The sequence below is a fragment of the Zonotrichia leucophrys genome, chromosome 3 (genome assembly GCF_028769735.1).
Source record: "Zonotrichia leucophrys gambelii isolate GWCS_2022_RI chromosome 3, RI_Zleu_2.0, whole genome shotgun sequence".
NCBI lineage: Eukaryota > Metazoa > Chordata > Aves > Passeriformes > Passerellidae > Zonotrichia > Zonotrichia leucophrys.
This window is the reverse complement of record NC_088172.1, coordinates 112,295,246-112,346,440: the sequence shown is the minus strand read 5'-3', so window position 1 is coordinate 112,346,440 and position 51,195 is coordinate 112,295,246. Positions and strand designations below refer to the sequence as shown.

Sequence of the window (51,195 nt, the reverse complement as noted above, 5' to 3'; positions counted from 1 at the left end):
CAGCCCCAGGGCTGCAGGAGCACTGCAGGATTCCTGCTGTGGGAATTGAGGTACCCGAAGGTGACGGATGGATTCCAGCCCTGTCTGTGCAGGGATGTTTGCAGCTCTGGGGGAGGCAGGAGGGCGAACCTGTGTTAGCACCTCCTGAATGTCACTGAATCATCAATTGATACAACGGCTGGGGTGAAAAGGGACCTGAAAACTCATCTCAGCCCACCCCGGCACGGGCAGGGACACCTTCCACCATCCCAGGGGGCTCCAAGCCCTGTCCAACCTGGCCTTGGACACTCCATAAGGTCCAGTGGCTACAGGTAAGAATCAGGGGAAGGCCATTGTGAAAAACACCAATCACTTGTTTTTATAATTTTAAAAGTTTAATAGTTATAAAAGGGTTATAAAATAGTGATAAAATTAGAGTAATAAAAATTTGGACAATTAGGATTAGGATAATATGAGACAATTAAAACAAAGAGTTATGGACAGTCCTGGTACCTTCTTCTGGGCAAAATAAGCCAGAAAAAGGACATCCATTTACAGAGGATTAACCCTTAAAACAATAACCTGTTGCATATTCATACATCTCATACATGATGCATAAATTCCATTCAAACACAGGATTCTGTCTGGGCAGTGTCAACTTCTTCCTCTTAATTCTAACTGTTCCTCTAGGGCTGAGCAAGGCAGGAAGAAGTTTGTTTCTTCTGATAATGGAGCAATAAATTCTTTTTCTCTGAAAGATTTAGGTGTCTTGTGGCTGCTATCTCAGTGAGAATACCTCATTCCTCTCTTTAAAAAATATCTTACATGGCATAGTTTCTATTTTAACATTATAACTTAAAACTAGATTTAACACACTAATAAAATTTAATACAGCATAACTTTCTAACATAACACATATAATATTCATTTGATTATTTGCAAAAAGCCAATCATAAAATACACATTTTTCACACTGGGCACAGTGACCATGAATTGACTGAAATTTTCAATTTTCCATGAAATAAGGAGAAGCTTCAACAAAACCTTGAACTTCAACAAAACCTTCAGCTTCCAGGGGATGGGCTTTGTCTTGTTTAGGATACTGATTCAGAGAGTCCCTTGGGAAATAATCTTCAATAATTGAGAGGTGTGGAGGCTCAAAATCTACCACTGAGGCTACAACACCTCAATCCTTCAGTGGCAGAAAAAAGCTACGAGAAACCTCACAGCTTCCCTCCCATGGGCCTCTGCAGGGACATGTTAATATTTCAAGTTTCATTGGTTCTCCCAATTGTTCCACCCCAGCCCAGCCCCCCATTCACCTTATATGTATATCCCCTAGAATCTTCTCCCCTTTCTCAATCCCTATTGGCCCCTGTTTGAGGCAGTGCTCCTCCCCATCATCTCATTGGTTCTTCTATTTGCTGCTCCTCCCCTGCACCATTTTTCCCTGTTTCCATTGGCCCTTCTCCCTCAGATCCACCCCCTTTCCCCCATATTTAGCCCTGTGCCCGCTGCTCTTCTGGATCTTTTCTGGACCCTCTTCAAAGTCTAGACTGCCCTTGGTTCTCCAAACAGAGACTTGACCTTCATCTTTCTTTCTTAGCTGCTTTTAACAAGTGTGCTCCAGACCCTGAAAAGGCAGATCACTCTCAGGCATTTGCTGAAGCACAGCGCTTCAGAGAGGTTCAGGAGGGCTGGATGTGCTTTAAGAAGGAAAACTTCAAGGCACAGGAGCTGCCCATCAAAAGATGAGCAAGAGGGGGAGGAGCCCAGCCTGGCTGAACATGGAGCTTGGAACTCGGGGAACTCTTTCGGAAGAAGGGACAGGGAACTTGGGAAGAGTACAAGTATCTCGTTAGGTTGTGCAGAGAGAAAATTAAAAAGGCGAAAGATCAGCCTGGGCACTGCTGGGAAAGGTAATGTGAAAAGTCCATATTATATGGTTGGCTCTTTGCAGATATTATGTTGTATTAATTGATGTTACTGTATTGACCTTTTATGAATAGTGTGGTAAATATAGTTTCAGGTTATAACATAATGTTAAAACAGAAATTGTGCATTGTAAGATATTTTTTTAAACTAACTATAAGATAATAAAGAAATTCTTCAAACAGAGATAACAGCAACAAAATACCTAAATCCCCAAGAAAAGAATTATTGCCTCTTTATCGGAAAAGACAAACTTTCTTACACCTCCTCATTTCTGAGGTGCCAATAGGATTAAGGAGGAGAAATTGACAATAACCAGAGAAGACCCTTTGTTTAAAAAGAATTTATGCATAATGTGTGACATATGAATATGCAACAGGCTATTGCTTTTAAGGGTTATTCCTTTGTTAATAGTGGGCTTTTGGGGTTTAATTGCCCAGGAAGCATCCAGATGTCCATATTTGCTCTTTATTGTCCTAACTCTGACTGTGAAATTCTTATTGCTCTAATTTTTATTACTATTTTTTAAACATTTTATTTCTATTATACTTTAAAAACTTCAAAACGAGTGATTAGCTTTTTTCACAATAACAAAGAGCATTTTTATAAATATATCAACAACTAAACGAGAACCAAGGAAAATTTCCATCCTATTTAAGGATGCAGAGGGGATCATTGTCACCAAAGAAGAGGAAAAGGGTGAGGTACTTAATGCCTTTTTTGCCTCAGTCTTTAATATTAATACCAACAATCCTGGGGGCAAATCCTGGGTCTCTGAGCAGGCAGCCAGGGATGGGGAGCAGAACAGATCCCTGTAATCCAGGAGGAGGCAATTGGTGACCTGCTGAGACACTTAAAAGTCTACAGGGCTGGATCAAATTCATCCCAGGGAGCTGAGGGAGCTGATGGAAGAGCTCCCCAAGCCATGCTCCATCATTTATTATCCATCCTGGCTCACCAGTGAGGTCCCAGAAAGCTGGAGGTGGGGCAGTGCAACACCCATCGACAAGAGGGCTGAAAGGAGGATCCAGGGAAGTACAGACTTGTCACCCTGATGTTGGTGCCCAAAAAGGCCATGGAACAGATCCGCTTGAGTGAAATCTGCATATACAGGATCACAGAATTACAGAATTACTTAGGTTGGAAAAGACCTCTGAGACCAAGTCCAACTCGTGACTGATGCACACCTTGTCACCAGCCCAGAGCACTGAATGCCATATCTGGTCCTTCCTAGGACACCTCCACGGATGGACACTTGTTGAAGTGAAGGGAGACGACCATCCGATTGATGAGCATCGACTCCAGTTTATTGATCAAATTCGACACCTTTTATAACAGTGCTAATTCACTTCATGCATATTGCAAAACCTGAGCTCCTGATAGGCTGTAGAGAAAACTTCAGCTCCTCCTTTTGTTTACAATACCTGAAGTTAGTTTATTGAAACCAAGATCAGTGTTCTCACCATGATATGAAAAGTTCTCAAAACCTTTATATCTGTTCCCAGAACGGCCATCTGTTCCCAGAGCAGCCAAGGACAGGATATCTGCCTGTTTTTGAGAGAACGGTCTGAGAATCTTGTTGTTTATATAAATGGTGGCTGAGAACCTTAATTATTTACAGAATCAAGCCTGGGAAAGGCTGCTTTTTCCCTTAGCTGAATCCCTTCATGGCCTCTTTCTTTAAGCCATGCTTGAACCAGGCTCTCCACAGACACTCACTCCAAACCTCTCTGGGCAACCCTTTCCAAGACCTGACCACCCTTTCCAGGAAGAATTTCCTCCTGATGTCCAACCTTCTTGTAAATCACTTACGCAGAGGTCAGGACCAATGGGAAGTTATGTAACAGTGGTGGAATGCTGAGAGCTCTGGAAGAAGTCAAACCCACCCAACCCATTTGGTTCAGGAACAGCTTTGGCAGCTTTACATAACCTGGGCAAAACCCACCATATATGGAAAATCACCAAGGAACCCCAAGGACCCCCCAAGAAGACACTAAGGCAAAATAAAAAAAAAACCCCAAATGTATAAGGAAGATCCTGGAATCTTCTGTAACCACCTATGTAATGAGTATGGATATTTCAGGTTAATAAGCACCTGTAACCCCTTGAGCCAGGCAGGCACTTGAAGTGGGGTATTGGAATTAAATCCCAATATTGCCGGAGGGAATGTGCCTGGGCTTCTCTGATCCTTGCTGCTTGACCAAGGGCGGGCAGCTGTGGTGGTTTCACCTCATAGACTCCTTTGGCTAGCTGGATGTTGCAGCTGGACACTTGGGAAAAGTCCAGGAAGCAGGAACTCAGATTTACCTCTGATGGAAAGGCTTTGGGCAATGGTGAAGGAAAAGGAGACAGATCCTGCTGGAGGGTTTTGATCCAGAGCTTTATTCCTAGCACACAGACCTCTGAATGCAGCAACAGCTCCAACAGAACAGAGAACTGCGTGGTTGCTGTGTATTTTAAGCCCAGGGAGAGGGGGAGGGAAGGGGTAGGGAACACATCAACCAGGTAAGGAGCGGGGCGGAGTCTCAAGGGACAAGTGGCACCTGGATAGCCCAATGGCCCCAGGCTCAGAGGCATCTTTTGAACTTTGCCAATCATACGACGCCCTTGCTGTCATACCGAGATTGATGGACAGCTCTCAGCAGGAGGGAAGGGGAAGGGAAGGGAGAGGGTATTGGCACACCTGGGGAAAGAACTGGGATAGCTCAAACTGGGTGTTACATCACACTGCAACAGTGGGGTTATCCCCCTGCAACCATTGCTGCAATAAAGTGATGCTGCTTCCTAATGCACACTGGGGTTTGGAGGGCTTATTTTGGTGACAGTTTCTGGTGAATCAGATGGGACAGTGCTTCTGACACTCTGTGGTCTCACAGGATTGAAAGGACTCCAGCACTTACCAAATGCTTTTTTGGGGAGATCCTCCATTCTCTGGATCTGGTGAGATCAGGGTAAGGCCCCTGGGATTTTACAGCATTACTAAATGGAATGAAGGGTGCACTTGTCCTAAGTCATGGTGGAAAATCCTCACAGGACTGGATTAAAAGGAAGAGTAAAGGAAAGGCACATTATGAGTTGCAGTAGTCTTCCCTCCCAAGGTGCAGAAAACTGTGCTGGCTATTGTGTAGGGAGCTTACACAGGTGCCTTGTTTCAAGCTCTGTGGTGTGTGAGTGGTAAATTTTATATTGTTGTAGTTTTGTATCATGGGATCTGGTCAATCCGTTGAAGGGGGAATTCTAAAGAACTTCCCCTTGGGCTGTATATTGAAACACTGGGGAAAGGGGGTGGGTGGAGATTCCTTGGCAGGAAAACAATTGGTTGAATAGTGTAACCATTGGTAGCCAATTTATGCATTAGACAATGAAGAAAAATAACCAAAGAATGGTACTTTCATATATTACACTTTATTATAATTAATGTTGTTTTGTCACTGGGAAGGAAAATGGGATGGAGTATTGTATGTCGATTTATTTCTCACAGCACCATCATCCAGTACAGCAGAAGGATGGTGGTGTAGTACCTAAAGATGTCATGGGGTTATCAGGGGGGGAAAAAGCCTGAAAGATTTTATTCAGCCTGAGCTACATGAGAGTGTTGTCTTGAAGCTGGAAAGATACGAGTGTCCTGGTTTAACAGAGAGATATGTGCCAAGGAAGGTGAGAACTTTCCTGGAATGGAAAGATGAACTCCTCACTCCAGATTATTATAACTTTGGAATTACTGGGCTTCTAGGCAAAGATGCAGGAAAAGGAATATATGTTCTTTACTAGGAGATCTGCAGATTGGGATATAGATATGTGTATATATATATATATATATATATACATAGACATAGGCATAAATATAGATAACAAGACAAGCAACTACAGCTGTACGAAATGGAAAGATAGAAACTACCACAGACACTGAAGGGTTTTATTTGGAGCCTTGGAAGAAGCTTGGATTGATGTAAGAATAAAAGTACACAGACATGAAACAGAAAAATTATAAACTCCTGTTTCTATAGTTGTAAGTAAGAATATGCCTTAAGTAAGTGAGAAACTGCATTGGGTAAGATGGTGAAGGGTTTTATAGTGTAGTAATGTAATTGTATAGAGTAAGCTAAGAGTTTAGATGTTATAATAGGAGTATAACTGTGTATGTGTAATAGTTGCCCATTGGATAAAAGTATATGCAGTGCAGCAGAATTAAGTAAAGGTGATAGGTTAGAAAAACAAAATAAACTTTGTGACAACTTTCCATTGGATGAGAAAGTCATGTTTTGCCTTGCAATGAAGAAACTTGTGACTACTTTGACCAATGGCCGACCGTTTACTCCATTAAAATCTGTTAATTTTGAGGCTGATGTTTATCTGAGTAATAAAATTGTTTTTTGCCTGACAGTAGTCCCATCCCTTCTGTAAGGTGTTGATAATAAACAGCAACAAGAGGAACAAAAAACCACCAACCAAAACCAGCCTTTTCTTACCCATCAAGTAATTTCCTTTTGGTGTAGTTACAAACAAAACCAGCAGGGAGCGCTGTTGGCTCAGTCGAGGCAGAGAGGCTGCAGTGATGCCCCAGCGGCTCCAGGGGGCGCTGCTGGCTTCCCAGGGGCGAGGGGCCACAATGGCTCCCTGCGGCTCCAGGGGTGCTTGGAGTGGGCTTGGAAACCTCCAGAGGTGGTGGTGGGAGATGGTGATTGGGAGCTCAAGCAAGGGGAAAAGATGGGAGATGGTCACGTGTGGTATGGGCATCGGGTGCCTGTCTTTCCTAATGGGAAAAATGCTATTTACTTTTGTTAAAATTGTAAAAATGTATTAGTAATTAAAATAGTAATTAAAATTGGGACAATAAAAATTAGGATAATAAAAGTTAGGATAAAAAAGAGAAAAAGAGACAAAAAAAGTAAAGAATTATGGATGTCTGGATGTTTGGTATTTTGCTAAAAGGCACACTTTGCTAATAAAGGATTACTCTCTAAAAATAATAGTTTATGGTATATTCATTTATCTTATATATGATTTAAACATTCTTTTCAAATTAGAGTGGTTTTGTTTATTTTAGCTTGCCCCCGACACTTCTTGTAAATTCAGTTATTTAGTTTTTGGAAGTTTGATTTTTTTTGATAAGCAGGTAATAATAATTTTCTTGGGATTTTGTTGTCGTTATTTTTATCTAGATAGGATTATGTGAAGAATTTCTTGGCTATATTTTTAAATATTTGAGTTAGTTACAAAAAGTATCTTATATAGTTTCTATTTTAATATTATGCTATAGCCTAAATACTGTATTTTCATCACTCTTTAAAGGAGATTAACACAACACTACTTAAAAGAGATTAATATGGTATAACTTTCCAACACAACACATACAGTATTCATTTCAATATTTGCAAAAAACCAATATATATAATATGTATATTACACACCCCTGTCCCCTGCCTGTCTGCAGCACACAGAGCTCGAGTCACCCCCAGCTGTGGCTCCCCTGAACACAAAGGAGACACAGAGCAGTCCAAATCAACTCCTTTATTAGCAGAGTGTGAAAACCAGCAATCACTTGTTTTAAAATTTTCAGAGTTTAATAGTAATAAAATACCTATGAAAATAGTAATAACAAATTAGAGCAATAAGCATTTGGATAATCAGAGTAGGAAAATAGAAGACTGTAAAAACCAAAAAGTTACAGACATCTGGGTGCATTTTGCTCTTTCTGCCAAGCAAAAGCCCACCTCGCTAACAAAGGATCAGTCCTTAAAAGCAGTAGCCTGTTGCATATTCATATATGTCATACATGATGAAAAAATTATTTTCAAACAAAGGGTCTTTTCTGGGTATTGTCAAGTCCCCCACTCATCTTGTAAATCAATCATCTTGGTCCCTCAAAGTCTGGTTCTTCCCAATAAAGAGGCAATAATTCTTCTCTTGGGATTTTTGGTGTCTTGTTGCTGTTAACTCTATGTGAAGAATTTCTTGATTCTCTTATCCATTCCTTGAGCTAGTTAGAAAAGTACCTTCCATCACATGGTTTCTATTTTATATTATGCTATAGCCTAAAAATTATACTTATCACACTACTTAAAAGAGATTAATACAACATAACTTTCCAACATAACACATATAGTATTCATTTTAATATTTGCAAAGAGCCAATCATATAATATGCATTTTTCACACAGAGCCTGCAGGGGATGAGGCTGAAGCAGCCCTTCAGCAGCTCTCCAGGAGGGCTTGGTCCTCCCATTGCCAGCGGGGTTGCAGCACCTGCACAGCAAAAGCCCCCACAGCTCCCTGGGGCAGAGCCAGCTGGTGCCACCTTCTCCAGAGCACGGCTCTGGTGCCACCAGCCTGCCTGGGCAGCACCAGCACTGCCCCGAGGGCTGCTGCAGAAGGTGCTGGCAGACAGGATTCTCCACATGGGGCATTCCAAAGGCTTTTGCTCAGCAGAGGACCAAGGGCAGGAGCAGCTCCTGCTGGGGCTGAGGGCTGGAGGGAAGGGCAGCAGCCCCAGGCACCTGAGCAGGAGCGGCTGCCCTGGACAGAGACACAGCACCCCTGAGACAGGGAGTGACAGCACTGCCTGAGCCTGGGGCAGTCGTGTCACTGCTTTCCTGAGCCTGCAGGCACAACAGCTCCTGCTGGGAGAACGCCTCAGTTGATCAGGAGGCTGCATGAGGGGAAGGATGACACCAAAAGCCAAGCAGCCCAGCTTGCAGCCAGTGGAGCTGTCTCAGGTCCGCAGGCCATTTCTCAAGCAGGACAGCTCCTTGCTGCAGGAAAACTGCCTTTGGGATGTAAGATTTTAGCCCTTTTCTCACCCAGAGATGGGGCAACTGTGAGGGATTTAAAAATTTTTATTCTATTTTTCAGTACATCTTTCGATGTGACATAAGATGTACAATGAACTGACTATTCAATTACAAAATATAGCGTTTCTCGCTGTAGTATTTGCTACACTGTGCTGGATGCCTTAACATATTTAAAACTGCCCTTTGGTCTCTTAACAGGATTTTTTATCATCTTTTTCAAAGTTCTAATCTTATTGCAAGTCATCTTCAAATTTTTCTAGTTCATTCTATCACTATCTGTCTTATTCTATGGATTTCAGAGTTAGCATCTATCTCAAAGTTTGCATACAGTTGATATGTGTGGGCCTTTTGTCAGCTGAACTTCCCAATGTATTCTCACATTCCTTCTCTTGGGTAGATAAAATTTTGATGCCTGTCATCATTTTGAGTAATGCACTGTAAATTGCTACAATAACAATCAATACCTATAAACCTATTTTGCAAAGTTCTTTTAGCTAAGGTGAAAATCCATCTTTAAACCTAGTTGCCTAACTATGATCTGTTGTCTGTTTTAATTTGATTTGTCAGATCTCTCAGTTTTTGAAGTTGTTTGTGGATGAAGTCTGAATTGTCAGACAAATTCATATAACAGTCTTTTAAAATTCTCAAAACTATGTTCATGTGTTAGTAAAGGAAAATCGATGGTGGCTCTCTTCTGTAAGTTGTGTGTTTGACAGCACTTACATCTGTCATCATGTCACAAATTGTAATGAAAGTAACATTGAGTTTTTTACTTAGCTAACATTTCCCACATGAAGACACAACAGCTCCTGCTGGGAGAACAGTCTCAGTTGATCCAGGAGACTGCAATGAGGGAGGGAAGGATGACACCAAACACCAAGCAACCCAGCTTGCAGCCAGTGTGGAGCTGGCCTCAGGTCCTGCAGGCCTTTCTCCGAGCAGGACAGCTCCTTGCTGCAGGAAAACTGCCTTTGAGACACTGTCCCTTCTTGTCTCACAGCAGCTGATCCAAGGGTGCTTTGAGTGCTGCCCCTTGCCCCATCACTGGCCCTAGGGCTGAGGCCTGGCCACAAGACCTATTGCCCAAGGAGGGGGTTTGGTTGGCTCTAGGACAAAGCTGAGGGAAATGTTTATGGAAGGAAGGCAAGAGGATTCTTACTTTATCACAAAGGAACGAGTTAATGAGCAAAGGCAGCAGTAATGTTCCTTATTTAATGAAATTTGGGAAGAACTGGGGACTCTAGTTTCTACATGGCATGAGAGGGTCCTAATGTGATTTTATTTTGTGGACAATGTCATAAAAAGCTGTTTGAATTGTCAAATACTTCTTGGTCCTTCTTTTCTGTGGACATGGGCTATACTTGTCAAGATCAGACAGTACTTCCTGCTTGGTAAAACTCCCCCACGCCTCCGGGATTTCTCCTCTACCCTTAAATTTCCCATTGTGCAGAGCTTCCAGCTGTGTCCTGAAATGAGACACAAACCATTTCCAGTACGCCTGCATGGATGAATCAGGAAGAATTTTCCAAGTGGAATAAGGAGGTCCAGCATCCCGGTATCTCTTGTAGGGATCAATTTGCTGTTATCAAACATGAATTTGAGTTTACTTGTAACAAGGCTGGAGCAAATATCAATGACCAGATGGTCTGTCCCAGGCCATGTGGCGTCCAGTCAAAGCTCGTGGGCGATGGAAGACCACCTGATGGTCTCCATCATGATTCTGCATGGTGTTTGTGCAGACAGCCCCACAAAAGGGACACTGCTCCCAGCACCCTGAAAAATGCTCTGCCAGGATGGTGTGAGGCTGCCTTGGAAATGAGCTCAGGTCAGCACCAGCCAATTCTTTCATGAGCCTTTCCCTCAGGTCATCCAGAGCTTTTGTCATGGCACTGCTCAGGAACTCAATGTCTGTGACCTCCTGGTGCTCGATGCCCTTCAGGTCACTTCTGGGCAAGTTGATCACCTCTGTCAGTTCCCTGCAAAATTCATCCAGCCAAAGAGAGACTTTGTCTTTTCTGTCTTTTCTGTCTTTGACAATTTGGGTTGATAAAGAAACAGCAGACAGGATGTTTCGATAAAGAACATTAAGGGAGGAATCAAGAAACATCCTCAGCCTCCTACTCCCATCTAAACAGTAATCCCTTACTTGTGTCTCAATGTAAGTCTCAAAAAACCATTTTGGAAACTAAGGTACTGCTTGAAATACTCAAAATTTTCCTGTTCTGCTAAGTATCTCAGGATGCAAACTTCCAGATTGGCTCTGTTGCCCTGGAAATCTGGGAATCTCCTCCTCATTTTCTCAGCAACGTCTTTAGCTGTCCCTCCCTAGACTGCACGGCGAAGAGCTGGTTCAATCTTGTCACAAAGGAAAACAGCAAAAGTTGTGACAGAAGTGGCTCCTTGGCAGGAAATCTGGAAACAATGGAAGAAATCTTCTCTCTTGCTGTTCAGGTACACAACTGGGTCATTTGCATTTCGGAATGCTTCGTGCATGGCTTTAAACCTTTCTGCTGCCATTCTGCACAGATACAGAAACAAATCTCTCCTATATGCTCTGTTAAAACTACATTTTCCATCGCTGGGGACAGAGTTCACACCTTTCTGTACTTCATTGAGTATTTCATGAATAAAATTTCGACAGTAATTCCATTTCTCCTCTTCCTTCTTGGTAATGTTTGCCCTCACACATGCTATGATGTTGTCGGTGATGTGTTTAAAGTTGATCACATCAGCATTGGAAATGCTCCTGGGATCTGAGATAACACCAAAAATCTTTTTCTTCATGATGTGTTTCTCTGGATCAAAAGAAAACACTCTCCCTCTGGAAAATGATGTGATGTATTCATGGAAACCTGGCTCATTAAAGTGCTCTAGAAGGACATCTTCGATTTCTGCATCAATATTCACCCTTTCTGGAAGACGAGCAGCACGGGAGACGTCAGCAATCCACTCATTCCAGACACGAGTAAATTCTTCCTTCAGTTCTCTCTCACTGAGGCTCTTCCCTTTCAGACTCACAGCCAGCTCCCGACTCTTTGTCAGGAGCTTGTCTTCATATTCCAACTTCCTTGCATCCAGTTTCCTCTGCTCCTTCTGTAGCTCAATGAGATTCTCACATTTCTTTTTTGTTTCATTTAGAAGAGTCTCTTTGAGTTCTTTCAGCTTCAGCTCTGTGCTTGATTTCCACTGGACCAGTGTCTCACGGTCTCTGTCTTCCTTGAAATACTTTTCCACTTCTTTCTCAATGGCATAACTTGTCTCTTGCACCAGCCCTTCAAGGTGTTGTATGGTGACATTCTGCAAGTCCCCATTCCGAATTTTGTTGTCCAGTCTCATCTGTACATCTAAGATGTGACTCCTCAGCCTCCAGGTCCACTGACTAAAGGCACTTTCCAGTCTCCTGTACACAGCAATCTCCAGAGAATTCTTGAAGCTGAACACAAAGTTTTCATTCAGCAAAGCATTCCAGAGGTCACCAATGCGATCTTTCAGGCTTGAGAACTTCAAAATGCTGTGCTGTGACTGCTTCTTGGCAGCCTGGAGGATTTTGCTCTTGAGTTGCTGGACATTCTGGCTGTAGGTGGGGTTGGGTGGTGCCATTGGGGGGTCTCCTTCCCACAGGTGAGCAAAGTAGTGAATGTGGGTGTTCACATCAAATCCGATGACATCGCTGAAGGAGGAGATTTCACAGCATTCCTGCTGAGCAGCTACCACAGTCATTTCATCCAGCTTTTCCTGCAAACGCCTTCGACCTTCCATGTTCTGCTCCTTGGCAGTTGCTTCTCCCACATTTTGGTGGACAAAGAGGCAGCTTGGGGAAAGATTGACTTGCTTCATCCTCAGGAAAGCCTGCACAGCAATCTGGAGAACATCTTGCATTTCTGATGGATTTTCTCCAAAAATATTGATCACAGTCATGTTGCCAACACCAATGACAAAGGTGGCCAGCTCGTTATCATGGTTCAGGTACTGTTTATTGGCCATCTCGATGGCACGAAGTCCCTCTGTGTCAACCACCAGCACAAAATCAAAGCCCAGGTCTTGCTGCAGCTCCTCGCTCACAGGGATGAGCTGCATGAAGGCCCCGCGGGTGCATCTCCCTGCGCTGACGTTGAACTGCAGACCAAACATGGCATTCAGCAGGGTGGACTTGCCCGTGCTCTGGATGCCGAGCACGGAGAGCACAAACACTCGTTTGTCCCCCAGCCTCTCAATTAAGCTGTCAAAGATTGCTTTCACCCAGCGCAAGGGCAGGTAAGAAGCATCCCCATCCATCAGCTCCACGGGGTACCCTGAAACCATCAGCTCTGCTGCAATTTCCGGCAGTTGGGCAAAATTCTCTTTCTTGCAGTTCCTTATTTGCAGAGCTTCATAAATCTGCCCTATCTCTCTCAGAAGGTGCTCTAGGCCGATGGATGAATCATTGATTTCATCAGAGAGGGCATCCAAGCGACTCAGCAACTCTGCATTCAGTGGTGGATTTTTCTTACTTTTCTTTCCTGTCTGGATTTGAGACCATATCTTGTGATAGTCTCTCCTCAGTTCTTCAAGGCGACCACAAGACAGCTCGTCCATAAAGACCTTCATCCAGTGCAGGAAGTATTTCTTGGTATCTGCTGGCTGGGTCTGGAGAAAGGCAAGGAATGATTTCATCAGTGCGTTGAGAGGGAAAGCTTGCTCAAGTTGCTTTCTTCTTATTTCTGTCTTCTCATATTCAATTTGGCTCCGATGATGCTCAATGCTCTTGTTCCTCTTCTCCTGCAAGCGAGTGAGTTCTTTGTCCTTTTGGCACCACTGGTGCCACAGTTTTCCTTGAAGTGGCAGCAGCTGGGATTTGATCTCAGACAGCTTCTCTTTCTTCAGAAGCTCCACCAGCTCCTTTGCCTTTGCTTTGGCTGTCACACACGCAGGTTGATCTGCATCCACTATGAATCCGTGCTGGCGAGCTTTGTCCACACAGGCCTCCAGGCTGAAACAAGGATTACACCCTTCCAGGACTTCCCCAATTGTCTTGGTCAGCTCCTCCATCAGTTCTGCTTCATTTCGCTTCTTGATCCCTATTGTTATGGTTTTGCTGTCCTTTCCAGCTGCAACGTTCTCTTTTTCTGTGAGGAGACAAACCAAATGCCTTTGTGACTGCCACAGGTCCTGCAGAAGCTTTTTCCCCCTGTTGTCCATGTGCTCCCAATCAGACACAAGAACCACGTTGACAGCAGATATCTCCTGCAGGAACTGCAGCTGTGCTCCGTGATCCCTGGCGTCTCCATGCAGGTTACAGAAAGCCACGCAGCGCTCAAAGGTGTCATCAGAGCTTCCACAGGGGCAGTACCAGGCGATCTCCACCAGCCCTTCCATCAGCAAACGCTCTCTGGTGCTGCCTCTGCAGTGGCGGTGGAAGAATGTGTCGTGTTTGCGTTTGCTGAGCAGAGCGTTGAGGAGCTGGGACTTGGAAGAGGAGGCCGAGCTGCCAATGCGGATGAAGGACACAATGGGTGTCTGTGCCTGAAAGATGAGTTTGTTGCTGAAACTCTTTGTTTGGGCCTGCTTTCCTGACTTGTCCACCTCTTTCCAGCTCCTTTGAATTTGGCTGAGGGTGTAGAGCGGGAACTCAATGCATGAAGTGCTTGGGTTGGGCACCAGCAGAGGCAGCGCCAGTTGGCAGAACGCCAGCTTGGTTGCCAGGGTCTGTCTCAGGAAGTCATCAGCACAATGGAAAATGGCCATCTGCAGGTCCATGGGGTGCACATGGCTGTCCCTGCTTGCACATTCAGGGGCTGCTTCCATCAGCTTATCAAGAAAGTTTTCAAAGGAGTCTGATTGTTGGTTCTCTTGCTCTCTGGTTTGTGGCACAGGTGCAAGGCCTGGGTTGCTCCCTTCCCAGCAAGTCAGGTACCTCACCTGGTAATCCACAGTCAACAGCTTTTGCAAGAAGTATAATGGCAGTTCCTTGTCCTGGCTGGGCTGGCTGTCCTGCAGAGATGTCTTGCAGATGGTGTGGAAATCTCCCATCCCCATTTTCCTTGGATAGTGACTTTCCAGTCCAAGGCGCTTGAGCAACTGGAGGAACTCCTGGTTTGAAATGGCTTCATTTTCTTTGGATTGGCTGCTGTCTGACTTGGACTGGGACTGACTGGAGGCCTCAGGTGTTGGAAAAGTGTCTTCCAGGTCTCTGAGTATGTTCTGCATCCTCTGTTCATCCCATTTGTCATCCAAGTCCCCACTGATCAAGGAGTCCAAGTTGTGTTCCAGCCTCTCCCAGTCTTCATCTCCACTGTGCTTTTGGAGCAGATTCTTTATCCGTGGGGACCACAAGCCTTTCATGTGATCTTCCATGAAAACCAAACGCTCCCTCTTCTGCTCAAGGGACAGCTCTTGACTTTCAGGTGTCACAGTCAGACCCGTCAGCAGGAGGAAGGCCTCAGCTCTGTCGGCATCTTGCTCCTTCAGGTTCATGTACTCCGCATGTGCCGCTTCCATTTCCTTGGCCATGTACTGAATTTCTGGGTGTCCAAGGAGGTGCTGAAAAGTGCTGCTTTCCACCTGGTACCCTGTGCTGGTCACAATCAAGAGCACCAACAGTTCCATGTCCTTCTGAGCCTGTTCCTGGAGAGACTGGAGTAAGGAATAAATGGCCAGGCTGCTGGTCTGGGTGGCTTCTATCTTTGCTTCATGAATGTCAGAAGCAGAGCTTCCTGGTTTATAGGTGACAGCATGGATGTGCTCCTTCATTTGCTGCAGTGTTTTGATGAGCTCTTGAAGCTCAGAGACTTTGGGAGATCTGGGAAGTGGGTGCTCAGTCTGGAAGACCCATTGCATAATGAAGGAAGCCTCAGGGAAGTCCTTGACAGAGTAGATATGAGGATTCAGGAGACTCCTCAACATTACCTTGATAGAGGTGGTGTTTTCTGGAGGTGACTCCTGGCAGCTCCGCACAGTGTTCACCAGGAAGTCCTGCAGGGCTTTGTCTGACAGGCACACGTTGATCCACACACTGGGGTTCCTGGTTTTTGCATTCAGATCATCTTTTAGATCCATCAGCATGAGCAGCTTCCTTTCATCCACTTTTGTCACCTCCCAGGCCTTCACAGTTGCCATGAAATCTCTGGCCTCTTGCACTGCACTGCCCAGTTCCTCCCCAAAAACAGTGCCAACGCTCTGATTCGTCAGTGCTTTGTACCCAGCCCTGAGGGCTCTGCTTATCTGATCTATGGATTTAAAATCCCCACAGTGATTGCACAGGATGATGTCCCACACTGGGATCAGCTGAAAGCCACGGTCAATAACGCACCACGTTGTGTTATCAGACACGAGCCCCGTTTTCCACTGAGGAAGGGAAGCTGTGTCTGCTGGGCCCCCTGTGTTGACCACGTAGAGCTGAATTGCTGTATGAGAACTCTCTCCGGCTCTCCCCAGGACAGAAGCCTGTGAGCTGGATTTGGAAACATCCAGGGTCCCTTCTACACTGGCCCCAAAGCCACCCCAGCTGGCCCCAACAAAGCTGTTCAGTGCTTCAGACGTTTGTTGCTTCACCTCTTCCCGCTGCTCAGCTTGGAATCCTTCTGCAGACGCCTTCCACCAGAATATGCCCCCAAAGTGGAGGGGACCCTGGTTTACGTGGGACCCAAACCTGCTGAAGAAGCTCTCACACATCTTCACCAAGGTCGAGTTGTCTTCTTCCCAGCTGAAGCTCAAAAGCTGCTCCATGTCTTGCAGCTCCCGCAGAGCCGCATCCGAGAGGCGAAGCTGATGCCTTTGGAAGTAGCAGGAGGCCAGAGGGATGTACTGGTACTTGGTGATGCAAAAGTAGCTCTGCTCAGAGCGGGATTGATGGGTGTCCTGTGATTGCAAGGACCTGCTGTGATCTACGTTCCCTCCCAGATCAATCCCCCAGAATGAGGCTTTGGCAGAAACGCTCATGCTGAACCCCAGCTGCTCCATAGACTTGGTGAAAGTGGATTCTGCTGCAGAGGATGAGAACTCCTTTGTCTCAAGCAGCGATCCTTGCTCTGGACCAGAGAGCTGGAACCCCTCAGGAACCCTGAGGAGCTGCTCTCGCTTTGCCAGCACATCTTCAGGTCTGCTGGTTCTGTAGATGCCCTGCAGGGCCAGTCCCCCTGATGCCCGCCTCAGCACCTCCGTGTCAGGGATGTTCTTCCCACTGCCTGCTGACAGCTCCTGCTGCTCCAGCTGCTTCTGGATACTCTCCAGCACATCTGCCAGGTGTTTCTTTGGTGGTGGCCAGAACTCTTTGGGAATCTCCATGGCTTGCCACAGAGTCTCTGCTTTCTCCCTCAGAGCATCCTGGCTGTGGCTGTTGAGCATTTTTGTCATATCCTTCAGAACTTTTTTTGCCTCTTGTTGTCTCTTCTTTGTCTTCTCCAAGTTATGCTTTTGCAACTCCTCACACGTTTTGTCATCTGTTATTTTTAGGAGTTTCTGGAGTGCCTTTTTCTCCCAGGGGTGCCGTACCTCACACTCCAGCCTGAGGTAATCTTCATATTCCAGATGTTGCAGGGCTTCTCTGCACTTGATTCCCAGGATCTGTGAAGCTTTGGGCAGCCAGTATCCAGCATCCAGTCCTTCCTTCTGGAATGCCTCTGCCAGGAGCTGGGCCTTTGCATCCCCCTCCTGTGTGTCCTCCTGCGAAGCCATGGCTGTGGAGGAAGAACAGAGACTTTCCCTAAGGTGTTGTCAGAGGCCCCAGGCTCCTGGCAGAGGCTCTGAAGCAGCTGCAGCCCTGGGGATTGCTCCCACCCGGGTGCTGACGCCCACCCTGGGATGGCACAAGAGCCAGTGAAATAAAGATTTTTGGAGTTTACTTGAGTTAGCAATATGAATTAAGCATTTAAAGTTTCCTTTAATCAACTATGTGTAGAATTATGTGTTGAATTTTAACCTTTTTACTTAACAAACCTCTGCCATGGTACAAAGGGCATTAGAAAATGCAAATTTTTAAAGCTTCTTGCAGAAAGGAGAATACCAGAGGAGGCCAAGGGATGCAAAGAACCCACATAAAAGGATTCCTCTGTCTCCAAGCTGATCAAGACCGACAGACATACTCAGAGAAGCACCAAAGGACCAAAAGTGCACACTTGAAGGAGAAAAGTTCAAAAGTTCAGTCATGAGGAAGACCACGATCTTCAGCCTCAGAGACCACCGAGAGACACCCATGCGACCACCACAGCAAACAATGCATGCTCAGAAGTGTGTGGATCCAATTGCCATGGGAGGCTAGAACAGGCACGGCCAGGGGTTGAATATGCACAAAAAGGTTGTGTAATGTATCACATATGGAACACCTTTGTGAATAAAGATATGCATCAGACTGAGGCTCAGGGGACAAGATTTCACCACATGTATCTCGCTTGTGCCAGGCGCTGACAATACATACCCACTTCATAACTACATCAGGTTGTGGAGTCTATTTATTCCCCGTATTGCTTCACCAGGGTCTCCTTCCCAGCACCCTGGATGTGCCTGTTGCTTTCCTGTTTGCAGGATCAGCCCTGAAGCTCTGTGTGTACCATAGACACAACACAGATACACACAGACACAGTTACACATAAACACAGACACACACAGAGACTCAGCCACACAACCTGCCCTGGACAAAGTGCTGCCTTCACCATCACCCACATCCTCCGAGCAAAACTCCTCCATCCACAAGTGCAGACAGCTGGGGCCATTCCAGGCTCCCTGGAGCATTGGCACAGCCCCTCTGCCCATCCAACAGCCCTGCCTGCATCCTGCACCCTCTGCCCAGCCCACGGCTGCCCTGCTCGCTGCCTGGCCCAGCCTGCTGCTCCCAGCACCCGCAGGCAGCGCTCACACACTCCCCCCATGGCACCCCACACTCCCCAGACACACTCCCCCCATGCCCCCCACGGGCCCTGAGCTGTGCTCCTGTTCCAGCTGCCAGCGCAGCCCCTCCCTCGCCCCTCTCTGGCCTCTTCCCAGGAGCTGCTTCCTGGCACCCTCAGGGGCCCACCCCAGTGCAGGGGGAAATCCACCTTGTCCCTGCCCACAGCTGTGCCTGGGACATGCTGGTGTGCTTTAATGAGTGACTGGATGTGAAAAATGACCTGATAATATTGGCTTTTACATTTATGTATTATCTTTTGCATGTTGTTAGTTGTGAAAAACATTAATCACTTGTGTTAAAATTTTAAAAGTTTAACGTTAATAAAATAATTATAAAAATAGTAACAAAAATTACGGTAATAAAAATTTGGATAATTGAATTTGGGATAATAAAGGGCAATAAAAAGTAAGGAATTACGGATGTCTGGGTGTTTTGTTCTGCTCTAGAACATGCGCTGTTAACAAAGGATTAATTTTTAAAAGCAATAGCTCATTGTATATTCATATATTTCATACATGATTTAAATATTCTTTTTAAACAATAGATTTTTTTGTTTATTGTTAACTTCCCCTCCTCATCTTGTATATTAATCTTTTGACCCCTTCAAGTCTGAAAGAAGTTTGAATTGTCTTGATAAGGAAGTAATAATTTTTTATTGAGATTTTAGTGTTTTTTTGTCATTATTTTAATGTGAAGAGTTTTTTAGTTATTTTATTTTTTCTTTGAGTTAGTTATAAAAAGTGTTTTATATCACATAGTTTTGATTTTAATATTATGTTATAACTTAAAAACTATATTTACTACACTACTTAAAAATATGAATGCAGCATAACTTTCTAACATAACATATATAGTATTCATTTTAATATTTGCAAAAAGCCAATCATACAGTATAATATGCATTTTTCACATTAGTGATGATAAGTCTCTAGAAATAGAACAAATTATAACTATTTTTAGCTGCTTGTTAATATAATCTATCAGTTTAGGGATGCATTGTATTGCTTATAGAAATAGTAGTGTAATAAATATAATATCTATATATCACTCATTGAAATAATAGTGTGACGAATGTTTTGTATTACAGACCTTTGCAAAACCCAAGAAGTAGTAAAAGGATTTTGTGTAAGTAAAGCAGCGCAAAGCCATCCACTCACTGCCCAACCTAAGTGATAAGATACCTGTGACACAAACCAGAGCACGGGAGGACAATTAGAGAATACCATGTTAAAATTAAGGAGGACATACTAAATCCTTATCAGAGGATGTGAAACAGCAGGATGGACACTCAAGAAGAAATAAAATATATTGACCTGACACCCAGGATGTGCTGCAGATAAACTGGAGTGTGAAGAAATCAAACAAAGGAGTTCCCAAAACATCAGAAAGTTCACAAGAATGTTTGAATAATATATGAAACACAAGAATATGCAGGTATGTCAGCAAGGCAATGGAGGCATCTGCATAAAGATAACACTGCCTGTATACACCTTATTCATCAAAAGCACCCCGGTGCTGGAAATATTGTCCTTCCTTTATCCTATTATTATTAAACTTCTAAAAATTCTTAGGAGTGAACTCTGTTTTTCATCCTGGGGATGCTGGGAGCTGACTCGGAGAGGTGCCCTCTGTGATCTCCTGTTCGTCTGCACAGAGGGTCTTGCCGGGGAGATGCCCATTGGTGGCTGTCTCAGTCACAGCAGCCATGGAGCCACTGAGCTTAAAATATCTGGTAACAGGAGGAAAAGTGCCTGCAAACCTTAACCCTGGCCACAAGGGTGCCATACTTCAGGCTGCTGAGGGAGATAGTTGGGAGAGCCCCTGGGAAAAGGCTCTGGAAGCTGCTGGGACCATCAGTGCTGGTCAGTTTTCATTGAAAAACCCCTGGAGGGCAAGCCAACAAAAGCTCAGGAGGGAAAAGTCCTGCTCATCACTGAGACATGGGGGTTAGAAATGAATTTAGGATTTAGGATAGTTGTTTTAGATGATGCATATTGCTTAACTTACTTAGTGATTGCTGTGGCTGCAAGGCCTGCAGAGACCAGAGGGAAAGGAATGCAGGGACCCTGGTAAGAAGAGCTTCTTACCCCAAGCAAGGTGGGAGGAACGCAAAGCCTGCAGAACTGTTGGAGATAAGAGAGGCTCCTCAGACCCTAAACTAACTCAAACCAGCACTACAATTTGCACTGCAGACAAGAGACCAATGTGCATGTGCAGGAAAGAGGTGAAAAGTTTCTCTAGATGAAGACATTGGAAAGTTCATTTGCCTTCCTCCTTGCAACCACCAAGCGACCACCAGACAGATGCCCAGAGAGAAGTGCAGAAGAACTGATAAGCTTATTATATTATGAAGCAGGGCTAGGAAATGATATGCGTGGAACTATTGTGAAACTTGATGCATATGTAACATTTTAGAGAATAAAAGAGGATTAGAATTCTCAGGAGGTGGTGGGGAAGTTCCACAAGCGCCTGGCATTGAATAAATCCATACCTACTTTAGAACTTTGAGTTTTGTAGTCTGTCCATGTATCATTACCCAGAATTTCCTTTTATAACACTTGTCTTGGGGTGATTTTATGATCATACTCTATTTCATAATCATCTGCTTTATGCCCAGAAAGGGTGCTGTAGGTTTAAGATGAACCAGGGGCCGGGACCACAGCCTGGGAACCCTAGGCAGGCTCTGTTCAAACTTTTTGTCTGGGTGCTTAGCAGTGCAGACCAGGACTCTGTATTGTTCCTTTTGTTGGATTTTTTTTTTTTTTTTTCAAACTTGAAGCAAGAAGTTTCTTTCCTTCCCTTCTCCTAGCCTAGATGCTGTACTGAGAAGTCCTCTCGGTGTCTTTTTTATTTTTTCCTTTTCCCTTGAACTGTTTTGGATAGCTTTGTTTTTCTTTTCAGCCCATCCAAGGAGCTGCGTGGGGCCACCTTGAACCAATCTTGGATAAGATGAACCAACATAAACCTACCACTTCTGCCTGCTGCAAGGCAGAGACTAACACTAGAAAGATTCCCACCTATTCTGCCCAAGTGGCTGCCTGAGCTCCTGTTCCTCCCATCCCCTGAGACAAAGAAGTGTAGCCACCATCTTTGCCTCTTGGCCATGCGGCAAGGTGGGGGTGGGGTGTAAGATTCAACTTTTTTCCTGTACTTTTTGGGTATTTTGCTTTGTTAATAAAGAGTCTTACATTTTCACTTTCATCCGAAGGTATTCATTCCTTTCATTGGCAAAAAGTGATTATTGAAGACATTCTCTTTAGAGGAAAAGCTCATTCCAGGATGTTTTCTCTTAAAATTTGTCTCTAAACTGAGACAACGCTCATTAACCCACGGAGTTAACTCCATTAACCCATGGAGTTGATCAAGGAAAGCCAGTTGATCTGAGCTTTTTGGATTTCAGTAACGCTTTCGATCCTGTGTCTCCCAGGGTCCCTGTGTGTCCCTTCCTATTCAGGCCATTCCATCATTCCATGGTTCTCACCCTAACAGAGCTGGCACTCTCTCTGCACACCTGCCTTTACACCTTTGGGTTTTGGACACTGAAAGGAAAGAGAAGGAAATGTCTTTACAAACAAACTGTGGGCCTGATGGTAGATAAGGCCAGACATGGAGAGGTGAAAGAAGCAATAGGAGTAACCATAAAATCCACAGGATTTCCACTAATTGACACAGACTGTTACTCACTCAAGACTCTGCAAAATCTCTGGATTTAGAGAAAAAAATCCAGACACACATGAAAAAAGAAAAACTGGGCGAGGTATACATTAGAAAGGAGTCTGTATTAGGTGTTTCAGGAACTCTGTGTGCCTGCCTCGCCGGAGTCCTCCTCCTTTTTGGGGAAGTCCCCTTCCCCTTCATCCTCATCCTCAGCCTCAACCTTTCTCCTTCTAGGAGGAGCTTTCATCCACTCAAAATTATCTCGTTCTTGCTCCTCAGAATGATAAATCTTATCTGATCTCATACATCGCTGTCCTATACTACATGCCGAACAACAATGTTTGATTTGTTTTCTCTTTGCCTTGTTTTCCTTTTCAAGGGCCAAGCCAGTGGATCTGAAGAGCATCTGATCCTACAGTCTCTTTGCCATTCTTGGTTATTTCTTAAAACAGAAAACGTATCAGCATACAAAACCTCATAGTTTAAAAACCTCATTTACCTTCCTGTCTTAAAAACAACATCAACTGCAGTAAGGTATCATAACCTAAAGTTCCAGTGGGTGGCCATCTCGCCCCACCCTCTAACCGGTACAGTGGCCACCAGCGTGTGCAATATTGGATTAGATCCTTTTTATTCTCAGAGCCTCCCCTGCTGGTGATTTCCTTCCAGTGGGCCAAGATGCACCCCAAGGGGCTAGCCCGAGGAACTTCCTTGCTCTGGTTAGTTCCCATTATCTCCTTCTCCTTGCCCTGTCTCGCTTCCACCTAAACCTCTATCCACAGAGCCTCACAGTAGTTTCCCAGTCCTCCTCACACACACAGTTCCAGGTGGCAGGTATCAGATGTGATTTCCCACACACAAGCTTTAAGATCTTAGGTTCTGAATCAGCTTGATCAGAAACCTTTAGTTTACACTTAGACTTGGGGCATGTGCCCTGACGCTTATTAGAACAGCAATACCAGCGTCTCCCACAAACACCGCACTGCAATAATATCAACGCAGCGTGCCAGCCTCTTGAGCCACCAAAGGCTCCCAGGAATTGCCTGCAAAGGCAGGCTATTCCGTTTATTACAGGGAACTCTAAATCCTCTATGGCAGGCTGTTCCCAGTCCAGACTTACTATAGTACTAGCTGAAGTCTGGAAGAGCCCCTCTAAATAAACTCGTTCATCTCGTTTATCTATTCAATAATTCATAGGATTCACAAACTCCCAGGGGTCGAGTCCAAACCACTGGGGCAGAGGAACCCCTTGGGTTCGTCTAGCCACGGTGAAAGCGTGCATGATCTACGCCACAATTTACAACCTTTACTCAATGAATGTCCTCACCCATGCTTCTCCACTGCTTGCTCTATTTTTCTCTGTCGGATGCTCCCCACCCCCACAGCCTGCCCCGGCTGATGCTCGCTCAGCCCCTCCAGCCGCAGGTAGGAAACTCCCCCCCCCCACACTCTAGAGCACTGTAGATCTATTCTCTTTTATACACCATACATGTATACACTTGCACGATTGCAAACACAATGCACTAACCACACAATGCATTAACCATACAGTGATACAGTGTCTGGACACCACACACACACACACACACACACACTAACACACACACTTGGGTTCACTCGACCCACCCCCAGGATCGCTAGCAGTTCTGCCCTATCAAAACAATGAACCCCGTCTCTACTGTAGCTGCTCCATCAGCTGTACCCAGACGTCTCTGGGTGATTTACTCCCTATCTCTCTCTTTTGCCCCGGAGGCCCCTCAATACATACCGTATCCTCCTCCGCAGGCCAGCAGGTTCTTGTCTGTCTCCACAGGAGGCAAGCTGAGACGAGCAGAGCCCCACCAGGAAAATCCCGGGGCACGCCTAGGAGTCTGTCCGTTCTCCCCTGCCCCTGCGGAGACAGAGACGGAAGGTATCTCCTTCTGCTGCGGATGGCTCGCCAGAATGTTTTGCAGAGAAAAGGAAAAGAACCCCCCAACTTTGTAAAAGTTGTAAAGTTGGTGTGTTTATTGCAGTGCTGGACGCATGTGGAGATTTCTCTCCCTAAAGAGCATGTATGCCTCTGAGAGTTTAACTTCCCTTTTATTCTACTACAAATACATATGCATACAGTTTCACAACAGGCTCATACATATTCATTTTTATGTGACATTTGCCACCAGTTCCCCTTTATCAAAAGAATTCCTGGGTCAGGCTGGCCCGCCCTTGTAACAGTTTCTGTTTTTCTTTATCCGTCTCTCCCCTGTCTCCTCATTATCTCTGTTCTGCAGTTTTTCCTTCAGCTCCAGTATTACAGACCTTTCACTCTTTTTAGGCATTTCACCTAATTCAAAATGGATTTTTACTCTGGGGAATTTTTCACTCTGTCTCACCGGGAAATTAGGATAAAAAGGAGAAAAATTTTGAGACACCCCAGGGCAAAAGCCCCATGGCCTCTCCATTTATTAGAATAAAATTACATGACTCCTATGTCTCCTTTTTGGGCATAAATCTCTAGTGTTTGTGGATCAATTTTCCTTACAATCTGGGTACTCCTCTGGGATATTTCTGCTGTCTGGGGTGGTGGGCAATGAGTGGAGCTGGAGGCATGCCTCACCCAGTTTCAGTGATGAGCTCCCCTTGGTGGCAGCTGGCACCAGGCAATTGATTGGGCTCCTGAGACTGTCCAGGAGACAGACAAGTGGTGGACCAGGGGGGTCCATGAAGAGTCCGCAGGGAAGGATCACTGAAAACCTCACCAGTGAGTAAAATGGGATCTTCAGGGAGCAAACCTGGGAGGGAACACATGGAGGATAGCACAGGTAAACCTGAGAGGGCACCCATGGAGGGTAGCTCAGGTAAAACAGGGCACCCATGGAGGGTTGCAAAGGTAAAGCTGGGAAGAGGCCCCAGCAAAAGGGATGATGATCCCATAATACCCCCAGAGAGGACCTTGGGGTGAATGCTGAAGTCTTGGGACAGATTGTTCATTCCCCCAGAGGTAACTATGGAGAGAATGGTAGGATATTGTTATTTTGTGTGGCCAAAATATGAATTGCCAAAGGGGCTTAAGTGGCTACCTTATGGAACAAATAGACTTCATTTAAGTCAAAATATGTGGTGGTATTTAGAAGAGAATTGGAAAGGAGTGATTGTAAGGGAATGTGGATTGATATGGTTGAAACAAGCATCAGGAGAAGTCTATGTGTTAAGAAGAAGAAGAAGAGGAAAAAGGGGAGGAAGAGAAAAATGGTGAGGATTGAGATGTTTTTCAGCACCTTCCCCCATCTTGTGTTCCAGTTTTGCCAGATGACCCAGGGCCAGCTGCAGGTCCCCTGTATTCTCAATTTCCAGAGGAAAGGAATCAAGGAAATGCTGTTTCTACAGCCTCATCTGAGGATAATGACAGAGAAAGGGGAGGAGGAGAGCATAATCATATCACCCCCTAGGACTAGAAGTGGAACTCAGTATAGGACATCAGAAGCTTCCTGGACCAATCAGGGGTACCAGATGCCACTATGCCAAGTTCCCTTGGGGATCAAGGGGGAGGATTTGGGTTTGTTATTGTAGCACTTACTACCCAGGATATAAGAGGATTAAAAAAAGGAATTACTCCCTTATTTGGATGGTCCCATAGAGGTGAGGGAAAACATAGGGGAATATTTGGGAAATGTGGGTTATACATGGAAGGACTGGGATTTTCCTTTGGGGATTTTGTTTGGGTCATCAGAGAAAGGAAAGATTTTGCAGAAAGCTCAGCAGCTGTGGGAGGATGAGCATCCACAAGTGATGGGGGAGGCTGAACCCAGCACACCTACTGTGGATAATGCAATCCTGTAAGGGAACCCCTAGTGGCACCCAAATAATCAGGCCAGTCCGGGTCACCTTCATGATTACCATGCATATTTGATTAGGGCAAGAGAAACAGTGTTTTCCACCAGAGGAACTTGAAAGCATTAGAAAGAATGGGCAGAAGAGAGAGCGGATCTACAATTGGTCTACAAGGAATGATAAGCAGTGGATAACAAAAGCTCTGGCTTTAGAGATATTAAAATAACTGCACAAAGGGAGACTCTGGGGGTCTTGAGGACTAGCAGAAGTCTTCCTCAAGATATAATATCTTGCTGTGGTTCTTTTTACTTTGGCAAAGCAAGCTATTGAGGGTTGTTTGGTTTGTACAAAAATCAATAACAGGGTTACAAAGAAAATTGCCAGGGGAGGGAGGCCTTGGGCTGTACGTCCATTCCAAAGATGCCAGGTGGATTTTACCAAAATGCCCCAAGTATTAAGGTTTCAATATCTTCTGGTAATAGTATGTCAGCTAACAGGGTGGCCAGAAGCATTTCCAACTGTTTCAGTGACAACAGGATCAGCTATTAAAGTATTTTTGGAACAAATACTTCCAAGATATGGGATTATGGAAGCAATGGACTCTGACAGGGGAATCATTTCACAGGAAAGATTTTTCAAGCCATTACAAGTGCTTTAGGAATAAAATGGAAGCTCCATACCTCCTGGCACCCCCAGAGCTCAGGCCGAGTTGAAAGAATAAATGGAGAAATAAAGAAACACCTTTCAAAGCTGCTGATGGAAATCAAGATAGCATGTGTGCAGCTATTGCCATTCACTTTGGAAATAAGGGCCAGAACCAGAGGAGATATTCAATTATCTCCCTTAGAACTGATGTTTTGAATTTCTTACCCTTGTAACTCTCAGCCTAGTGCAGGGGGACGGGGGTGGGTGTGGAAATAAGTGACGTATATTTAAAACAACATGTGGCCTGCCTCACAGCTTTATCTCATCATTCTCCTGGAATTCGATTTCTCAGTCAGGGAACCAAAAATGTCATGGTTTAGGCCTCCACAGAGCCAGTGCCCCCATGAGAATACCCTCTCCCTGGTGTCTGCTGTGAGATGTGACCAGGAATAAGCAAAGCAGGCTCCAGCTTAGAAATAAAGAAAACTTTATTAACTAAACTACAAGAAAAGAAGGAAAAAAACTATAAGGGAAAAAATTGAAAACCTTACAAAAAGCACTTTCCTCCCTGCCCCCACCAAAATGTCCCAATGCAATACATTCCCCCAAATCACCAACTCCCACTCCAGCACGACCCTTTAGAGTACTCAATCTTCAGTCCATGAAGAGGAGTCCTTCTTGCACCCTAGGCTTCCCCTGAAAACACTGCTGAAACCTCGTGTGGGTTTCAGCACCGCCCAGAAAGTCCTTTGCCCATCATGACACCTTTCCTTCCATGCCCAGTGCTCTCACCACTGTGCATGGACCAGAGCTGCTTCTAGGGCTGTCTTTCAAGGATGCCTTGTCTCACTCCAAAAAAGGCACAGTCTCTCTTTCGGAACATCTGTCCCCCCCAATTTTCCACCCCCTGGGGCCGAGGGGTACCCACACTGAACCCTCCTGGTTCTGAGGCACTGCCTCCCCCTAAATGCAGTCTCTGTGTCATAGGAAAAAAAATGGTTCAGTCTATGGCCACAGAAGAAAAGTCCAGCCCAAAAGGCCACTCCGTCATCTCTCCTGCACTCAAGAGTCCTCTGCACTTCCCTCGTGGCCCATTACCTCTTATCTCTTATCTCTCTTCTCATTCAGCTCCAGGAGGATCAGCATTTGCAAGATCTCAATCATGCGAGAAAAGGGTTAAAAATTTCAGTCTCTCCCTGTCCCAGAGCTCCGGAACTCCCACGCTGCCCCGACCTAGGCACCTTCTCGCCGCACTCCCCCCCCTTCTCCTCCTGGGCCAGCGCCGCTGTCGAATTCAGATGCTGGCTCTCTCTGCCTGGTGTCTCTTGGTCTCTTCCACCCTTGGGCTGGGCCTACCTCATGGCCACGTGGCTTTTCCCCTCCCCCCACCCAGCCAGCAGCTGAGACAGGGGCAGAGATGTGAAGCCCTTCCTGATGGAAATCCAAAAGAGAAACCCCAGGGCCGAAGGTCTGGTTTTTAACCCCTGTGTGTTCTCAGAGGTGTGTCCAAACCCCACAGGCCACATCAGGTGCCAATATAAAAATCTGAGCACCCATTGGTTCGACCACAGCATCCCAGAATTCCCACTTCCTGGTCAAACCAGCACAGGAGTCTACCCCAGTATAACTCATGGTATTATGCCACAGCTCCTGAAGAACCTACTCCTCCTTCCCCTGGCATGACTCCCAAACTCTTGTCGCCCTGGCCAAGCCACTACATTGGTATGTGCAAATGCTTGGCCATGATTTTTTGTTTCTTAATTGCCCCCAATTTGTCTCCTGGATAACCTCCTTCCCTCACAGTGTCTTTCTTCCAGATAACAGATGGAATAAAATTCCCTGAAAATCCCCAAACCCACTACAGGAGAGGAAGAGGATTTCAAAATATTGGTAGCTCCCCGACCCTGTGGATGAAGAGGAAGGAGGGCAGACACAGATTTAGAGGAATTTAGGCCAGTGGCAGGGAGAACATGACAAGGAGGAGAGAGAAGAAATGAGGAAAGGGTGCAATTCAAGCCCCTCTCAGGTGGGTGGTAGGTACAGATAAACTGGTCATGGTAACAATGCCTTTTTTAGTTGAGTTGATGTCCTGAAAGGACTTGGCAGGGACTTAAAGGGAAAATCCTGAGAAAGCAAGTGTCCTGGGGTGACGTTATGATGCTTGTATATCCCCATTCATCTGTTCTGTGCCTTTAAGACCGGCACTGAAGAGTGGAAGTTTTGTTTGGGTTTCTCTTATCAGAGACACAGAGGAAAGCGGTACATAGACTGTTTTTTCACTTCCAGCTTCAGCTTGCTGCTTTTGCTTGCTCTCTTTTTCTGCTCTTGCTTCTGCTCTGCTTTCTGCCTCTGCTTATTAGCTAGTTCTAGCTAAACAGTCCACATTGCTTCCTGGACTGTTTCTCCTCTCCTGTTCCTGTGACCATCTCCAACCTGCTCCAGACTGGGACCCGGGAACACCGAAGGTTCGGCTGCAGCAGCTGCCCCAGCACCGGAGGGACTGGGAACAGAGCAACCACCCCTGACAGAGACTTTCTGATTTTGTCATCTTTCTCAAAGCGGTGTCATTGGGTATTGTTCATTTTGTGTGCTGTGTCTGTCAAATAAACAGGTTCTTTCCACCTCTCTCCGAGGAATTTTTTCCCGAACCGGTTGGGGGAGGGGCTGTGTGGATTTTGCTTTCTGGAGGGGCCCTCCTTTGCAGATTCTTTAACAAATTTGCCCTAAACCAGCACAGCAAGTAAGGCCTTTGAGACCATTATAAGGACCCGGGGTCCTGATTGGAATGATATTCAGGTGGTTTTAGAAACACTGCTGAATGTAGATGAGAAGACAATGGTGGTAGCAAGTCAAGGGAAGAGGTAGAATGAGTTAATGCTTAAAATGTGCAACCAGGAAAAGCAGATCAGTGTTTTCCACCCACTGATCCAAGACTGGATCCCAACTGTGACAAAAATTAATCCACAAATACCAGAGGTTCATGTCCAAAAGGGAGACAGAGGAGTCCAGCTACTTTATTTGAATAAAGGGAAAGGTCATGGACAATTCCCATGGGGTGTCTCAAGTTGTTGGAGGTGCAGCCTCCTTTTTATCCTCATTTCCTGGCTCCATTTTCCTCTCTCTTTCCTCATCGGCTGAGATACTTGACAGGTACAGATTTCCCACATCACTTAATACAGACCCGCTTTTATTGTGTACCTGCCTCCATTTTACTTCTTCCTTGTGTTCTTTCCTCTGTTCTTTTTCTCCAAGTCCAGGGATTTACTACAGCCTTCAGTGAATAACAGTCTGTGTCAAGTAGTGGAATTCCTCTGGAATTTATGATTCACTGCATTGCTTCCTTCCCCTCTCAGTATCTGGCTTTATTCATCAGCAGGCCCACTGTTTGTTTGTAAAGACACCTCCTCCTCATTCCTTTCACAACCAGCCGGGACACAGGGATCTTTTGACCAGGTATCAGAGATTAACCATTTTTTGTATGAAACATGCAATTCAAAAGCCTATAATTATGTCAGAATTGTATCACATAATCCAAGGAAAGAATGAGTCTCCTTCCAATTTCCATCCATGATTAATTGATGCAGATGGGAAATTTGCTAACATAGATCCTGACAGAGAAGGAGATGTGTTACAAATGGCAGCTACAATTATAGGACAATTGGCTCCAGGCATTACAAGGAAGTTACAGAGACTAGGGCAGAGGACTCCAGAAATGTAAATAAATTGTTAGAAACTGTATGGAAATTATGTAATAACACAGGGTTGACTTGGGGAGGTAAAGATGGAGAATTAATGATGGCTGCTCTAATGGGTCCCAGAGGAGACAGGGGAGCTGTTGGGGAAGAAGCAGAACATGTTGAAAATGTTTTCAGTGATGACCATTAGGAAAAGATCAGTTGCTATTTGCAAGGAAACAGGGTGATTTTAAGATGATACTCTATTCCCTTATTTTCTGCTCTATGCCCAGAAATGGTTCCTGTAGCTCTAAGGTGGGTCCAGAGAAGGGACAGTGATGCCTTAGGATTCAGCTTTTACATTTTTTCGAGCCTGTACAGCTTTAGTGTAGAACTCAAAAACTCCAGTAGCCTGTCAGCTACTGTTTTCTCATTTTATTCAGACAAAACAATTCCTCTAGACCTTAAAGTCAAGGACACCCTACTGTCTCAGGCCCCAAAAATTATATACAGAAGTGAGTTGGGGAGGAGCAAACCAGGGCTAAATGACTTCATTGCTTGAAGCTGTAATTGGAGGATTAACCTCTGATATGCAAATGGACCAAACTTATAACTGTATGAAAAACTTGTGACCATCGTCCATCTTGGGCATACCCTGTGGGAGGCTTCTGTCTTTCCATGGGGTTTTATTGAAGGCCTTTGATGTCGGTGACTGAGAGACAGGACTCCACGTAGGTGTCAGCAATAAGTTGTTTATTGTTGATAGAGCGAAGCCATGATGTTGTCTATTATCTCTACAGCTGGGTATATATAGTCTAACAGCTTTAGATAAAAGTTTCCACTGCCAAGCAGTAATCACATTACAACAGTTTCTTAGCTACATTGCTTACCCCAAGCACCCGCAGTCTTACATGACTACATTCCTTTTTGCTTCCCCCCTTACATTTCTGTTTGAACTTCCCATGGTTTCTTCCTCACAAGAGCCAGGATGTCTGGACCATCCATCATCTCCACAGTACTCCCAGCTCCACTGCCCAGCTGCGTCCCCATGCTTAATTAAATGCCTACTTTTATTTTCTTAATCTTGTCTAACCTCTGTTCCAGGTAGCCACTCCAAGGCACAAACGAGATCCTTGGGGCTTTTCTGCAGGCTTGGTTCAAAGCATCAATCCAGGGTGCGTTTGGATGCCCTGTGGCAGCATTATTTTGCTGTTTAGCTGGCTTGGCTATTTGATAGCTCAAGCAAGACTTTTTTTTTTCCCCTTTCCCTGGCCTTGAAGAAGCTGCAACAACAATCCTTCAGCAGCTTTTTCCCCCCTTGAATTGTTTGGCTTTGTTTTCGTCAAAGATCAGGAAATAAACAGGATCTGTTCACTAGAACCTGAAGGACCGGCTCTGCCTGGCCCCAGACCTTGGAAAAAGCTGAATCAAAGAGAGAAAGGACCCTGAGTCTGCCCCGAGGGCTGCTGCAGAAGGTGCTGCAGACAGGATTCTCCACATGGGGCACTCCAAAGGCTTTTGCACATCAGAGAGGCCAAGGGCAGGAGCAGCTCCTGCTGGGGCTGAGGGCTGGAGGGAAGGGCAGCAGCCCCAGGCACCTGAGCAGGAGCGGCTGCCCTGGACAGAGACACAGCACCCCTGAGACAGGGAGTGACAGCACTGCCTGAGCCTGGGGCAGTCGTGTCACTGCTTTCCTGAGCCTGCAGGCACAACAGCTCCTGCTGGGAGAACGGCCTCAGTTGATCCAGGAGGCTGCAATGAGGGAGGGAAGGATGACACCCAAAAGCCAAGCAGCCCAGCTTGCAGCCAGCATGGAGCTGGCCTCAGGCCCTGCAGGCTTTCTCCAAGCAGGACAGCTCCTTGCTGCAGGAAAACTGCCTTTGGGGCACTGTCCCTTCTTGTCTCACAGCAGCTGATCCAAGGGGTGCTTTGAGTGCTGCCTTTGCCCCGTCCCTGCCCTTGGGCTCAGGATGGCCACGAGGCTGATTGCCCGAAGGACAAGTTTGGTTTGGCTCTAGGACAAAGCTGAGGGAAATGTTTATGGCAAACAGGCAAGAGGATTCTGCCTTCCTCATGAAACAAGCGAGTTGCTGAGTGATGGGTGCAGTAATGTGCCTTATTTAACCAAATTTGGGAAAAGTTAGATGCCATTATCTGAACATGGTTTGAGAGCATCATTATTGTAACTGTGTTTTTTGGAGAACCTGGCACAAATTTCTCCTAAACTGTAAATCTGCTGTGGTTCTTTCTCCCCACAGATGTGGCCAAAAGCTCCTCCAGCTCAGACAGTGCTTCCTGCTTGGTAATTCTCTGCCATGCCTCCGGGATTTCTCCTTTGCCCTGAAATTTCCCTTTGTACAGAGCTTCCAGCTGTGTCCTGAAATGAGACACAAACCATTTCCAGTATGCCTGCATGGATGAATCAGGAAGAATATTCCAAGTGGAAAAAGGAGGTCCAGCATTACGGTATAATTTGAAAGGGATCCATGGTCCACCATCAAAGCTGAATATGCAGTCACTTGCAACAAGGCTGGAACAAATATCAATGACCAGATTGTGTGTATCATACTCGATGCCAAAAAAACATTTTGACCATGTGGTTCCCATCAAAGCTTGTGGGCGATGGAAGACCACCTGATGGTCTCCATCATGATTCTGCATTGTGTTTGTGCAGACAGCCCCACAAAAGGGACACTGTGCCCAGCACCCTGAAAAATGCTCTGCCAGGATGGTGTGAGGCTGCCTTGGAAATGAGCTCAGGTCAGCACCAGCCAATTCTTTCATGAGCCTTTCCCTCAGGTCATCCAGAGCTTCTGCCATGGCACTGCTCAGGAACTCAATGTCTGTGACCTCCTGGTGCTCAATGCCCTTCAGGTCACTTCTGGGCAAGTTGATCACCTCTGATAGTTCCCTGCAAAATTCATCCAGCCAGAGAGAGACTTTGTCTTGTCTGTCTTTTCTGTCTTTGACAATTTGGGTTGATGAAGAAACAGCTGAAAGGATGTTTTTATAGAGAACATCAAGGGAGGAATTTAAAAACATCCTCAGCCTCTTACTCCCATCTAAACAGTAACTCTTAACTTGTATCGCAATGTATTTCTCAAAACATTCCTCTGGACGCTTAAGGTAACATTTGAAATACTCAAAATTTTCCTGTTCTGCCAGGTATCTCAGGATGCAAACTTCCAGATTGGCTTTGCTGCCCCTGAAATCTGGGAAATTCTCCCGCATGTCCTCAGCGATATCTTTAGCCGTCCTCTCATAGACTGCCCGGCGAAGAGCTGGTTCAATCTTGTGACAAAGGAAAACAGCAAAAGTTGTGACAGAAGCGGCTCCTTGGCAGGAAATCTGGAAACAATTGAAGAAATCTTCTCTCTTGCTCATCAGGTACACAACTGGGTCATTTGCCTTTCGGAATGCTCTGTGCATGGCTTTAAACCTTTCTGCTGCCATTGTGCACAGATACAGAGACAAATCTATGCTGTATTCTCTGTTAAAAGTACATTTCCCATTGCTGGGGACAGAGTTCATGCCTTTCTGTACTTCACTGAGTATTTCATGAATAAAATTTCGACTGTAATCGCGTTTCTCCTCTTCCTTCTTAGCAATGTTTGCCTTCACAGATGCTATGATGTTGTCAGTGATGTGCTGAAAGTTGATCACATCAGCATTGGAAATGCTCCTGGGATCTGAGATATAGTGTAAATACTTTTTCTTCATGATGTGTTTCTCTGGATCAAAAGAAAATCCTCGGCTTTTGGGAAATGAAGTGATCCGTGCATGGATACCCGGCTCCTTAAAGTGCTCTAGAAGGACATCTTCAATTTCTGCATCAATATCCACCTGTTCTGGAGGAGGAGCAGCACGGGAGACTTCAGCAATCCACTGGTTCCAGACAAGAGTAAAGTTGTCCTTCAGTTCTCTCTCACTGAGGCTCTTCCCTTTCAGAGTCACAGCCAGCTCCCGACTCCTTCTCAGGAGCTCATCTTCATATTCCAACTTCCTTGCATCCAGTTTCCTCTGCTCCTTCTGTAGCTCAATAAGATTCTCACATTTCTTTTTTGTTTCATGAAGAAGAGTCTCTTTTAGTTCTTTCAGCTTCAGCTCTGTGCTTGATTTCCACTGGACCAGTGTCTCATGGTCTTTGTCTTCCCTGAAATACTTTTCCACTTCTTTCTCAATGGCATCACTTGTCTCTTGCACCAGCCCTTCAAGATGTTTTATGGTGACATTCTGCATGTCCCCATTCCGAATTTTGTTGTCCAATCTCATCTGTATGTCTGAGATGTGACTCCTCAGCCTCCAGCTCCACTGACTAAAGGCAGTTTCTAGTTTCGTGTACACAGCAATCTCCAGGGAATTCTTGAAGCTGAAAACAAAGTTTTCATTCAGCAAAGCATTCCAGAGGTCACCAACACGATCTTTCAGGCTCGAGAACCTCAAAATGCTGCGCTGTGACTGCTTCTTGGCAGCCTGGAGGATTTTGCTCTTGAGTTGCTGGACATTCTGGCTGTAGGTGGGGTTGGGTGGTGCCATTGGGGGGTTTCCTTCCCACAGGTGAGCAAAGTAGTGAATGTGGGTGTTCACATCAAAGCCAATGACATCGCTGAAGGAGGAGACATCACAGCATTCCTGCTGAGCAGCCACTGCAGTCATTTCATCCAGCTTTTCCTGCAAACGCCTTCGTCCTTCCATGTTCTGCTCCTTGGCAGTTGCTTCTCCCACGTTTTGGTGGACAAAGAGGCAGCTTGGGGAAAGATTGACTTTCTTCATCCTCAGGAAAGCCTGCACAGCGATCTGGAGAACATCTTGCATTTCTGATGGATTTTCTCCAAAGATATTGATCACAGTCATGTTGCCAACACCAATGACAAAGGTGGCCAGCTCGTTGTCATGGTTCAGGGACTGTTTATTGGCCATCTGGATGGCACGGAGTCCCTCAGTGTAGACCACCAGCACAAAATCAAAGCCCAAGTCTTGCTGCAGCTCCTCACCCACTGGGATGAGCTGCATGAAGGCCCCGCGGGTGCATCTCCCTGCGCTGACGTTGAACTGCAGACCAAACATGGCATTCAGCAGGGTGGACTTGCCTGTGCTCTGGATGCCGAGCACGGAGAGCACAAACACTCGTTTGTCCCCCAGCCTCTCAATTAAGCTGTCAAAGATTGCTCCCACCCAGCACAAAGGCAGGTAAGAAGCGTCCCCATCCATCAGCTCCACAGGATACCCTAGAACCATCAGCTCTGCTGCAAATTCTGGCAGTTTAAAAAAATAGTCATTCTCGTCGTTCATTAATTGCAGAGCTTCATAAATCTGCCCTATCTCTCTCAGAAGGTGCTCTAGGCCGATGGATGAATCATTGATTTCATCAGAAATGAAATTCAGCTGACTGATCAAATCATTGTTCACACTGTTTTTTTCCTGGGTTTTTTTTCCTGTCTGGATTTCAGACCATAACTTGTGATAGTCTCTCCTCAGTTCTTCAAGGTGACCACAAGACATCTCATCCATAAAGACCTTCATCCAGTGCAGGAAATATTTCTTGGTATCTGCTGGCTGGGCCTGGAGAAAGCCAAGGAACAAATTCATCAGTGGGTTGAGAGGGAAAGCTTGCTCAAGTTGCTCTCTTCTTATTGCTTTCTTTTCATTTTCAATTTGGCTCCGATGATGCTCAACGCTCTTGTTCCCCTTCTCCTTCAAGCGAGTGAGTTCTTTGTCCTTTTGGCACCACTGGTGCCACAGTTTTCCTTGAAGCGGCAGCAGCTGGGATTTGATCTCAGACAGCTTCTCTTTCTTCAGAAGCTCCACCAGCTCCTTTGCCTTTGCTTTGGCTGTCACACACGCAGGTTGATCTGCATCCACTATGAATCCGTGCTGGCGAGCTTTGACTATGCAGGCCTCCAGACTGAAACATGGATTAGACCCTTTCAGGAGATCTCCAATTGTCTTGGTCAGCTCCACCATCAGATCTGCTTCATTTCTGTTCCTGATCCCTATTGTTATGTTTTTGCTGGCTTGTCCAGCTGCAACATTCTCTATTTCTGTGAGAAGACAAACCAAAGGCCTTTGTGACTGCCACAGGTCCTGCAGAAGCTTTTTCCCCCTGTTGTCCATGTGCTCCCAGTCAGACACAAGAGCCACGTTGACAGCAGATATCTCCTGCAGGAACTGCAGCTGTGCTCCGTGATCCCTGGCATCTCCATGCAGGTTACAGAAAGCCACGCAGCGCTCAAAGGTGTCATCGGGGCTTCCACCAGGGCAGTACCAGGCGATCTCCACCAGCCCTTCCATCAGCAAACGCTCTCTGGTGCTGCCTCTGCAGTGGCGGTGGAAGAAAGTGTCGTGTTTGCGTTTGCTGAGCAGAGCGTTGAGGAGCTGGGACTTGGAAGAGGAGGCCGAGCTGCCAATGCGGATGAAGGACACAATGGGTGTCTGTGCCTGAAAGATGAGTTTGTTGCTGAAACTCTTTGTTTGGGCCTGCTTTCCTGACTTGTCCACCTCTTTCCAGCTCCTTTGGATTTGGCTGAGAGCGTAGAGTGGAAACTCAATGCGTGAAGTGCTCGGGTTGGGCACCAGCAGAGGCAGCGCCAGTTGGCAGAACGCCAGCTTGGTTACCAGGGTCTGTCTCAGGAAGTCATCAGCACAATGGAAAATGGCCATCTGCAGGTCCATGGGGTGCACATGGCTGTCCCTGCTTGCATGTTCAGGGGCTGCTTCCATCAGCTTATCAAGAAAGTTTTCAAAGGAGTCTGATTGTTGGTCCTCTTGCTCTGTTGTCTGTGGCATGGGTGCAAGGCCTGGATTGCTCCCTTCCAAGCAAGTCAGGTACCTCACCTGATAATCCACAGTTAACAGCTTCTGCAAGAAATATAAGGGCAGTTCATTGTCCTGGCTGGGCTGGCTGTCCTGCAGAGATGTCTTGGAGATGGTGTGGAAATCTCCCATCCCCATTTTCCTTGGATAGTGACTTTCCAGTCCAAGGCGCTGGAGCAGCTGAAGGAATTCCTGGTTTGAAATGGCCTCATTTTCTTTGGATTCACAGCTGTCCGACTTGGACTGGGACTGACTGGAAACCTCAGGTGTTGGAAAAGTGTCTTCCAGGTCTCTGAGTATGTTCTGCATCCTCTGTTCATCCCATTTGTCATCCAAGCCCCCACTGATCAAGGAGTCCAAGTCCCGTTCCAGCCTCTCCCAGTCTTCGTCTCCACTGTGCTTTTGGAGGAGATTCTTTATCCGTGTGGACCACAAGCCTTTCATGTGATCTTCCATGAAAACCAAACGCTCCCTCTTCTGCTCAGGGGACAGCTCTTGACTTTCAGGTGTCACAGTCAGACCCGTCAGCAGGATGAAGGCCTCAGCTCTGTCGGCATCTTGCTCCTTCAGGTTCATGTACTCTGCATGTGCTGCTTCCATTTCCTTGGCCATGTAGTGAATTTCTGGGTGTCCAAGGAGGTGCTGGAAAGTGCTGCTTTCCACCTGGTACCCTGTGCTGGTCACAATCAAGAGCACCAACAGCTCCAGGTCCTTCTGAGCCTGTTCCTGGAGGGACTGCAGTAAGGAATAAATGGCCAGGCTGCTGGTCAGGGTGGCTTCTCTCTTTGCTTCATGAACTGCAGAAGCAGAACTTCCTGGTGCGTAGGTGACAGCATAGATGTGCTCCTTCATTTTCTGCAGTGTTTTGATGAGCTCTTGAAGCTCAGAGACTTTGGGAGATCTGGGAAGTGGGTGCTCAGTCTGGAAGACCCATTGCATAATGAAGGAAGCCTCAGGGAAGTCCTTGACAGAGTAGATATGAGGATTCAGGAGACTCCTCAACATTACCTTGATAGTGGTGGTGTTTTCTGGAGGTGAGTCCTGGCATCTCCGCACAGTGTTCACCAGGAAGTCCTGCAGGGCTTTGTCTGACAGGCACACGTTGATCCACACACTGGGGTTTTTGGTTTTTGCATTCAGATCATCTTTTAGCTCCATCAGCATGAGCAGCTTCTTTTCATCCACTTTTGTCACCTCCCAGGCCTTCACAGTCTCCATGAAATCTCTGGCCTCTTGCACTGCACTGCCCAGTTCCTCTCCAAAAACGGTGCCAACGCTCTGATTTGTCAGTGCTTTGTACCCAGCCCTGAGGGCTCTGCTCATCTGACCAACAGACTTAAAATCCCCACAGTGATTGTACAGGATGATGTCCCACACTGGGATCAGCTGAAAGCCACGGTCGATAACGCACCACGTTGTGTTATCAGACACGAGCCCCGTTTTCCACTGAGGAAGGGAAGCTGTGTCTGCTGGGCCCCCTGTGTTGACCACGTAGAGCTGAATTGCTGTAAGAGAAATCTCTCTCAGTCTCCCCAGGACAGAAGCCTGTGAATTGCATTTGGAAACATCCAGGGCCTCTTCTACACTGGCCCAGACACCACCCCAGCTGGCCCCAGCAAAGCTGTTCAGTGCTTCAGACGTTTGTCGCTTCACCTCTTCCTGGTGCTCGGCTTGGAATCCTTCTGTAGATGCCTTCCACCAGAATATTCCCCCAAAGTGGAGGGGACCCTGGTTTACATGGGTCCCAAACCTGCTGAAGAAGCTGTCACACATCTTCACTAAGATGGGGTTGTCTTCTTCCCGACTGAAGCTCAAAAGCTGCTTCTCCATGTCTTGGAGGTGCCGTAGAGCTGCATCCGAGAGGCGAAGCTGATGCCTTTGGAAGTAGCAAGAGGCCAGAGGGATGTACAGGTACTTGGTGGTGCAAAAGTAGCTCTGCTCAGAGCGGGACTGTTGGGTGTCCTCTGACTGCGAGGAGCTGCTGTGATCTACACTCCCTCCCAGATTAATCCCCCAGAATGAGGCTTTGGCAGAAACGCTCATGCTGAACCCCAGCAGCTCCATGGACTTGGTGAAAGTGGATTCTGCTGCAGAGGAGGAGAACTCCTTCCTCTCAAGCAGCGATCCTTGCACTGGACCGGCGAGCTGGAATTCCTCAGGAACCCTGATGAGCTGCTCTCGCTTTGCCAGCACATCTTCAGGTCTGCTGGTTCTGTAGATGCCCTGCAGGGCCAGTCCCCCTGATGCCCGCCTCAGCACCTCCGTGTCAGGGATGTTCTCCCCCCTGCCTGCTGACAGCTCCTGCTGCTCCAGCTGCTTCTGGATGCTCTCCAGCACATCTGCCAAGGGTTTCTTTGGTGCTGGCCAGAACTCTTTGGGAATCTCCATGGCTTGCCACAGAGTCTCTGCTTTCTCCCTCAGAGCATCCTGGCTGTGGCTGCGACTCTTGAGCATTTCTGTCAGATCCTTCAGAGCTTGTTTGGCCTCTTCTTGTCTCTGCTTTGTCTTCTCCAAATTATGCTTTTGCATGTCCTCACATGTTTTGTCTTCTGTTATTTTCAAGAGTTTCTGGAGTGCCTTTTTCTCCCAGGGGTGCCGTACCTCACACTCCAGCCTGAGGTAATCTTTATATTCCAGATGTTGCAGGGCTTCTCTGCACTTGATTCCCAGGATCTGTGTCACTTTGGGCAGCCAGTATCCAGCATCCAGTCCTTCCTTCTGGAATGCCTCTGCCAGGAGCTGTGCCTTTGCATCCCCCTCCTGTGTGTCCTCCTGCAAAGCCATGGCTGTGGAGGAAGAACAGAGACTTTCCCTATTGTGTTGTCAGAGGGCCCAGGCTCCTGGCAGAAGCTCTGCGGCAGCTGCAGCCCTGGGGATTGCTCCCACCAGGCTGCTGTAGCCAGGCCTTGGATGGCACAAGAGCCAGTGAAATAGAGATTTTTGGAATTTACTTGAGTTAGCAATTTGAATTAAGCATTTAAAGTTTATCCTGTCGAACTATGCATTGAATTTTAAACTTTTTATTTAAGAAACCTTTGCCATGGTAAAAAGGGCATAGGGAAATGAAAATTTCTGAAGCTTCTTGCAGAAGGAACAATACCAGAGGAGGCCAAGGGATGCAAAGCACCCAGATAAAGGGCTTTGTCTGTCTCCAGCTGATCAAGGCTGACAGACATACTCAGATAAGCCCCAAGGGATCAAATGTGCACATGTGAAGGAGAAAATTTCAAAAGTTCAGTCATGAGGAAGACCACAATCTTTAGTCTCAGGGATCATTGAGACACCCTCTTGTGACCACCACAGCAAAAAACGCATGCCCAGAAGGGCGTGGATCTGATTACCATGTGAGGCGAGAACCGGGGGGCCAGGGGTTCAATATGCACGAAAAGGTTGTGTAATGTATCGCATATGGAACACCTTTGTGAATAAAGATATGGGTCAGACGGAGGCTCAGGGCACAAGTTTTCACAAGAGATATCTCGCTTGTGCCAGGTGCTAACGATACATACCCACTTCATAACTACATCAGGTTGTGGAGTCTATTTATTCCGTGTATTGCTTCACCATGGTCTCCTTCCCAGCACCCTGTATGTGCCTTTTCCTTTCCTGTTTGCAGGATCAACCCTCTAGCTAAGTGTGTATCCTAGAGACAGCACAGACAAACACAGACACATAGACACAGCTACACGCACACACAGACACAGACTCACAGACAGATACACACAGACACACCCACCAAGACACACTCAGACAGATGCACACGCACACAGACAGACAGACACAGACAGACAGACACAAAAACTCATTCAGCCACACAACCTGCCCAGGACAAGGTGCTGCCTTCACCATCACCCACATCCTCCCAGCAGAACTCCTCCATCCACAAATGCAGACAGCCAGGGCCATTCCTGGCTCCCTGGAGCACTGGCACAGCCCCTCTGCCCATCCAACAGCCCTGCCTGCATCCTGCACCCTCTGCCCAGCCCACGGCTGCCCTGCTCGCTGCCTGGCCCAGCCTGCTGCTCCCAGCACCCGGAGGCAGCGCTCACACACTCCCCCATGGCACCCCACACTCCCCAGACACACTCCCCCCATGCCCCCCACGGGCTCTGAGCTGTGCTCCTGCTCCAGCTGCCTGTGCAGCCCCTCCCTCGCCCCTCTCTGGCCTCTTCCCAGGAGCTGCTTCCTGGCACCCTCAGGGGCCCACCCCAGTGCAGGGGAAAATCCACCTTGTCCCTGCCCACAGCTGTGCCTGGGACATGCTGGTGTGCTTTAATGAGTGACTGGATGTGAAAAATTATCCCATAATATTGGCTTTTGCATTTATGTATTAGCTTTTGCATGTTATTAGTTATGAAAAACACTAATCACTCGTGTTAAAATTTAAAAAAAATAACAGTAATAACATAGTTATAAAAATAGTAATAAAAATTAGGGCAATAAGAATTTGGATAATTACATTTAGGATAATAAAGGACAATAAAAAGTAAAGAATTATGGATGTCTGGGTGTTTGTTCTGCTCTAGAATATGCGTTGTTAACAAAGGATTAATTTTTAAAAGCAATAGCTCATTGTATATTCATATATTTCATACATGATTTAAATATTCTTTTTAAACAGTAGATTTTTTTGTTTATTTTTAACTTCCCCTCCTCATCTTGTAAATTAATCTTTTGGACCCTTGAAATCTGGAAGAAGTTTTAACTCTCTTGATTAGGAAGTAACAATTTTTTTGAGATTTTGGTGTTTTGTGTCATTATTTTAATGTGAAGGATTTCTTAGTTATTTTGTTTATTCTTTGAGTTAGTATAAAAAGTATTTTATATCACATAGTGTTAATTTTAATATTATGGTACAACCTAAAAACTATATTTACTACATTACTTAAAAAGGTGAATACAGGATAACTTTCTAATATAACATATATAGTATTAATTTTAATATTTGTGAAAAGCCAATAATATAATATGTATTTTTCACATTAGTGATGATAAGTATATAAAAATAGTACAAATTATAACTATTTTTAGCTGCTTGTTAATATAATCTATCAGCTTAAGGATGCACTGTATTGCTCATAGGAATGGTAGTGTAATGGATATAATATCTATGTATCACTCATTGAAATAATAGTATGATGAATGTTTTGTATTATAGACCTTTGCAAAACCAAAGATGTAGAAAAAGATTTTTGTGTAACTAAAACAGTGCAAAGCCATCCACTGCTCATTACATCCAGCCAGGAGACTAGGTGGCAGTTAAGGAGTGGAAAGAAGCACCATTGGTGGTGAAGTGGTGTGGAACTTTCCAAGTGTTGCTGAACACAGAAACAGCTGTCAAGACAGCTGAACTCAGACAGACGCATCACATTTGCATCACGGTCTTTAAAACCACTGACACTCCACAGGAGTGGACTGGAGCAGTAGGCAGTGCGTTGACCTCAGGGGAAGCCTTGTGCGCCTATCCACAGACTCTGTGCTTAAATAGATGTGTGGGCATCCCTTCTCTCAGATCTCCAGTCATTGGAGGACAATCCTCACTGTCATTGTTTTCTTTACGTTGAGTTCTTTCTGTGCTTTTACTCACTGCAGGTGGTGTGGAAGACAACATGAGAATTAGATTAGGAAATGAGACTGCACCATTAGAATGTTTTTCTTAATGATTTTACCTTTATATTGTCAGTTAGGTTTGAGCCAGAGATGGGAGAATAGTTTTTAGTCCCAGGAGAAGCAGCAAAATCCTTTACCCTTAGCAATTGTTGGGTCTGTAGAGGGCAAGGAGGATATGAAGAGTGGCCATGGGTGTCCAGCCCAGTAGAGCCCACATGACGGCTCAGCACCCTGAATGAGGTCCATGATGGAACTGGATTTTGGGATGAGGAAGGAAGTCCATGGTAACTTAATTTTTCGGAAAGAGGCATTTATTGTCTAAATAGAACAGGAGCCTATATGTCAGAAAAAGCGTTTGTGACTGGACTTTATCTTTGGGTTTAGACTGTTGGATCCCCAACTGCCCTCCTTATGATTGTTTTAAATATTGAGGCAGCTGGAATCAAATGCATGTTAAGCTCACTAATGGTAGCTGGGTAAAGTGTTCCCACCATAATTATTGAAGGGATTTTGAGGGCTGTAAAGCAGTGGGAAAAGATAATTATTTTTACCACTTGTTTTTAAGCTGTCCCCAGGATAATTCCACAAGTAGGACACATGTTATGTGCGACTATGAGTGGAAGGGGCAACACCGGAATGGAACTTGAACCCTTTTTAATAAGTTCTGGTCCAGATCCAGCAAAACGGATCTGGGATGTAACTGCAGGCGGAAACTTCATGTGGGAGCTTGGAAATGCAAATACTGTGATTCTTATGGTTGGGCAACTATTGTTGGGGGACCACTCAACCCAGGAAGCAAGCAAGTATTTTGACCCACCAATTAATGATGAAAATTGGGAAGGCCCCTTTGCCAATGGGACCTGGCTCTGAAAAGGCAGTTTTGGATTTGTGGCCAACATGTTATCATGGTTTAACATTGCTTGGTTTTTAGTTAAAGAGAAAACCCATCAGTTTCAGAAGTGATTCTCTCTGAAGACTGCTGACTCTGGACTCAACAGAACTAATCAGCTGGTTAGTTTTGAATATTGACACCTTGTTAAACCACTTAAGAAGTCTGGACATGCCTCTGTGAAATCACATTTAAAAACAAACAAACCCGGGGAAAAACTCTCTTACTTTCCAGCCTTTGAGCATACACCTGGACCCTACCCAGGCATGCTGGTTTTGCTTTGGAGGGCTGTTGGGGCTGGGCCAGGCCCTGCTTTTCTGCAGTGCTGGCCAGGTCAGGCTGGCTCTCCTAAGCCCCAGCCCAGGTACTTGCTGAAATTCTGCTGCTGCTGAGTTTCACCCACAAGTACCAGGCAGGGGAAGCCATCGGCCTGTGGCACGCTGCCACTGAGCCCTAGCCTGGCTGTTGAACTCCTAGCCACTGCCCCCTACAGTGCAGCCACCAAAAAAAATCCTCCACTGTGAACAGTTCTGGCCACTGCCCAGCAGAGATAATGTGACCAACAGCAAAATACCATTTCCTAATGCAAGGCCCAGGTAAGATTAATTGTTTCAGTGCTGTAGAATCCCATTTAAGAACAGATACACCTGCAGGTGCCAATCTTCTCCTGAGTCAGAGAAAAGGAATGGTGAAGGCATATGGAGAGAATGACATAGAGACACCAGTGTGGTCAGTTAAGAGGGGTCAAATCCCAGATGGGAGAAGAATGAAGAGATGCCTTAATCTTGGGCTGAAATTCTCCTGTAAGTCTATAGTGAAGTCTATATGACAGATACATCACACTGATTTTCCCCCTATAGCTCATGGAATGTATTGGGGGGATGTAGCATTCTAACTACAGCCATGAACAGAGGCATCCGTGTTGAAACAAGCAGATGTTGAAGCAGCTGTGATCCAATGAGAAGCTTAAACAGAGAGAAATGAGAGACATGAGAAACCTTGCCCCAGGAACAGAAGAAGAAAGCCTCTCTTTCCCAGAGATGGATGAAGAGAATGTTATAGATGAGTAATGCGATTGTTGACTCTCAGAATTAAGGAGTGGATACTATGTATATGTTAAGAGAAGTTCTGTAGAGGTACAGTTATACTTCCCCTCCCCCTTGCATGGTTATCACAGGATGGTCTCAGTAGTCAGGGCATTTGGAAGGGTTGGCTTGTTACTATGGCAACACTTGACCTCCAATCAAGAGGTAAGAAAGTGATCTCCACCACTAGACAGTGAAGAAGGAGTCACTGACAAGAATTTGGGAGGGGCTAGAGGTATAAAAGGCGGAGCATGCATTTTGTAGACGAGCGCATGGTGGTTGAATCCTTTGTTCCCAGGGCTGTAGTTTTCCTTATTCAGTCTTCTGTTGTATTTTGATAAGTCCCTAATAAACCTTTTAATTTTTTAAAAGTGAGCATCTCTTCTCACAAGAGCTTTTGCCTTTATGCTGGAACAGCTCATCCTTAAAACAGCACCCCATAAGTTGACATGGCCCATCAAAGCAGCTGTGGGAAAGCTGCAAGGCATTGGGAGGGACTTTCACACTGGAAACAGATTTTTCTTTCCCAGGTGGCTAATTTGCTGTAGCACTGAAGCCACAAAAGAGCTGTTTCTTATGGAGGAGTCTCTGTGGCATGGCAAGAGAGACTCCTCTCCCTAAGAGAACTGAAAAAAGACTATTTTAGAGATGGTAAACTGACTGAATATCCCAGGTTTTATATCTACATTGTGAGTGGGAAAGGAAAGAGGCGGTGGGGAGAAAAGAGGTATTCTGAAGGTTTATTCTGATGTCTTCTCATTTCTTGTTTTAGTTAATAAATTTTTTTTATACATTTAAAGTTTTGAGCCTCCTTTGCTCTCTCCTAATCCTTATCTCAGAGCAGAAAATGAGTAAATAATTCTAGCGGGTGTACTGGTGTTTCACCAGCACTAAACCCACTACATTTAATTATTGCATTGTTCAGGAAACTTGGATTGGTGAACCAAAACCACTACACATGCCTATCACAGATTACCTCCAAACTGGTCAGGAATATGTTATGTAGGAATAGGTTATGTAGTATATAATAAACCATTGTTCTTTCTGATGCCCCAACTTCAGCGAAATCAGTTAAGAATCAAGGTATATAATGATCTGATTAGAGAAAAGCAGTCAATTGATGAAGCTCTGGCTGAAGGGAGCACTCAAAAGTGGGGAAAAGATGAATGGCCTCCTGAGTGAATCAAACGACTCAATGGACCAGGCACATGGAATCCTAATGAATTAAATTGGGTGCCAGACAACCCATTTATAAATTAGATTGGATAATTAGGTTACAAGCTGTCTTTGAAATAATAACCAACCAGACAGCCACAGCCCTTGACTGTTGTACTTTGGACCTGATTAGCATTAAAGATTTGATAATCAGGGTGCCTTGGCAAGAACAAACAGACCTTTGAAGATTTCAGGAAGATTGAATCAAGAAAGAAGATTGAATCAACTTCTACAAGCAAGAAATGTTGCAAAATGTATAAGTTTGTTTATGTGATGATTATGTGAATCGCAGTAAAAAATTACTAGCCTTCCTAGAATAGTATATAAGCATACGTAGTCCACAATAAATTCAGGTTCTGACCATCACTCAGTCTCCTCGCCTCTCTCCATTGCTGATACTTGACCTTCTTGCTGGCCAATCCACTCAGATGAGGAATGCAGTATTTCAATGTCTAATGCTATTAGACTATCTGTTAGCAGAAGAAGGGGGACTGTGTGGCAAATTAAATGACTCCAACTGCTGTTTGCAAATAGATGACAGTGGAAAAGTGGTGAAACAAATAACAAAGGGAATGAGAAATTTAGCTCATGTACCAGTCCAAACGTGGAAAGGATGGGAATGGGACATGCTTTTATAGTTACCTGGTGGCCTGTGGGGTAAACAAATGCTTTCTTTCCTCTTACGTGCTATAGCAACTCTTATCTTTTTACCCTGTGTGATCCCTTGCTTATGCAACTTATTCAGGTGCTCAAGGGGATGCAGGTAGCAGCCATGCCTACAGATCAAGAAATGGCTACAAAAGGTCCTTGGATGATGTCAAGGACCCAGGAACAGAAAGTTAAGTCTGTAGAGGCCCAGGGGCCTAACACTGGAACTGTAAAACCTCAGGGCAAAGGTGACCAGGGCCAAAGAGAGACACCCCTCTGAACACAATCATCTCACCCATAAGCATTTGTAGGCTCATGTTAATGCAACAGGTTTTATTGGTATCACCCAGTTCAACTGACATTTTTTCCTTATATGTACTCACCCTAGAAGGTTTCCCCCTCTCTTTTCTCCTATTGGTTCTGACTTACTGCAATACTCCACCCCTGTTGCCTCACTAGTTCCCCAGTTAGCTGCCCCTCCTCTGCATCAATTGTACTCAGTTCCCATTGGCCCTCAAATACAGACACAGAGATGATAGATATAGATATAGATATAGATATAGATATAGATATAGATATAGATATATCAAGACAAATGACAACAGATGTGGGAAATGTAAAATAAGAAACTACCACAGACGCTGAGGGGTTTTATTTTCAGTCTTGAAAGAAGCTTGGATTGATGTAAAAATAAAAGTACACAGATATTAAGCAGAAAAATTATAAACTCATTTTTCTATAGTTGTAAGTAAGAATATGCATTAAGTAAGTAAGAAACTGTATTGGATAAGATGGTGAAGGGTTTTATAATGTAGTAATGTAATTGTGTAGAGTAAGCTAAGAGTTTAGCTGCTATAAATAGAAGTGTAACTGTGTATGTGTAAGAGTCGCCCATTGCATTAAAAGTATCCAGAGTGCAGCAGAATTAAGAAAAGGCGACAGGCTAGAAAAAACAAAATTAACTTTGTGGCAACTTTCCATTGGATTACAATGTTATGTATTGCCTTGTAACAAAGAAACTTGTGACTACTTTGACCAATGGCCAACCGTTTACTCCTTTTAAAATCTGACAGCCTTTGAGGCTGATGTTTATCTGAGTAATAAATTGTTTTTATCCTGACAGGAGTTCCATCCCTTCTGTAAGGCATTGCTAATAGCAACAAGAGGAACAAAAAACCACCAACCAAAACCAGCCTTTTCTTACCCATCAAGTAATTTCCTTTTTTGTGCAGTTACACCCACCACCAGCAGGGAGCGCTGTTGGCTCAGTCGAGGCAGAGAGGCTGCAGTGATGCCCCAGCGGCTCCAGGGGGCGCTGCTGGCTCCCAGCGGGGTGGAGGGGCCACAATGGCTCCCCTGCGGCTCCGGGGCGCTTGGAGTGGGCTCAGAAACCTCCGGAGGTGATGGCTGGGAGATGGTGATTGGGAGCTCAAGCAAGGGGAAAAGATGGGAGATGGTCACGTGTGGTATGGGCATCGGGTGCCTGTCTTTCCTAATGGGAAAAACGCTATTTACTTTTGTTAAAATTTTAAAAGTTTATTAGTAATTAAAATAGTAATTAAAATTGGGACAATAAAAATTAGGATAATAAAAATCAGAACCATAAAAGACAATAAGAGACAATAAAAAGTAAAGAATTATGGATGTCTGGGTGTTTGGTATTTTGCTGAAAGGCACACTTTGTTAATAAAGGATTACTCTTTAAAAGTAATAGTTTATTGTATATTGATATTTCTTGCATATGTTTTAAACATTGTTTTCAAATTAGGGTGTTTAGCTTCCCCCCCCATCTTGTAAATTCACTTTTTTGGTTTTTTGTAATTTGACTTTTTTCAATAAGCAGTTAATAATTATTTTCTTGGGATTTTGGTGTCATTGTTATTTTTATCTAGATAGGATAATGTGAAGAATTGCTTGATTATCTTTTTTAATTTCTGAGTTAGTTGCAAAAAGTATCTTACCTCACATAGTTTCTATTTTAATAATTTGCTATAACTTAAAATGATATTTACTACATTACTTAAAAGAGATTAATACAGCACTGCTTAAAAGAAATTAATACAGTATAACTCTTCAACATTACACATACAGTATTAATTTTAAAATTTGTGAAGAGCTAATCATAATAATATATATTTTTCACACCTAATATGGGAAAAGGACGCCTGAGTTTGGGGGATCCCAGGAGCAGCGGGCTGGAGCAGTGGAGTTGGGCAGACCTAAGTTGGAAAGCTAAATTGAAACAATTTCCCTGCAGGAGCCAAATGCTGTCTGTAGCAGACACGACTGCTGTCCTCAACTGTGGAGCCAAAAAAGTGGCCATAAACAAGCTACCACATCCCAGACAGAGTCCTGGACTCCACCCCAAAACATCTCATGGTATTAAGCCACAACAGTAAAGCCACTCCAGGAGCAGACACCCTGAATGGAGCAGAACTTCTGCTGCCACACCCGCTCCCCCAGTGCCACCCCCCTGTCCCCTGCCTGTCTGCAGCACACAGAGCTCGAGTTACCCCCAACTATGGATCCCCTGAACACAAAGGAGACACAGAGCAGTCCAAATCAACCCCTTTATTAGCAGAACCTGCAGGGGATGAGGCTGAAGCAGCCCTTCAGCAGCTCTCCAGGAGGGCTTGGCCCTCCCATTGCCAGCGGGGTTGCAGCACCTGCACAGCAAAAGCCCCCACAGCTCCCTGGGGCAGAGCCAGCTGGTGCCACCTTCTCCAGAGCACGGCTCTGGTGCCACCAGCCTGCCTGGGCAGCACCAGCACTGCCCCGAGGGCTGCTGCAGAAGGTGCTGCAGACAGGATTCTCCACATGGGGCACTCCAAAGGCTTTTGCTCAGCAGAGGGACCAAGGGCAGGAGCAGCTCCTGCTGGGGCTGAGGGCTGGAGGGAAGGGCAGCAGCCCCAGGCACCTGAGCAGGAGCGGCTGCCCTGGACAGAGACACAGCACCCCTGAGACCGGGAGTGACAGCACTGCCTGAGCCTGGGGCAGTCGTGTCACTGCTTTCCTGAGCCTGCAGACACAACAGCTGCTGCTGGGAGAACGGCCTCAGTTGATCCAGGAGGCTGCAATGAGGGAGGGAAGGATGACACCCAAAAGCCAAGCAGCCCAGCTTGCAGCCAGTGTGGAGCTGGCCTCAGGCCATGCAGGTCTTTCTCCAAGCAGGACAGCTCCTTGCTGCAGGAAAACTGTCTCCGAGGTGTTGGATTTTAGCCCTTTTCTCACCCAGAAATGGGGCAACTGAGAGGCGTTTTAAAAACGTTTTATTTATTTTTTATTCATGAAGGGTGAAACAATACAGATGTTCCAATTCAAAGCATGGCAATTAGAAGCTGACTATTTCTTTATTATATACATTGTAAGCATTTCTCGGCTTATTAGTTTTTTGCTACACTGTGCTGTAGATGCCTTAAAGCCAATTATTTAAAACTGCCCCTTGTGGGTGCTCTTAAAATGCATTTTTTATGGTTCTATTTCTCTAAAGTATCTAATCTTATTTGCAAGGCCATCTTTCAAAAATTTTTTCTAGCTCTATTTGCCTCTCAACCATATTTGTCTTATTCTATGGCATTTCTAAGTTAGCATTTCTTATCTCAAAGTTTGCATACAGATGCTTACTGTGTGGGTCTTTTGTCAGGCCTTGAAAACTCTCCACAAATCTATTCCTTACATTTCCTCTCTCTCTTGAAGAAAAACATTTTGATGGCCTTGTTCATCATTTTTCATGCACAGTGAAGTACACAAAGCACTATTACTAACATTGCTATGATTGCAATCATCACCTAGAAAACTATTTTGCAAAGTTCTTTTAGCTAAGATGTAAAACTCCATCTTTCAAATGAGTTTTCTAACAATGATCTATTGTTTGTTTTAATTTCATTTGTAAAATCTCTCAGTTTTTAAAATGATTTGTGGTTGGACATTGAATGGTCAGACAAGGTCATAAAATGCAATCCTTCAAAATCCTCACAAATATGTTCATGTGCCACTAAAGGAAAATCCATGGCAGCCCTCTTCTGTAAGGTTGTATGTTTGACAGCACTAACATATCATATTACTAATTGCAATGGAAGTAGTATTTACTGTGCTCAGCCAACACCCCAATAGGTTTAATTATTTTAATGCCTCACGTGAGGAAATTTGAGGTAGAAATATAGCTGATGTAAGTTGTTTTGCAGAGCTCTAGGGATTGAAATTGCTATTACAGTTTTCTTCATAATGATGGGTAAATCTTTTTTCTCTGTGTTTTCTCTTGATGGCTTTTTTTAACATTTTGTGCCATCACAGTGAGCTGTACGATGCTACATGGTCCACTTTTCATTTTTGAGGGAATGCCTTTCTAGGCTCTATCTCTACAAATGAGCTAATATCTTTTTGGTAATTGCCATGGGAACTCATCTAGGTCAGCAATTTCACCCTAAAAGGCACTGGGCTAGCACAATTGCATCACAAGCTTGAGTTTCTGTACACAGGATGATGGGGAGTAACGTTTAATTGTGGATCTCCCTGGTACTGAAACTCAGCACAAAATTCCATTGCTAATGAACCAAGAATTTCTAATTCTTGAGGTTCAGAAGGT

At 45.3% G+C, this 51,195-nt stretch overlaps 1 protein-coding gene and 1 pseudogene across 1 annotated transcript; both read right to left on the bottom strand.

Moving 5' to 3' along the window:
- Positions 1–9,969: 9,969 nt before the first annotated feature.
- LOC135445173 (interferon-induced very large GTPase 1-like) lies at positions 9,970–17,354 on the bottom strand (annotated as a pseudogene).
- A 15,216-nt stretch (positions 17,355–32,570) lies between these two features.
- On the bottom strand, positions 32,571–39,947 carry LOC135445172 (interferon-induced very large GTPase 1-like). The gene has a single exon (XM_064707210.1). The coding sequence runs from the start codon at positions 39,945–39,947 to the stop codon at positions 32,571–32,573; it is 7,377 nt and encodes a 2,458-aa protein (XP_064563280.1).
- Positions 39,948–51,195: the final 11,248 nt, after the last annotated feature.

Bases quoted from the DNA above. Each gene is read 5' to 3' on its own strand.
- LOC135445172 (XM_064707210.1), bottom strand. From the start codon at position 39,947: ATGGCTTTGCAGGAGGACACACAGGAGGGGGATGCAAAGGCACAGCTC.